General features: G+C 45.5%; 3 protein-coding genes and 1 pseudogene across 3 annotated transcripts; 3 read left to right on the plus strand and 1 right to left on the minus strand.

Annotated features, from left to right (window-relative positions):
• Positions 1 to 18,900: 18,900 nt before the first annotated feature.
• LOC142750607 (zona pellucida sperm-binding protein 3-like) lies at positions 18,901 to 23,948 on the minus strand. Its single transcript, XM_075859603.1, is given in 9 exon segments — positions 18,901 to 19,184; positions 20,650 to 20,783; positions 20,907 to 20,998; positions 21,287 to 21,404; positions 21,475 to 21,652; positions 21,722 to 21,825; positions 22,663 to 22,781; positions 23,510 to 23,873; positions 23,875 to 23,948. Coding segments are annotated over 9 exon segments (1,467 nt in total).
• A 4,322-nt stretch (positions 23,949 to 28,270) lies between these two features.
• Positions 28,271 to 33,327, plus strand: LOC142748451 (zona pellucida sperm-binding protein 3-like). The gene is made up of 8 exons (XM_075855548.1): positions 28,271 to 28,759; positions 29,625 to 29,743; positions 30,493 to 30,596; positions 30,674 to 30,851; positions 30,922 to 31,042; positions 31,818 to 31,909; positions 32,430 to 32,563; positions 33,080 to 33,327. Exons 1-8 carry the CDS (start codon positions 28,271 to 28,273, stop codon positions 33,325 to 33,327), a joined length of 1,485 nt encoding a protein of 494 aa, XP_075711663.1.
• A 7,386-nt stretch (positions 33,328 to 40,713) lies between these two features.
• Positions 40,714 to 46,769, plus strand: LOC142748452 (zona pellucida sperm-binding protein 3-like; annotated as a pseudogene).
• An 8,345-nt stretch (positions 46,770 to 55,114) lies between these two features.
• On the plus strand, positions 55,115 to 60,465 carry LOC142748454 (zona pellucida sperm-binding protein 3-like). Its single transcript, XM_075855549.1, has 8 exons — positions 55,115 to 55,570; positions 56,138 to 56,256; positions 56,907 to 57,010; positions 57,088 to 57,265; positions 57,698 to 57,818; positions 59,005 to 59,096; positions 59,622 to 59,755; positions 60,224 to 60,465. The coding sequence occupies exons 1-8, from the start codon at positions 55,115 to 55,117 to the stop codon at positions 60,463 to 60,465; spliced, it is 1,446 nt and encodes a 481-aa protein (XP_075711664.1).
• The last annotated feature ends 11,624 nt before the right edge of the window (positions 60,466 to 72,089 follow it).

Raw genomic sequence — 72,089 nt, forward strand, 5'->3', positions numbered from 1 at the left:
AGGCGACGTCAGGGGATAGTCACTGTCCAGGATGCTGAAAGAGTTAATTGATCGGCAGTAACTCTTTCAGCACCCGGGACAGTGACTACCGCTGGAGTTAAAAGTATCAAAAGTTAACTTACCCAGTACTCCTGCTTCTTCCTCCAGTCCGGCCTCCCGGGGTGATGTTTCATCACCTGTGACCGCTGCAGCCAATCACAGGCCAATCACAGGCTGCAGCGGTCACATGGACTGCATTTAAACCAATGAAAAAATCGGGCTTCAAACAAACTTTCCAAAATATATATTAGATATTTATAATAACGAAATTGTAGGGCAGATGGAATCGTTTTCAATTTATTGTATATTTAATGGGAACCTGTCTGGTAGTTTTATTTGGAGCCACCATACGGTAATACATGACCTGACAATATTTCCAAATGTATGTTTCTTTTCAGATGCAGCAAAATCTATAAAATTAACTTTTAAAACGGCGCACACTATATGCTAATTACTCATTAAAGGGTCATGGTGCGGTGCCGCTATCCTGAAGAGTCACATCGTCCTGCCTCCAAACCCAACTTTCCATGTTTGATTAACATTCCCCTGGCTGATATACATCACTACCAGTTTCCTCCAACTTTCTCGGATGCCTTGTACTACTTAGGCACGCACCGTGCAGCGAGGTGTACTCTGCCCGGCTTCATCACTGCACAGTGCATGCCAGTGGAGTACAAGGCCACGGTGCATCCGCAAGAGTTTGAGAAGGCTGGTAGTGATGTAGAGAAGCCAAGGGGATGTCAATCAAAATCTGGGGGCGCCATTTCAATTTTCGCCTAAGGCAGCAGAAAAGCCAGAATCGGCCCTGAGGCTGCAGGTCACTTTAGGCCTGCAGCCTATAAGGTGCTGGAAAGACTCCCTGTGCTTGCGCAGGCCGGCGTGATGATGTCGCTGCATCACGCTGGTCTGCGCATGTGTCCCGACCGGAGCCTGTGCAGCCCATACGTCCGTCGAAAGGACGGGGCAAGGTAAGTACAATATATATTATTTCTTAGGAGAAGGCGGGCTGTGTGGCACTATATACAAGGGGGGAGCAGGGTAGCTTTATATACAAGGGGGGAGCAGGGTGTCACTATATACAAGGGGTAGCAGGGTGGCAAAATATACAAGGGGGAGCAAATTAGAAATATATACAAGGGAGGAGCAGGGTGGCATTATATACAAGGGGGGAGCAGGGTGGCACTATATACAAGGGGGAGCAGGGTGACACTATATACAAATGGGGAGCAGGGTGGAACTATATACAAGATGGAAGGAGGGTGGCACTATATACTAGGGGGGGGGCTGTGTGACACTATATACAAAGGGGAGCTGTGTGGCACTATACTCAAGTGGAAGCTGTGTGACACTATGTACAAAGGGGCTGTGTGACACTACTAAGGGGGGCTGTGTGGCACTATTTACTAGGGGGCTGTATGGCACTATTTACAAGGGGAGGGCTGTGGGGCTATCTACAGGGGGCTGTGTGTGGCGCAAATATACAGAGGTCTGTGCATGGCACTATCTAATAAGGGGGGCTGTGTGGCAGTATCTACTAAGGGGGGCTTTGTGGCACTATATACAAGGGAGGGGACTGTGTGGCAATATTTACAGAGGGTCTATATGGCACTATCTACAAGGGGGAAGTGGGGGCGCTATCTACAAGTAGGGTGTGACACTGTCTACCGGCGGGGGTGTAAAGCACTGTCTGCAGGGGGGCTGTATGGCACAATCTACAGGGGGTACTATCTATAAGGGGGGATGCATGTGGCACCTTGTAAAGTCCAGTCAAATGTTGGGGGGGCCCCAGTCAAATGTTTGCTATGGGGCCCAGTCTTTCCTAGTTACACCCGTGTTACATAGTTACATAGTTAGTACGGCTGAAAAAAGACACATGTCCATCAAGTTCAACCAAGGGACGGGAAAAGGGAAGGTAAAAATTTCTACACATAGGAGCTAATATTTTTTTGTTCTAGGAAATTATCTAAGCCTTTTTTAAAGCCATCTACTGTCCCTGCTGTGACGGCTCCTGCGGTGACTATTCCATAGATTCACAGTTCTCACAGTAAAGAAGGCTTGTCGCCTCTGCAGGTTGAACCTTTTTTTCTCCAGACGGAGGGAGTGCCCCCTTGTTTTTTGAGGGGGTTGTACATGGAACAGGATTTCACCATATTTTTTGTATGTGCCATTAATATATTAATATAAGTTAATCATGTCCCCCCTTAGTCGTCTTTTTTCAAGGCTAAATAGGTTTAATTCTATTAATCTTTCCTCATAACTTAGATTCTCCATGCCCCTTATTAGCTTTGTTGCTCTTCTTTGTATTTTTTCTAACTCCAGGGCATCCTTTCTATGAACTGGAGCCCAGAACTGAACTGCATATTCTAGATGAGGCCTCACTAATGCTTTGTAAAGTGGTAATATTACATCCCTGTCCCGCGAGTCCATGCCTCTTTTAATACACGACAATATCCTGCTGGCCTTTGAAGCAGCTGATTGACATTGTGCTGTTATTTAGTTTATTATTTACAAGTACACCCAGATCTTTCTCAACAAGTGACTCCCCCAGTGTAGCTCCCCCTAGGACATATGATGCATGCAGCTTGTTGGTACCCAGGTGCATAACTGTTAGGGATCTGCCAGGTACTTCATCTAGCTATACTCCTGGGATTAATCAATCCACACCTGAGGCCAGACCTGTTCGACTGACACCATCTCCCACCAACCAGGGTGGCAGGCTCAGGAGTGGGAGAGCCTATCGCGGCCTGGTCTGTCGGAGTTAGCTCCGCCCCCTGCCCTTTATTACCTGCCCTGTGCTCTGCCTCAGTGCTTGTAATTCTTTTGGATTCCTGGCCCCACTGCTGCTTGCTCCAGCCTGCTTCTGCCGTGCTTCTGCCTTGCTGCAGTTCTGCTTGACCTGCTTTGCTTTGCCCCTGGCTTGCTTCTGTCTCCGTGCCCGCTCGGGTGTACTCACTTCGTCCTGGTCCTGACTGTTCGTTCGCCGCCCCGTTTCCTCGTGGCGTTCCGTGGCTACTGCCCCTTCCCTTGCGTGTTCCCTGTTTGTCTTCCTGTGCACTTAGCCAGCGTAGGGACCGCCGCCCAGTTGTACCTCGTCGCCTAGGGCGGGTCGTTGCAAGTAGGCAGGGACAGGGCGGTGGGTAGATTAGGGCTCACTTTCCCTTCACCTCCTTCCTGCCATTACATAATTACAAGCCCTTACCTAGTCTACCATTTCTCCTACGCTGACGCTGTCATGGACCCCCTTGAGACCCTGACCCAGCAGATGCAGGGCCTCTCCCTACAGGTCCAGGACCTGGCCCAAAGGGTCAATCAGGGTGACGCTGCTTTAGTAGTACCCCTCACCTCACCTCTAGAACCCGACCTCAAGTTACCTGACCGGTTTTCAGGGGACCGTAAGACGTTTCTCTCCTTCCGGGAGAGTTGCAGACTGTATTTCCGCCTAAAGCCCCACTCCTCAGGTTCCGAGAACCAGCGGGTGGGTATCATCATATCCCGACTCCAGGAAGGGCCCCAAGAGTGGGCCTTCTCCTTGGCTCCTGACGCCCCTGAACTTTCCTCTGTTGATCGTTTTTTCTCTGCCCTCGGACTCATTTACGACGAGACTGACAGGACTGCTTTAGCCGAGAGTCAGCTGGTGACCTTACGTCAGGGTAGGAGACCGGTTGAGGAATACTGTTCTGATTTTAGGAAGTGGTGCGTAGCTTCTCAGTGGAACGATCCGGCCCTAAGGTGCCAGTTTAGGTTAGGATTATCTGACGCCCTGAAGGATCTGCTGGTTAGCTACCCCTCGCCTGACTCCCTTGACCAGGTTATGGCCCTAGCAGTACGACTTGACCGACGTCTCAGGGAACGTCAGCTAGAACGCTTCAGTGTGCTCCCCTCTGACTTTTCTGCGATCCCCCCCGAGGTCCCGTCTCCTCGCCCCTCCACGGAGGACTCGGAGGTACCTATGCAACTCGGGGCCTCCATGTCCCCTCGACAACGTAGGGAGTTTCGCAGAATGAATGGTCTCTGCTTCTACTGTGGGGACGACAAGCATCTACTGAACACCTGTCCCAGGCGCAAGAATAAGAAGCCGGAAAACTTCCGCGCCTAAGTGATCATCGGGGAGGTCACTTGGGCGCACAGGTATTTCCCGTTAATGTGAAACGCAATAAAATTTTGCTTCCCTTTCAGGTCTCGTTTGCTGGCCGGTCTGCCACGGGCAGTGCCTTCGTGGATTCTGGCTCATCTGCTAATATCATGTCTGTGGAATTTGCTATGTCTCTAAAGATGCCTTGTATTGATTTACCTTATCCTATCCCTGTAGTAGGAATCGACTCAACCCCCCTTGCTAATGGTTATTTTACTCAGCATACTCCTGTTTTTGAACTCCTGGTTGGCTCCATGCATTTGGAGCAGTGCTCTGTACTGGTGATGCAGGGATTATCGTCTGATCTGGTTTTAGGCCTTCCCTGGTTGCAGTTGCATAATCCCACATTTGATTGGAATACTGGGGATCTCACCAAATGGGGTAATGAATGTCTTATGTCATGTCTTTCCGTTAACTCTATTTCTCCCCGGGAGGAGGTAAACACGCTTCCTGAGTTTGTTCAGGACTTCGCCGATGTGTTTTCTAAGGAGGCCTCCGAGGTGTTGCCCCCCCATAGAGATTACGATTGCGCTATCGATTTGGTGCCTGGTGCCAAGCTTCCTAAGGGTAGGATATTTAATCTTTCATGTCCTGAACGTGAAGCGATGAGGGTGTATATCCAAGAATGCCTGGCCAAGGGTTTCATTCGCCCCTCGACTTCTCCTGTAGGTGCTGGCTTCTTCTTCGTGGGGAAGAAGGATGGTGGTCTTAGGCCGTGCATTGATTATCGTAACCTGAATAAGGTCACCGTAAGGAACCAGTACCCACTTCCTTTGATTCCGGATCTTTTTAATCAGGTTCAGGGAGCCCAATGGTTTTCTAAGTTCGATCTACGGGGGGCATATAACCTTATCCGCATCAAAGAGGGGGATGAGTGGAAAACTGCGTTCAACACACCCGAGGGTCATTTCGAATACCTGGTCATGCCCTTTGGGTTGTGTAATGCCCCTGCTGTCTTCCAGAATTTTATTAATGAAATCCTGAGAGAGTACCTGGGTAATTTTCTTGTTGTGTACCTTGATGACATACTGGTGTTTTCCAAGGACTGGTCCTCCCACGTGGAGCATGTCAGGAAGGTGCTCCAGGTCCTTCGGGAGAATAATCTGTTTGCTAAGACTGAAAAATGTGTCTTTGGGGTACAGGAGATACCATTTTTAGGGCAAATCCTCACTCCTCATGAATTCCGCATGGACCCTGCCAAGGTTCAAGCTGTGGCGGAATGGGTCCAACCTGCCTCCCTTAAGGCGTTACAGTGTTTTTTAGGGTTCGCCAACTATTACAGGAGATTTATTGCCAACTTCTCGGTCGTCGCTAAGCCTCTTACGGACCTTACCCGCAAGGGTGCCGATGTCCTCCATTGGCCCCCTGAGGCCGTCCAGGCCTTTGAGACTCTCAAGAAGTGCTTTATCTCGGCCCCCGTGCTGATTCAGCCCAACCAAGAGGAGCCATTTATTGTGGAGGTTGACGCTTCCGAGGTGGGAGTGGGGGCCGTCTTGTCCCAGGGTACCAGCTCCCTCACCCATCTCCGCCCCTGTGCTTACTTCTCTAGGAAGTTTTCGCCCACGGAGAGTAACTATGATATTGGCAACCGCGAACTTCTAGCCATTAAATGGGCCTTTGAGGAGTGGCGGCACTTCCTGGAGGGGGCCAGACACCAGGTAACGGTCCTTACGGATCACAAGAATCTGGTTTTCCTAGAATCGGCCCGGAGGCTTAATCCTAGACAAGCTCGGTGGGCACTATTCTTTACCAGATTTAATTTCTTGGTTACCTATAGGGCTGGGTCCAAGAATATTAAGGCTGACGCTCTGTCACGTAGTTTCATGGCCAATCCTCCTTCCGAGAAGGTTCCTGCTTGTATTTTACCCCCTGGTATAATCGTCTCTGCCACGGATTCTGATTTAGCTTCTGATATCGCGGCTGATCAGGGTGCAGCTCCCGGGAACGTCCCTGGGGACAAACTGTTTGTTCCCCTGCAATACCGGCTGAGGGTACTCAGGGAAAACCATGACTCCGCTCTATCTGGTCATCCTGGCATCTTGGGCACCAAACACCTCATTACCAGAAACTATTGGTGGCCTGGGTTGCCTAAAGATGTTAGGGCTTACGTCGCCGCTTGTGAGGTTTGCGCTAGGTCCAAAACCCCTAGGTCCCGACCTGCGGGCCTACTACGTTCCTTGCCCATTCCCCAGAGACCTTGGACCCATATCTCCATGGATTTTATCACCGATTTGCCTCCATCTCAGGGCAAGTCGGTGGTGTGGGTGGTAGTCGACCGCTTCAGCAAGATGTGCCACTTTGTGCCCCTTAAGAAGCTACCTAACGCCAAGACGTTAGCTTCTTTGTTTGTGAAACACATCCTGCGTCTCCATGGGGCCCCAGTCAATATCGTTTCTGACAGAGGGGTACAATTTGTTTCCTTATTTTGGAGAGCTTTTTGTAAAAAGTTGGAGATTGATCTGTCCTTCTCCTCCGCCTTCCATCCCGAAACTAATGGCCAAACGGAAAGGACCAACCAATCCCTGGAACAATATTTAAGGTGCTTCATCTCTGACTGTCAATTCGATTGGGTCTCATTCCTTCCCCTTGCTGAATTTTCCCTGAATAACCGGGTCAGTAACTCGTCAGGGGTCTCCCCGTTTTTCTGTAATTTCAGGTTTAACCCAAGGTTCTCCTCCGTCTCCCCTGGTTGTTCCAATAATCCTGAGGTAGAGGAGGTTCATCGGGAACTGTGCACTGTCTGGGCCCAGGTTCAGAAGAACCTAGAGGCGTCCCAGAGCGCACAAAAGATTCAGGCGGATAGTAGACGTTCTGCTAACCCCCGGTTTGTCGTCGGGGATTTGGTCTGGTTGTCGTCCAGGAACTTGCGCCTTAAGGTCCCGTCCAGGAAGTTTGCTCCCCGATTTATTGGACCTTATAAGATCATTGAAGTCCTCAACCCTGTATCCTTCCGTCTGGAGCTCCCCCCATCCTTTCGCATACATGACGTCTTCCATGCCTCCCTCCTTAAACGCTGCTCCCCGTCCTGGTCCCCCTCGAGGATACCTCCTGTTCCCGTTCTCACCCCTGAGGGGGTGGAATTCGAGGTGGCCAAGATTATGGACAGTAGGATGGTCCAGGGCTCCCTCCAGTACCTGGTCCATTGGAGAGGATACGGGCCGGAGGAGAGGACTTGGGTACCTGCCCGTGATGTTCACGCTGGGGTATTGATCAGGAGGTTCCACCTCCTCTTCCCCACTAAACCGGGTCCCCTTAGTAAGGGTCCGGTGGCCCCTCATAAAAGGGGGAGTACTGTTAGGGATCTGCCAGGTACTTCATCTAGCTATACTCCTGGGATTAATCAATCCACACCTGAGGCCAGACCTGTTCGACTGACACCATCTCCCACCAACCAGGGTGGCAGGCTCAGGAGTGGGAGAGCCTATCGCGGCCTGGTCTGTCGGAGTTAGCTCCGCCCCCTGCCCTTTATTACCTGCCCTGTGCTCTGCCTCAGTGCTTGTAATTCTTTTGGATTCCTGGCCCCACTGCTGCTTGCTCCAGCCTGCTTCTGCCGTGCTTCTGCCTTGCTGCAGTTCTGCTTGACCTGCTTTGCTTTGCCCCTGGCTTGCTTCTGTCTCCGTGCCCGCTCGGGTGTACTCACTTCGTCCTGGTCCTGACTGTTCGTTCGCCGCCCCGTTTCCTCGTGGCGTTCCGTGGCTACTGCCCCTTCCCTTGCGTGTTCCCTGTTTGTCTTCCTGTGCACTTAGCCAGCGTAGGGACCGCCGCCCAGTTGTACCTCGTCGCCTAGGGCGGGTCGTTGCAAGTAGGCAGGGACAGGGCGGTGGGTAGATTAGGGCTCACTTTCCCTTCACCTCCTTCCTGCCATTACAATAACTTTACATTTATCTACATTAAACTTAATTTGCCAAGTGGACGCCCAAACACTTAGTTTGTTTAAATCTGCCTGCAATTCACAAACATCTTCCATAGTCTGAACTATATTGAAAGTGACTCCCCCAGTGTAGCTCCCCCTAGGACATATGATGCATGCAGGTTGTTGGTACCCAGATGCATAATTTTGCATTTATCTACATTAAACCTCATATGCCAAATGGAGGCCCAAACACTCAGTTTGTTTAAATCCGCTTGCAATTCACGAACATCTTCCATAGTCTGAACTATATTACATAGCTTGGTGTCATCTGCAAAAATAGAAATAGTGCTATTAATCCCTTCCTCTATATCATTAATAAATAAGTTGAATAATAGTGGTCCCAGCACTGAACCCTGGGGTACACCACTTATAACCGGGGACCATTCAGAGTAGGAATCATTGACCACAACTCTCTGGATACGGTCCTTGAGCCAATTCTCAATCCAGTTACAAACTCTACTATCTAAACCTATAGTCCTTAATTTACCCATTAGATGTCTATGGGGGACAGTGTCAAATGCCTTTACAAAGTCCAAAAACACTAAATCCACAGCGGCCCCTCTGTCTAGGCTTCTGCTCACCTCTTAATAAAAACAGATTAGGTTAGTTTGACAACTTCTGTCCTTAGTAAAACCGTGCTGGCTGTCACTTATAATACTATTTATTGTCACATAATCCTGTATATAGTCCCTCAATAGCCCCTCAAACATTTTCCCCACGATGGATGTTAAGCTTACTGGTCTATAATTACCCGGGGAAGACCTAGAGCCCTTTTTGAAAATAGGCACCACATTTGCGCTGCGCCAGTCCCTTGGCACTATACCAGTCACTAGAGAATCTCTAAATATTATGAAGAGGGGGACAGAAATAACTGAACTAAGCTCTTTAAGAATTCTAGGGTGTAACCCATCTGGTCCCGGGGCCTTGTGCACATTTATTTTATTTAATTTAGCTTGCACCATATCTACATTCATCCAATTCAGTATATCAACTGATATATTAACAGCACTGGCACCAGCTACATCAGCTGCTCTTTCTTCAGTTGTATACACAGAGCTAAAGAACCCATTTAGTAACTCTGCCTTCTGTTGATCCCCTGTGATCAACTCCCCATTACCATTATCTAGGGGTCCTACATGTTCAGACCTTGGCTTTTTTGCATTTATATGCTTGAAGAATATTTTGGGATTTGTTTTACTATCCTTGGCCCCCTGCCTTTCATTTTGTATTTTTGCTAATTTTATTACCTTTTTACAGATTTTATTAAGCTCTTATTATTTAAAAAGGCTGCAGATGTACCCTCAGATTTGTATTTTTCAAATGGCCTTTATTTGTCATGTATTGCCCTTTTTACAGAAGGTGTAAGCCATGTGGGGTTTAATTTTAGTCGTTTATACTTGTTACCTATAGTAATACATTCTGCACTATAATTACCAAAAGTAGATTTGAAAATCTCCCATTTATTATTTGTCCCATTATTTGACATTAGTTCTTCCCAGTCTATATCCTGAATTGCAGCCCTCATACTGGGGAAATTGGCTTTCTTAAAATTAAGTGTTTTTGCCCTCCCAGCCTGTGTTTGTTTTTTACAGTATAGGTAAAATGTAACTATATTGTGATCACTGTTAGCGAGATTTTCACGAACATTGACGTTCCCAACAAGATCTGCATTATTAGAAATGACCAGATCCAACAGAGCTTCACCTCTAGCTGGGTCTTCCACAAACTGGCCCATAAAATTTTCCTGCAACAGGTTGAGGAAATGTCTCCCCTTTGCAGTTGAAGCCGAACCATGACAACAATTAATATCCCGGTAATTAAAATCTCCCATTATCACTACTGTACCCGCCTGTGCAGCCCGCTCCATCTGTTTATATAACTGATCTTCCATCTCCTCAATTATATTGGGGGGGTCTATAGATTACACAAAACATAATTTTTTCAGTGTTTACCTCCCTTTCTAGTTCCACCCACAATGTTTCAACCTCCTCACAATCTTCACCCACTATTGTCTCTTTCACACTTCTCTTCATATCACTTCTCACATAAAGACATACACCACCGCCTTCATATCACTTCTCACATACAGACGTACACCACCACCTTCATATAACTTCTCACATACAGACATACACCACCACCTTCATATCACTTCTCACATACAGACATACAGTATCGCCTTCATATCACTTCTCACATACAGACATACACCACCACCTTCATATCACTTCTCACATACAGACATACACCGCCACCTTCATATCACTTATCACATACAGACATACACCACCACCTTCATATAACTTCTCCCATACAGACATACACCACCACCACCATCATATCACTTCTCACATACACACATACACCACCACCTTCATATTACTTATCACATACACACATACACCACCTTCATATCACTTCTCACATACAGACATACACCACCACCTTCATATCACTTCTCACATACAGACATACATACATACATACATACATACATCACCACCTTCATATCACTTCTCAGATACAGACATACATCACCACCTTCATATCACTTCTTGCATACATACATACATACATACATACATGCATACATACATCACCACCTTCATATCACTTCTCCCATACATACATACACCACCACCTTCATATTACTTCTCACATACAGACATACCCCACCACCTTCATATCACTTCTCACATACAGATATAAATCACCTTCATATCACTTCTCACATACAGACATACACCACCGCCTTCATATCACTTCTCACATACAGACATACATCACCTTCATATCACTTCTCACATACAGACATACATCACCTTAATATCACTTCTCACATACAGACATACACCACCTTCATATCACTTCTCACATACATACATCACCATCTTCATATCACTTCTTGCATACATACATACATACATACATACATACATACATCACCACCTTCATATCACTTCTCACATACAGACATACACCACCTTCATATCACTTCTCAGATAGATAGATACATACATACATCACCATTTTCATATCACTTCTGACACATACAGGCATACACCAGCACCTTCATATCACTTCTCACAAACAGACATACACCAACGCCTTCATATCAATTTTCACATACAGACATACACCGCCACCTTCATATCACTTCTCACATGCAGACATACACCGCCACCTTAATATCACTTATCACGTACAGACATACACCACCACCTTCATATAACTTCTCCCTTACAGACATACACCACCACCATCATATCACTTCTCACATACAGACATACACCGCCACCTTCATATCACTTCAAACATACAGATATACACCACCGCCTTCATATCACTTCTCAAATACAGACATACATCACCTTCATATCACTTCTCACATACAGACATACATCACCTTCATATCACTTTTCACATACATAAATACATCACCACCTTCATATCACTTCTCCCATACAGACATACACCACTGCCTTCATATCACTTCTCACATACATACATACATCACCACCTTCATATCACTTCTCGCATACATACATACATACATACATACATCACCACCTTCATATCACTTCTCCCATACATACATACACCACCACCTTCATATCACTTCTCACATACAGACATATCCCACCACCTTCATATCACTTCTCACATACAGATATACATCACCTTCATATCACTTCTCACATACAGACATACATCACCTTAATATCACTTCTCACATACAGACATACACCACCTTCATATCACTTCTCACATACAGACATACACCACCATCTTCATATCACTTCTCACATACAGACATACATCACCACCTTCATATCACTTCTAGCATACATACATACATACATACATCACCACCTTCATATCACTTCTCCCATACAGACATTCATCACCACCTTCATATCACTTCTCAGATAGATACATACATACATACATCACCATTTTCATATCACTTCTGACATACATACATACACTACCGTTCAAAAGTTTGGGGTCACCCAGAAAATTTTGTGTTTTCCATGAAAACTCACACTTATATTTATCAAATGAGTTGCAAAATGACTAGAAAATATAGTCAAGACATTGACAAGGTTAGAAATAATGATTTTTATTTGAAATAATAATTTTCTCCTTCAAACTTTGCTTTCGTCAAAGAATGCTCCATTTGTAGCAATTACAGCATTGCAGACCTTTGGCATTCTAGCTGTTAATTTGCTGAGGTAATCGGGATAAATTTGACCCCATGCTTCCAGAAGCCCCTCCCACAAGTTGGATTGGCTTGATGTGCACTTCTTGCGTACCATACGGTCAAGCTGCTCCCACAACAGCTCTATGGGGGTTGAGATCTGGTGACTGCGCTGGCCACTCCATTACAGATAGAATACCAGCTGCCTGCTTCTTTCCTAAATAGTTCTTGCATAATTTGGAGGTGTGCTTTGGGTCATTGTCCTGTTGTAGGATGAAATTGGCTCCAATCAAGCGCTGTCCACAGGGTATGGCATGGCGTTGCAAAATGGAGTGATAGCCTTCCTTATTCAAAATCCCTTTTACCTTGTACAAATCTCCCACTTTACCAGCACCAAAGCAACCCCAGACCATCACATTACTTCCACCATGCTTGACAGATGGCGTCAGGCACTCTTCCAGCATCTTTTCAGTTGTTCTGCGTCTCACAAATGTTCTTCTGTGTGATCCAAACACCTCAAACTTTGATTCGTCTGTCCATAACACTTTTTTCCAATCTTCCTCTGTCCAATGTCTGTGTGTTTTTGCCCATATTAATATTTTCCTTTTATTAGCCAGTCTCAGATATGGCTTTTTCTTTGCAACTCTGCCCTGAAGGCCAGCATCCTGGAGTCGCCTCTTCACTGTAGACGTTGACACTGGCGTTTTGCGGGTACTATTTAAAGAAGCTGCCAGTTGAGGACGTGTGAGACGTCTATTTCTCAAACTAGAGACTCTAATGTACTTGTCTTGTTGCTCAGTTGTGCAGCGGGGCATCCCACTTCTCTTTCTACTCTGGTTAGAGCCTGTTTGTGCTGTCCTCTGAAGGGAGTAGTACACACCGTTGTAGGAAATCTTCAGTTTCTTGCCAATTTCTCGCATGGAATAGCCTTCATTTCTAAGAACAAGAATAGACTGTCGAGTTTCACATGAAAGCTCTGTTTTTCTAGCCATTTTGAGAGTTTAATCGAACCCACGAATGTAATGCTCCAGATTCTCAACTAGCTCAAAGGAAGGTCAGTTTTATAGCTCCTCTAAACAGCAAAACTGTTTACAGCGGTGCTAACATAATTGCACAAGGGTTTTGAAGTGTTTTCTAATCATCCATTAGCCTTCTAACACAATTAGCAAACACAATGTACCATTAGAACACTGGAGTGATGGTTGCTGGAAATGGGCCTCTATACACCTATGTAGATATTGCATTAAAAACCAGACGTTTGCAGATAGAATAGTCATTTAGCACATTAACAATGTATAGAGTGTATTTCTGATTAATTTAATGTTATCTTCATTGAAAAAAACTGTGCTTTTCTTTCAAAAATAAGGAAATTTCGAAGTGACCCTAAACTTTTGAACGGTAGTGTACATACATCACCACCTTCATATCACTTCTCGCATACATACATACATACATACATCACCACCTTCATATCACTTCTCCCATACAGACATACATCACCACCTTGATATCACTTCTCACATACAGACATACACCACCGCCTTCATATCACTTCTCACATACAGACATACATCACCCTCATTTCACTTCTCACATACAGACATACAACACCGCCTTTCCTATTTGTCCTGTCTTTCCGAAAAAGTGTAAAACCCTGTAGATTTACAGCCCAGTCATGAGAAGATTCTAGCCATGTTTCAGCAACACCAACTATATCAATATTTTCTTCCAGTATCAAGGCCTCCAGCTCCCCCATTTTGCTTGCTAGACTTCTGGCATTTGTGAACATACACCTTAACTTGCCTTTCACTTTTATTATCAGAAATGTGATTATTTGACATTAATTTGGCATTTTTATTTTCACTGCTTATCCTGTTGTCTAGTCCTCTCCCCACAGTCTGTTTCTCCCCCCCACCAATATAGTCTAACCCCTCTGTAACCTGACTACCCCTTTATTTTCTACATTGACGTCCCTCCTCAGCCCTAGTTTAAATACTCTTCCACCCCAGCTAGAATTCTCTCCCTATGGGATGTTTGATTTTATGTAGCTATTTTGAAATGTTTAGTCATTTTTGGAATGGGTAGTCCATTTTGAGGCTGGTTATTCTTCCGTCATTCATTATCTAGATGATTTTCTTTTTGTTGGTCCTAAAGTTTCTGAGTTGGGTGGTTACTTATTGAAGGTTTTTCGTAACATGATGACCCGCTTCGGTGTGCCGATCACGGAGGAGAAAACAGAAGGCCCGTCCACGGTTCTGTCTTTTTTGGGTATTGAAACAGATACAAATCTCATGGTCTTTTGTTTGTCTGATGACAAATTAGCTTTTTTGGTGTCTCGGATTGACCAGGTGGCCGGATCGAAGAAGGTGATTGTAATGATGGGGGTAGGGAAACGGACAAGTGAGCCCTAATCTACCCACCACTCTGTCCCTGCCTACATGCAACGACCCGCCCTAGGCGACGGGGTACAACTGGGCGCCGGTCCCTACGCTCAGTAAGTGCACGAGACAAACAGACAAGGGAACACAAAGCTAAGGGAAATGGGGCAGTTGCCCACGGCAACACCGTGAGCAACAAGAGTGGTGAACGAGCCGAGTCAAACCAGGAGTGCACGAGGTACCAAACGCAGAGCAGGAGAGTAGTCAGTAAGCCGGGGTCAGTATGGAACAGGATCAAATAGTCAGAAGCTGTAGCTGGGCCAGGAAACCACACAAGAAGAATCACAAGCAAAGGAGGAAGAGGAAAGGCAGGTATAAATAGACAGAGGGCGGGAGCTAGCTCCGTCGGGCCAGGCTGCGATAGGCTCTCCCACTCCTAAGCCTGCCATCCTGAGTGGTGGAAGATGGAGTCAGTCTCATAGACATAGACTCAGGTGCAGACTGATTACCTATGGGCGTATCCACAGAAGTTGTGCCTGGCAGATCCTTTACAGTGATGTTGCGACAGTTACAATCATTGCTTGGTTTGTTAGTGTTTGCCTGCCGCATTATGCGCATGTGCCGTGTTTTTTCAAGGCGATTGTCGCTGGCGACCAGGGTAGCGAAACGACCGGTGCACTTTATCCGGGTGATAGCAAGCATGCGTAAGGACCTGTTTGTGTGACAGTATTTTTTAGCTTCCTTTAATGGTCGGGCGGTTTGTCAGGAAATGGAAGCTTCTGATGTGGAGTTGCAGTTATTCACAGATGCGGCTGGGGGTGATGGTTTTGGTGCAATATTGGGTCGCAGCTGGTGCAGGTCTCCCTGGCCGGCTACTTGGTTTACACTTGGATTGACTAAAAATTCGACCTTACTGGAACTTTTTCCTATTATTGTTGCAGTTGACCTGTGGGGTCACGAGATGGCTAATAAGAGAATACGCTTTTGGACAGATAATATGTCGGTAGCGCATGCCGTGAATGGCTTGTCGTCCAGTTCATTGCCGGCGTTAGCTTTGTTGCGTTATTTGGTTTTGAGGTGTTTGCATTTTAATGTGTAGTTTCATGCGAAACATGTTCTGAGAGTTTGCAATAAGGTGGCTGGTGCTTTGTCTCATTCACAGATGTTGGTGTTCCGGGAATTTCATCCGCGGGTGTTTTGCAGTGTTTGCGGGTGTTTCCCATCACTTATGGGAGATAGTAGAAGCCAACGTCTGAAGCTTTTAATGTGATCTGTTATCCCAGCTGAAAGAGCCACTGTTAGGCCTCATGCACACGGCCGTGCCCGTAATCACGGCCCGCGATTGTGAGCATGGCCGCGGAACACATTTTACACAGTATGGGAGCACGGCGTGTAAAATGCAAAAGATAGAACATGTTCTATCTTTTGTGGTACAGTTCTACGGCACTGACAACTATCCGTAGCTATACGGAAAGGTGTCCGCGGCCAATAGAACCAAACGGGTCCGTAATTGCGGTCCGCAATTACGGAGATTTTTTACTGTCGTGTGCATGGGGCCTAAGGCATGGCTTTTGTGGTTGCAAGTTGCATATAATAAATTCCCTTTGAATAACAACCGGCATTTGGATTGTCACTTTGGACTTCATGGTCCACTTGCGGTGAATCGACAATAGTGCTGCTACTGTTTGTAAATATTTGGCTGGAGTTGCGTTCATGTTAAAGTTATGGGGAGTCACAGATGTGACCAGGAGTTTTGTAGTAAGGCAGGCACTTAAAGGTTGGAAAAAAAGGTCACCAGGGATATGAGACGTCCGGTCTCGTTTGTTGTCAGAATTTTTTTTATCGGTGGTGGTAAGTGTTTGCAGTGATGCATATGAAGACTCCCTGTTTTGTGCGGCTTTTTCGTTTTTTTCAGCACTGCGCATTAGCAAAGTGGTGGCGCCTAGTGCCAGCAGGCCCGGGGGCCTTTTATTTTCGGATATAGTGGTAGGTATAGATTTCTTGAGGGTTTGCGTGCGTAAATCAAAAACAGATCAAACAGGAATGGGTTCTTGGTTGTGTATTGGGAAGATCGGGGGACACTGCCCTGTTGCTTTAGTTACGGAGTTTGTTAATCTGCGAGCTACGGAGCCGCAATTCTTACTGAATGCGAATGTTGCACCGCTTGTGTTTTCAGTTTAACGCTGTTTTTAAATCATGTTTACGGCATTTGGCTTTGCCAGCACAGGATTTCAGTACTCATTCTTTTAGAATCGGGGCTGCTACCGCGGTGAACGCCCTAGAGATAATGCGATCATGCGTCTAGGTAGATAGAGTTCTGTTCGTTTTAAATCCTATGTTCCTCCTGATTTGGTCGTTAATAAATGCTAAATGTTATACAGTTTGTCATGTCACTTAACGGTGTTGTGGTCCTTCTGCGGCAGGTGCCAACAGGCCTCAGATTTGGATAATAGGTCTTTCGTATGTACATTGGGCAGCGATTAAAGCCACTGGGCAGTAAAATGGGCCTGGCGCAGGCGGATGTGCGATGGCATGGGTTCAGGGGATTACGGTGGGTACAATTGCTGCCGAAGATTGTGTCACTCAGCAGGAACACTACGGCCCCCATTGCTCTCATAATAGATGCAGGGGGGGATGACGACGATACTGGTCAGGTAAAGTTGGCCCACCTGCTGTCACTGATCCGGACAGATATTGTTTCAGGCAGTTCAAGGTGCGTGATAGTTTGGTCTGAGATTGTGGCTAGGACAGTGTGGCGTGGGGCCAGGGATATGACCGTGTTGGAGAGAGTGCGTACATTGCTGAACATATGCATATCACGCGATCATTGGGCGGAATCGGGCTGCGCCATCATTTCTTGGAAAGGAACAATGTGGACCTGTTGGCCCCTGTCCGAGTACATCTAAACGATATCGGGATGGCCATATTCTTGCTGGATTTGCTCGACGGGACCGAGCGTGGTTTGGCGCTTCTGAGTGGGGATGGTCGGGGGACCTATTAGGTATATAGGTCTCCCTCCTTGGCGTGGGGTTTTATGGCAATGAAGGCAAGACAGCACCCTACATGCCAGCAGTTCTTTGCCTAACAGGTCTGGAAGAAAGGAGAAAATGGATAAGCCTTCAAGCTAGTTTTAAAAAAATTCTAAACTCCCTCCCTTAAAACTACATCACTCAACTGAATACCCCCCTGTACCCATCTAGAGGGACTAACTCCCCCACCCAAAAAGCAGCATAAAAGGCCCAAGAAAATGAAAGTCTAAATAAAATCCACTCAAACCGAATGTGATACCCCATCCAACTGACAAAAAAAGCCTTCCAACATTGTAAACGATACAGGCCTCCACTTGCCCTGCCCTACTAAACCCTTCTGAAAACATTAAATCGCCTTTTTAATCAAAAAATGTTTCATAACATCAACACTCACAACCAGTGTAACCCCTTCAGGACACAGACATTTGATTTGTTTTTTCCCCACCACACCTTCCAAAAGCCATAACCGTTTTTTTTTCCCATCAATGTAGCCATAGGTGGGCTTTTTTTTTGTGGGACAAGTTGTAGTTTAACAGGGCCATGTTTTACCAGATAGTGTATTGGGAAAATGGAGGTTAAAAAAAAAAAAAGGGGGGGGGGGGGTAGGTTTGAACTTCTTATAGATCTGATTTCATTAGTCCCCCTGGGGAACTTGAACCAGCAATTGTTAGATCACTGGTACAACATGCTGCAATACTAATGTATTGCGGTATATTGTCATTTTTACAGGCTCCTGTTAAACCATACCAGAAACACTACTTAACAGGTGATTAAGAAAGGCAGCCCAGGGGGGGGGGGGGCCTTCATTAGGCCACTGGGTTGCCATGACAACCATTGGCACCCCTTGATCACTTTGCTGGGGGTGCTGATCAGCTATCAGATGGGGCACCCCCCTGTTTGGTATCTTGTAGCTCTTCTACTCCCATAGTTCTAACTGCACTAAAGAGTTCCTGCATATTATTACTTGGAAAACAATATTTTTCTTTTTTTGGAGAGCAGAAGGTCCCAGTAATTCCCTATCCTCAAAGATATTACACTGAGGAGGGATACAGGGGAGGGGTTATTTAACCTCATGTTTCCTGTACACATGACTTATGTATATAAAGGGACCTGACAGTCAGTTGTACTGAAGGATGTATGACTACTACCAGACCACGTGAGACTAAAGGAAACCCATACAACTCAGTATTCTTACTTTGATGCTATAGTTAGTCACAAGACCAAGAATGCGACCAATGTTTATTATATGGATTTATTTCTGGACTATTGGTGAGAATCTTAAGAAACCATTTTCCAACCATAGTAAGCGCAACAGCAACAACTACTGAACTGATGGACCCGATGGCCACCAGCACCCACAGCTGTAGAGGTTCATGCCCTGCTGTCATTCTGGAAGTTTGGACATTTCCGGCTTCAGGGATGTGGTCAGGCTTGTCTCCAGTCACTAGAAGAGGACCCAGTGTGGCCAGGCCATGTTTCTCTACAGGAGAACCTGGTGGAAGAAAATTCTGAAGTATTAATTGAACTGCAGATGTAAAATGACACTTCAGTCTAAGGTAAACTAAGTAGCGAATAAGACCAGATACTACTCTGAACTAAGAACTACACATTATTCTCCAAAAAAGTGTGTCTAAAACTATTGGCACTGGAGACCTCATACAACCCCACCATCTACTAACCTACCTAAACCAGAGGTCTCCATCTCAGTGTGTGGCACTACCATAACCCCTAGGCAGCACGCCCGCTGTCTCAGGGTTATTTTTGATCTCTTTTACTCCTCACACTCAATCACTTTCACCTCAAACACATCTCCAGAATCCGCCCTTTTCTTACAGAGGAAGCAGCCAAATCTTTAATTGTTGCTCTGATTCACCTTCGTCTTGACTATTGTAACTCATTACTAGTCAGTCTTCCCCTCACTAAAGTCTCCCCTCTCCAATCTATCCTCAATGCAGCAGCCAGGCTCATCTTTATGACCAACCGCTACACCAACGCCTCTAATCTGTGCCAGTCACTGCACTGGTTGCCCATCCCCTTCCGAATAAAATTCAATCTTATCACTCTCACCCACAAAGCTCTCCACAGTGCTGCACCTCCTTACATCTCCTCCCTCATCTCTGTCTACCACCCTACTCGGGCTCTACGTTCTGCCAACGACCATAAATTAAAATCCTCCATAATCTGAACCTCCCACTCCTGTCTCCAGGATTTCTCTTGTGCTGCACCCGTCCTCTGGCATGCACTACCCCAGACAATCACATTAATTCCCAAAAGCCAGAGTTTAAACGTGCCCTGAAAACACTTTTTTTTTTTTTTGACAGGCCTATAACATTCCCTAATCTGACTCCTTTCCATGGCCCCCATTTTAGGTTAGTCATCAGAATAAGATTCCCTCACACTCCTCTTCATGTCCGTCATACACGGCTACTGGCAGGTGACCAGCTCATGCAGCTTTGTGTACCACCCCATGTGTATTAAAAAAAAAAAAAAAAAGCTGGACCATTGTACTTAAACACTTTTAGACTTTGTGGCTCCCCTATTTCCTCATAGATTGCAAGCTCTTGTGATCAGGGTCCTCATTTGAATTGCAAATGAACTTTGTAATGTCTCATATTGTCGGTTCATCTTCCCTCTAAATTGTAAAGTGCTGCGTAATATGTTGGAGCTATACAAGATTATTATTATTATTCCCAACTTTGAAAAACAGACTTCTGTTCGTGACCTCACCTATAGGTGAATTCGAAATTGTACTTCATGGGAACACAAGCTACAGTCCCCCTTGCTTTCCATGGCAAGATTCTCGTTAATTAATGAAGCCAAAATTAAGGTTGACCAAACAAATATCCCCTAACGTACTTGGTAACACAATCTATAGCATGGAGTCTTTCCAGAACACATCTTCAATGTATCCAGAAAGGAAATCTAGATGTGTTCTGGCTTCCAAGACTAAAACTCACCAACATCTCTCTTCCCAAGTCCCCTGGGTCTTCCAAGTGGGGAGCCCCATGTCATTCTCTGGCCTGTAGTAGTAGCACAGTTCCTGGTGGTGCAGCACTGGCAGATCCCACTTGATCCTTCCACAGGTGACCAACTAGAAGACATTGCGATTTAACAAAGCGGTCCAACCATTGAAGAACATAGGATTGTTATCCAAACATCTAGGATTGTAAAGCATTTTTAACCAAGACATTCACCCATTTGTATGTGGTCTCACCTGCTGGTAGCCTTGTTGTAGGAGCAGGCCTTGTTCACCGGATCAGGGGTCTGGTTGATGTCAGCTGCTCTCAGAGAACATGTGATATAGATCTAGGACAACACATTTACAGTTCAAGTCTTACTGATGAATGCAAAGAAATCCTTCACAACTTTAAGTCCACTTCTATGCAATAGTTGAGAACTTTAATAAAATCACAAGCTGTAGCCTACACAAGGTATTCATGTTAGTGCAGCCATGCTCTTGGATCATCTTTTGAGTTCATATATACATGAGCCATCATGTTACTCAGTTGGGACCTTCATGGTTATACAACACCCACCAATGTTACAACATGTCCCATTAGTGATTGTCGGAAAATAAACTTCTCTAATACTCACTGTAGAGAGATCACTGTCAGTGAACATGAAGGCATCAACCATGAAGCGGAGCTTGTTGGCTTGGGGTCTTTGCGAAAAGGCCGAGGAGGAATCTTCTTGCATACCATCCATCAAGCAACTATAGGACAGATTAATTTCAGTGAAGATGCCCTTGGATTAACAGTGCAACGTGGAAGGAAGAAACTCACCCATTATAAGAAACTATATCATAATGAGGATTGGAGGTCACATCTGGGGTAATGGTGGCCACACAGCTGTCAACAAACAGGATCATCGGGACATGGTTCTGAGTGTCCAAAAAGGCCTCAATGTAGAACATGTCACCAAGCTGGAAGACCAGTGATGACCTAGGAGCACTCCAGTCCTCTGTGGATGCAGTTTCATGTTATTAGCCTAGAACAAGAGACTCTGCCCCACTACTGGAAAGCTTCTTACCATTCATTAGCTGCAAGGAGAAGACCAGCCTCTCTTCTGTGGTCACCGTGGTGCTAAAGGGAACCCAAGTCGGCTTGATCGCTTTGCTGCTCACATTACCATGCCTAGAAAGTTTGAAAAATTCATAAGAATCAGGGTCTTACAGTCAGCCACATTCAAGGAGACAAGAAGGTACCATCATGTAAACCAGAAACATGTTAAACCCTAGACTATGTTAGCTTTTTTTACTGCATCGTAATGCAGCCCCCCCCCCATACCACTTGTATATTAACACTATCGACAAACATAGAAGTAAATCTGCCCCTAAATCTTATCCTAGATACTCTCCACATAAGAACTTACAAAAGGCCTCAAGAAGAAAGCTAAAATAAACCAACACACTGGATTTAATGTAGTCTAGGGTATTCCATGGACAGTTGACTTACTCTGGTAAGGTAGAGGATTAAGGGTATGTTCACACGGCCAAATCTCAGACGTATACGAGGCGTATTATGCCTCGTTTTACATCTGAAAATAGGGCTACAATATGTCAGCAAACATCTGCCCATTCATTTGAATGGGTTTGCCGACGTACTGTGCAGACGACCTGTTATTTACGCGTCGTCGTTTGACAGCTGTCAAACGACGACGCGTAAAAATACAGCCTCGTCAAAAGAAGTGCAGGACACTTCTTTGGACGTTTTTGGAGCTGTTTTCTCAGACTCCAATGAAAACAGCTCCAAAAACGGACGTAAAAAACGCCGCGAAAAACGCCGCGAAAAATTCGAGTTGGTAAAAAAACGTCTGAAAAACAGGGTCTGTTTCCCCATGAAAACAGCTCTGGATTTTCAGACGTTTTTGTTGACTACGTGTGAACATACCCTAACACTAAATGTAACTTCACCACTTGTCTATAGGCAGATCTTCTGGACATGACCACTATATCATTGCCATAGACTCACCGTGGGTAGTAACACTGGATGGGAACCCAAGCAGAGTTGAACCTGGTGATGGGCACATTGCTGGAGGAAGTGGGGGTGTAGCGCAGGCTGATCGTGTAGATAAGCCAGTCTGGAGTCATCTGTGGAAAATTCTCATTGAGATTAGTCTCCTAGTTCATAAAGCTTTTATCATTCTAAAATTCTAGGCATTGAGTAAACTTTACAACGACCAATCAATACAAAGCCTCCGATACGATGGTTAATTTAATATTGAACTCTATTTACAAATACTCAAATATTTTTGGCACTACTACCAGGATATAAAACACGCCCCCCCTCCCCCCACACACACAGTATAGTGATTTCCACAACTAAAGTGTTTGGATAAATGCATATTTATCTTCTAGTCTGAACATAAAACCACCAAAAGCCCACACAATAGAAGTCAGCTGTCATTTATTTTATAACCGAACCCATCCCCTCATTGACAGGAGACATATGTATCATTAAGAATGAGAGGTTCACAGAGAGATTATATATATATATATATATATATATATATATATATATATATATATATATGAGTTACTTGGTATGTGGTCACCCAAACATCTTCCATCTGCTGGTCAGTCAACCGTGAATAAAGTAAAAAATGCTAATGCAGACCTAGTTGCTACTGATAAACATGAACAGAAACAGGACAGTCACGAGAACTAGGAAAATAACCACCATATGGATTCACACTGTGGAATCCGGAAGTGGAAGTCAACTGCCTTAGTATTCTGGTTATAAGATCCTGTCTGTTCAGAAGGCTAGTTCTTGTATTTCTTACCCAAGGATAAAGACAACCAACAATTCAGGCACTTACCTCCAAATTGCTTCCACATTCTTGAAGGCCATTTTCAAAGATAAGAGTAGTATCGGAGCTCTGACGTCCAGCTCTGCAGGGCTGGGATCCTAGGGTCAGGTCTGAGGGCTTCACCAGCTTTCCATTCCCATAGAAGTCTCTGGTCACCATCACCACCAGTCTGTCCTCACCACACTGCACACTGATAGGGGAGTTTGGAGACTGTGTAAGCTGTCGTGGCTGAAGTTCACCAATATACCTGGAGCCCCATCCAGTCTGAGCTGAAGACCAAGGATTTCCTCTAGGAGAACCCACTCTAGACACAGGTTGTCCAAGTCCTCTAGAAGATCCCCATCCAGGCTGATAATTCCTCCACCTAGGGTCTAACCAAGGAACTGCAAAAGCCTGGTCCACAGAGAAGAACCACTAACAGCCAACTCCACCTGACCCACAGCGCCATCCTGACTGCAGAACAAGTAACACAAGGAGAGAGTGGAGGAAGCAGAACTTTATACTCCACCCATCACATAGTCATACCTTCACATGGAGCAGAACTTTATACTCCACCCATCACATAGTCACACCTTCACATGGAGCAGAACTTTATACTCCACCCATCACATAGTCACACCTTCACATGGAGTAGAACTTTATACTCCACCCATCACATAGTCATACCTTCACATGGAGCAGAACTTTATACTCCACCCATCACATAGTCATACCTTCACATGGAGCAGAACTTTATACTCCATCCATCATATAGTCACACCTTCACATGGAGCAGAACTTTATACTCCACCCATCACATAGTCATACCTTCACATGGAGCAGAACTTTATACTCCACCCATCACATAGTCATACCTTCACATGGAGCAGAACTTTATACTCCACCCATCACATAGTCACACCTTCACATGGAGCAGAACTTTAGGGTATGTGCACACACACTAATTCCGTCCGTAATTGACGGACATATTTCGGCCGCAAGTACCGGACCGAACACAGTGCAGGGAGCCGGGCTCCTAGCATCATAGTTATATACGATGCTAGGAGTCCCTGCCTCTCTGCAGGACAACTGTCCCGTACTGTAGTCATGTTTTCAGTACGGGACAGTAGTTCCACGGAGAGGCAGGGACTCCTAGCATCGTACATAAGTATGATGCTAGGAGCCCGGCTCCCTGCACTGTGTTCGGTCCACTACTTGCGGCCGAAATACGTCCGTCGTTTACGGCCGTAATTAGTGTGTGTGCACATACCCTTATACTCCACCCATCACATAGTCATACTTTCACATGGAGCAGAACTTTATACTCCACCCATCACATAGTCACACCTTCACATGGAGCAGAACTTTATACTCCACCCATCACATAGTCATACTTTCACATGGAGCAGAACTTTATACTCCACCCATCACATTTGTGGTCTTCAGACGTTCACTATTGGCGGAGTTGTGTTTTCTAAGTTTCTTTGAGGGTGAATTTACATGAGACGTTTTTGTCTGCGCTGTTAGGGTATGTGCACACACACTAATTACGTCCGTAATTTACGGACGTATTTCGGCCGCAAGTAGTGGACTGAACACAGTGCAGGGAGCCGGGCTCCTAGCATCATACTTATGTACGACGCTAGGAGTCCCTGCCTCTCCGTGGAACTACTGTCCCGTACTGAAAACATAATTACAGTACGGGACAGTTGTCCGGCAGCGAGGCAGGGACTCCTAGCGTCGTACATAAGTATGATGCTAGGAGCCCGGCTCCCTGCACTGAGTTCGGTCCGGAACTTGCGGCCGAAATACGTCCGTAAATTACGGACGTAATTAGTGTGTGTGGGTATGTTCACATGCTTAACAAAGAACGGCTGAAAATACGGATTTTTATGCTTTTTTACAGCCGTTTTTGGAGCTGTCAATAAAAAATGGCTCCAAAAACGGTTAAAGAAGTGACATGCACTTCTTTTTATAAGGCGTTTTTTACGCGGCCGTTTTTAAAAACGGCCGCTTAAAAAACGCCCTGTAGGCACCGAGAGCCGTTTTTCCCTGTAAAATCAATGGGCTGATGTTTGGAGGCGTTCAGTCCCCGCATTTTTAGCCTATTTCGGGGCGTTTACGGCCAGAAAAACGGCTGAAAATAGCCCGTTTGAACATACCCTTAAAACTGCATCAAAAATTGCGGTTTTCGTCTGTGCAGTTTCTACAGATGCACTTGTAAAAACAGCACAGGTGAGAATCGCCGCAATTCCACGTGTTTGTGTCTTTTTTTTGGGGGCGGTTTTTACTGCAAGGCTAAAAATGTCTCATGTGCATGCACTCTACATATTTGCTCAAAAAAGTGTAAACATTCAGGGAGGATTCACACGAGCGTGTGCGTTTTGCGCGCACAAAAAACATGGCATTTTGCGAGCGCAAAAGGCACTTTACAGCTCCGTGTGTCAGCCCCGTATGATGCGCGGCTGCGTGATTTTCGCGCAGCCGCCATCATTATGACACTCTGTTTGTATGTTTGTAGCACGTGGTGCTTTTCTGTTTTCATTTATAGTTTTTACTGCTGTTGCGCGAATCACGCGCTTCCCACGGCTTTCCGTGTGGTGCGCGTGATTTTCACGCACCCATTGACTTCATTGGGTACGTGATGCGCGAACAACGCACAAATATAGGACATGTTGTGCGTTTCACTCAGCGGACTCACCCTGCGTGAAAATCACGGACTGTCTGCACGGCCCCATAGACTAACATAGGTCCGTACGACGTTCGTGTAAATCCTCCCTCAGTCCACATCGTAGAGTTTTGTGAGGGCGGATGAAGTCTTTTGTCTACAAACTGTTTTACATGACACGTTTTTGGCCATGCGGTAAAAAAACGCATAAAAAAATTCCAGAAAACACAGACACTGTTATACCTCGAACAGCCACGGTTTGCGATGCATTTTTCGCCATTATAGATTTTACAGGGAAAACTTGTAAAATAATTGCGCTTCATCTGTAAATTCATGGTTTTTACTGCGCGGCCAAAAGCATCTCACGTAAATACACCCTAAAGACTTGTGAGCGTAGCTTTTTTTACACTAATTTTGAGGCATTTTCTGCTTTGGCATCAGCGTAAAAGAAAAACAGCCCAAATCTGCCTCTCATTCATTTCATCGGGGACCAGAGGCGGTTTTGTTATCAGGATACAAAAGAGCGTCCTGCCCTATGATGGAGCGGATTCCGCTTTCATTTAAACCAATTGGAGGCCAAAAAAATTGCTCCATGCGATTGCGACACTTTTTTTACGCTTTTTTTGTTAAAAAAATGTTAACAAATTTTACAGATGAATAAAGTCCCCCCCCCCAAAAAAAAAACAAAAAACGCCTGAAGGCTTGACCAAAAACTCAGTGTGAACTTATTAGGGTATGTTTACATAAGTCGCTTTCTGAGGCAGTTTTGACAGAAATAGCGCGGTTTTGCCGCGAGTGCGCCATAAAGCGCCACAAAAAAATGACTCAAGTAGGGTGCGTATAGAAGAGATCTTTCAGCGAGAAACGCATCAAAAATCGCGGTAAAACCGCTTGTGCTCTCAGCTAAATGCCCCTGTAAGCATACCCTAAGGCCAGGATCACACACACCATTTTGATGTAGTAAAAAACGCATCAGAAATCATGGCGAAAAATGAATAAAGGTTTTACCTTGAAGTGCCACGGTGTCCGCCAGTGCGGTTTTTACAGAGGAAACAATTTTTTTTCATGTTTCTCCTATGAAAACGGCTAAGGCGAAAATTGCGGCAATTCTCGGTAAGGCCAGGATCACACATGCAGTTTCTGTAAGGGTATGTTCACACGGCCTATTTACGGACGTAATTCAGGCGTTTCAACACCCGAATTACGTCCGAAATTACGGCTTGAATGCGTTGACAAACATCTGCCCATTGAAAGCAATGGGCTGACGTTTGTCTGTGCACACGAGGGGTATATTTACGCGTCGCTGTCAAAAGACGGCGCGTAAATAGACGCCCGCGCCAAAGAAGTGTCATGTCACTTCTTCAGATGTAAATGGAGCCGTTTTCCATGGACTCCATGGAAAACCAGATCCAGTTACGTCCGTAATGGACGCGGCGTTCAAGCGCCTGCACATGCTGTTACGGCTGAAATGATGGGGCTTTTTTTCTCCTGGAAACAGCCCCGTAATTTCGGCCGTTACGGACGCTGCCGTGTGAATGTACCCTAACAGTTTTTTAGTCATAGCCAGAAGTGGATCCAAAAGGAAGGAAAGGTGTAAAGAAAAGACTTCATTCTCACAACTCGTCTTTTGTGTCCACTCCTGTGTTTTGCTAAAAAAAAACTGTTCCAAAAACTGCATACAAAATGTGTGTGTGATGCTGGCCTAAAAACTGCGTGTGTCTTTTGCTGCAATATTTTCTTATGCATTTTTTACTGTACAGCCAAAAATAATTCTTTACATGCACCCTTGAGTGCAAAAAAATTGCATCCATGGAATGATTCAGAATTTTGAACAAACATGTCGAAGAAATTTGAAAAACGTCACCACCATTGAACATCTGAAAACAACAACTTCAGCTCTGCTGTATCCCCATCAGGTGGTTGGAAAGGTATCCAGCTGGGTGTGATCATTATCTGCTCTATGTGATGGGTGGAGAATAAAGTTCTGCTCCATGTGAAGGTATGACTATGTGATGGGTGGAGTATAAAGTTCTGCTCCATGTGAAGGTGTGACTATGTGATGGGTGGAGTATAAAGTTCTCCTTCCTCCACTCTCTCCTTGTGTTACTTCTTCTGCAGTCAGGATGGAGCTGTGGGTCAGGTGGAGTTGTCTGTTAGTGGTTCTTCTCTGTGGACCAGGCGTTCACAGTTCCTTGGTTAGACACCAGCGCCAGTCAGACCCTAGGTGGAGGAATTATCAGCCTGGATGGGGATCTTCTAGAGGACTTGAAGAATCTCCATCTGGTGTGGGCTCTCCTAGAGGAAACCTTTGGTCTGCTGGGCAGTCTGTGTCTGGTTTTGGGGCTCTGAGAGGTGCTCAGTCTGGATGGGGCTCCAGGTATCCTGGTGGAGAAGTTCAACCACGGCAACTTGTGCAGCTTCCAAACTCCCCTATCAGTGTGCAGTGTGGTGAGGACAGGCTGGAGGTGATGGTGACCAGAGACTTCTATGGGAATGGAAAGCTGGTGAAGCCCTCAGACCTGACCCTGGGTTCCTGCCGACCTGGTGCACAAAGTACTGACCCCAATGTGATCTTTGAAAATGGCCTTCAAGAATGTGGGAGCAACTTGGAGGTAAGTGATTGATGGAATAATTACTTTCTGGCTGTGGTTATATTTTATTATCCTAACATTGGTGTAGTTGACCATCTACGTGACCTGGAAGCTCCTTTTGCTTATCCATGATATGCAAAAAAAAGAATTTTTAAGGCGGAGCTCGCACGTTGCGTAAATGCAGTTTCTCTAACTAATCTAGTTGCTGAAAATCCACAGTGTAATGGTCTAGTCAATGAGATCTAAACAAATCTACAACACGTAAGTGAGCGGAAAACACTCAAATTGACGTGCAGTTTTTTTTAATCTGCAGCATTTCCAAAAATATTTGTTGTTGCTGGTTTTCCCCATTGTGTTCGATTAGGAGGTGTAACCTGCACCTATTTTTTTATTTTTTTTAATGCAGTGTATCTGCCCTGTGTGAACTTGCCCTAAAGGTCTCCCTACTTTCCAGTAATGCCGAGAGTATCAAAGGCCTGTGCCTTGTGTTATATATAATACTCCCTCCTCCAACAAAACAGAGCAGTCTTAGGAGGGGGTGCCTAGAGGTTGCTTCACTTGGTAAGATCAGTGATTATTTGGGCTTCTATAACCCTGTAGTCACTAAACCTGTGTAGATAACTTGGGCCTCTTGGTCAATCTATGTGTTGTCCATTTGCCTGCTCTCCTGTTTTCACTCCGTTTAGAGTAATAAGTTGTGGTTCAGACACTCTGGCCACAAGCTAATTGGTCATTATACTAATGGTAGCATACCAAGTATTTCTCAGAACTATGGTTGGTCATCAGCAAGCATAGGCCCATTTTAGTGTAGGATATGCCTTGATGCCTCTTGAACTTCTAAAACATAAAATCTTAATCTAACCTTACTGTGATGTTCCTTCCCAAGATGACTCCGGACTGGCTTATCTACACGATCAACCTGCGCTACACCCCCACTTCCTCCAGCAATGTGCCCATCACCAGGTTCAACTCTGCTTTGGTTCCCATCCAGTGTTACTACCCACGGTGAGTCTATAACCTTAGTGTGGTCCATGGTTTGATCTTCTGGAGTAATGAAGCTCCTTTCTGACTGATCCTGGCTCAGAACTAGTATGAGGTGCATTACCCATAAATTAACATCTAGGCATGCAGAGTCAATGCTCCTGTCTAATGGAGCACATTGGAACTAAATGTGCCATATTATGGAGGCATCTGATGGGGGTTCACAGAATTCTTAGACTTTTTTTTTTTTTTCTGGGATGGGAAGTTAATTATGTACACCTATATGAAATTAGTCACAGTATGAGCTCAGTGATTATATGGGGGGTTATAACACATATCCACACAACAAAGACCTGTAGTATGTGCATGGGCCCCAATGTGTTACTAAAGGGGGTTCTGAAGGATTAAAAAAATAATTGCTGCTTTACTCCAAATAGCAGCACCACTCCTATACACAAGTTGTCTAGTAGTATTCTGCTCCATTGATATGAATGGGATTGAGCTGCGATACCAGACACCACTTGTGGACAGGAATGGAAGGAAGCAGACATGTATTTTAAAATGTAGTACAACTCAAGGCTCTCAACTTCTGGTGACCACTGAGTAGGATCAACTTCCTATCTTGTGCAATTCTTCAAATCCTGATGTAAATAGCAGATGACTGGCTCGTCTTTGAAACGTTCAAATTTTTCTGTATGGTTGGACGTAAATTGTGTGTGGTGTTTTTTTTTTTTTTTTTTTTTTGTAATTCCTTAAAACCTTTCAACCTCTAGACATGGCAATGTGAGCAGCAAAGCCGTCAAGCCAACATGGATTCCGTTCAGTACCACGGTCACCACAGAAGAGCGGCTGGTCTTCTCCTTGCGTCTAATGACTGGTAAGCCTCTTTCCAGCAGTAGGATCGTGGTGCAGAGACTCCTGACCTTTGCTAATACCCCAGTATTTTATTTTCAGGGGACTGGAGTGCTCCCAGTCAATCACTGGTCTTCCAGCTTGGTGACATGTTCTACATTGAAGCCTCTTTGGACATTCAGAACCATGTCCCGATGATCCTGTTTGTTGATAGCTGTGTGGCCACCATTACTCCAGATGTGACCTCCAATCCCCGTTATGAGATCATCTCTAACAATGGGTGTGTATCTATCATCAATACTGTACTAATCTTCAAGGAGCCCATGATCTAAACCAAATCTGTTCTACAGGTGCTTGATGGATGGTATCCAAGAAGATTCCTCCTCAGTCTTTGTCTCCCCGAGGCCATATGCTGAGAAGCTTCGCTTCATGGTTGATGCCTTCAGGTTCACTGACAGTGATGTCTCTCTGGTAAGTATTTTATTTATGAAGTTGAACTAAACCTCTACTGATTCTGGGTTTCAACCACTAGCACCTTGGCACATAGTGAATTGGTTTGACTTTCCTCAAAGGTTTGCTTTGGCCCATTCCTTCTTTAGAAGGAACCTCTTGAAAATAAGCTGATTAAGTTTATAATTGCACTGAAGGGAAATTGATATGTTCATTCAAATCAATGGGTTTTCTGTGGTGCAGGACAGGCCCTCCAGAGCAAGAGATTCTCCAGTCTATTTAATTGTAGATTAAAAAAAAATCTAGTGGAGCAATGCTTATTCAAAATACCATAACTGAAGTTGACCGTTCCACATCACCAGAGTATTGGGTCACTCAGTAAATTAAGCCAATGGCTTATGAACAATATACATAAACAAAGGGATTAATTACTTTACAGACCAAGTACAATGTAATGGGTTTGCTACTTTATTTGTTCTTAAAAAAGTTTCTTACTACACTTCATTAAAAAAACAACCTTGAATAGCCTAGTTAACTTCCATCCATGGGGCCACATGTCTAGTCAAGGAGAGGGAAAAAGTTGTGCCTGCGCAAATGAGTCTGTCCTGTGTCAGATCACTACTGCCAAAATTAAGCTGGTATTGGACATGTAATCGGGCTTTAACTTGGAACATTGCACTAATTCTACACAGTTGTGGTGGCCCAAAAGACTGACTTGGCACAAACCGTAAGAAGCAAGAATCATTGTTTCTAAATGTGGATAACTTTCAGAACATGATCTGCAAATGTCTTCTAGATCTATATCACTTGTTCTCTGAGAGCTGCTGACATCAACCAGACCCCTGATCCGGTGAACAAGGCGTGCTCCTACAACAAGGCTACCAGCAGGTGAGACCTTTGACCACTGTCACATTCCCTCCTAGGTGTCCTGGACTGTAAAAAGGCTATGTTCACACGGAGTATTTTGGGGGAGGAATATCTGCCTCAAAATTCCGTTTGGAACTTTGAGGCAGATATTCCTCTCCCTGCACGCCGATTTTCGCAGCAATTATTACGCCGTTTTTCACCCGTGGCCATTTAGCGCCGCGGGCATAAAACAGCGAGAAATACGCTTTCGTCTGCCTCCCATTGGAGTCAATGGGAGGTCAGAGGCGGAAGCGCCCGAAGATAGGGCATGACGCTTTTTCCCGCGAGGCAGTTTTACTGCTCGCGGGAAAAAGACGCCGACGCCTCCCATTGTATTCAATGGGAGGCATTCTCGGGCCGTTTTTGCCGAGCTTTGCGACGCGGTTCCCGCGTAAAAAAACTCTGCAAAATACCCTGTGTGAACATAGCGTAATAGTTCATGTATTAGTCAAGACTCAAATAACATATCTACTATTTGTTTTTATCCCTCAATTTCTTCTAGTTGGTCACCCATGGAAGGATCAAGTGGGATCTGCCAGTGCTGTACCACCAGGAACTGTGCTACTGCTTCAGGCCAGAGAATGACATGGGGCTCCTCACTTGGAAGACCCAGGGGACTTGGGAAGAGAGATGTTGGTGAGTTCTAGCTTGCTGTAGCTTACATATACACAACACTGCTACATTTCCCTCTTGATAACATCCAGATCTCTCCAAATAGCTGTGCTAGCATGCATATCAGATTTGTGGTAAGCCTAGAAGTGAACATCTTCAAGACATTTCCTTCATTTTTCACTTGTGGTAATTGGATGTTTATCCCTCAGATCACGGCCTCATAGGTTGGGTATGGATATGTTCACCCTAGACAAGTATGTTCTTGGCAGTGATCACAGCTGCTCGCTAACTACCAAATGAACCTAATCACGGCTATTCTATTACTCTAAAAAAAAATATGGGTGCAACACTGTAAAAAGCTATATTCAGGGGTCCTCCAACACTTACTTATCACTACTGAGATGGAGTGTCAGGCATAGACTATTCCTGCCACTTAACTATTACAAGGTGCTGCTACAGGCCCAAACATTCTTAAGTTGTAGACTGTACCCTAGACCTCTACTTAATAATCTACAATACTTGCTTTGCTTCATCCACCAGGTTCTCCAGTAGAGAAACATGTCCTGGCCACACTGGGTCCTCTTCTAGTGACTGGAGACAAGCCTGACCAGAGCTCCGGAGCAGCACACACGGAAGCTTCCAGAATGACTGCAGGACATGAACATCTACAGCTGTGGGTTCTGGTGGCCATCGGGTCTGTCAGTTCAGTAGCTTTTGCTATTGCTATTACTATGGTTGGAAAATGTCTTCTGAAGAGATTTTCACACAAGGAATCTGCAGAGAAATAAACATCTTCTGCCTAAGCCTTGTTTCGTTCTTGGGTCTTCTTGACGTGGTTGACACTTGCATGTGTCCAAATGAGTAAATCTGTCCAGTTTAGCATTTGCTACCTCCAGGTGTGGACATGGGCAGTGTAAGACAAATATGGTTGCACCTTGTTGTGCTACCGCTGGCTTGAATGAGTTTCCATTCAAATTTCCCTCTGGCATTTCTTAAAATGATATGCCAATATCTCTGGTGGGTTGTAGTTCTGGCTTATGGCGATGATTGATCTTAGATGGTCAAAAAGAAGATGAGGCAGCACTACCAAATATTTGGATAGAGATCCTCTTATTCCACGTGTGTGCAACGTTTCAGCTCAGTGTGAGCCTTTTCTCAAGCATAAGTGTGACACTCAAAGCATATATATATATATATACACATATAATAAAATCGTGAAAAGATGATACAACAAGTATACATAATATTGTGTCAGTAGGATCCCTAATGGATATAGCGATACATACATAGGGAAATATATAAAACATTACATGAGCTTAATGTAAATGGCATATTTACTATAATAAGGCCAATCAATCAGATGGGCTACATGTGTATAGTGACATGTGAACAATGTCAAAGACAGGTGTTTATTATAAAATTGAAATTAAAAACATCGTACCCTCGCTGGATCGGCTAATGGCGTTTTACACTCTACTACGTAGGTCTGAAAATGACGTGATTCTATCACCTGTTGTGAGTCATAGCACAGCGCGCCGTTTCGCGCATGGCCCACTCGTAGAGATAATCGCCATTTTGAAAGAGGGCCGGTCACCCTTTCGTATTGCATATCGATGGTGTCAGATCCTCTCAATTGGGGATGAGTCACAGAGCATATCGTCAGTTCGCGCATGTGCGAAACTCACTGATTATACTCAACGGCATTTTGGAAGGGGCAATTCTACCTTATACGTTACAAGTCCATCTTATCCTCTCATAACTCTGCAAGTGTATGTATACAAATATAGTTGGCCATACAGGTAACAATATATAGTGTATAGAGCACCCCTGTGACTAGGAGTAAACTATAAACAAATACATTGTCACTATGACAATATATGATAAATAGTAGATCCTTGTATTCTCTATCAAATATAGAAACAGAGAATAAAATTAAGATATTGGAATAAATATGATTGATAGTACTTAGATGTAAAGCCACTTCATCACCAAGGAGATGATACTAATTTAGAGGCAGATCATGGACAAATATAACATATGAATTTTTTGGGGAATAAGATGCATTTAGTAGAACATGAGAGCAGAATATTATCAATATATAAAATATACTCATTAATGCAAAATGGTCAAACTATTATTGATTCCCTAACCGTAGAGGAGGGGGAGGAATGCAGGGATAATGATGGACCCACGGTCAGATGTTCATATCAGTGTAATTCTGGACTATCTAGAGAAACTTGGGAAGATCTTGAAATCCATATTAAGACCTCTAGGGGATAAGGTGTCTAATTTAAAGATCCACTCTAGCTCCAGCCGTTTTAATTTTGAGATCCTATCGCCGCCACGTCTATGGCGGGGTACGTGATCTACAATGTATAATTTAAAGTCATTCTCCCCATGGGTTTTTATTAGTTTTCTACAATCTAGAGTAGTTTCACCTACATATAATAATTTTCAGGGACATTGTATGATGTATATCACATAATCCAATTTACATGTTAGATGGTATTTGATTTTATGTGTAATACCTTTGGTAGGATGAGTAAAAACCTCCCCCCCCTGACTATATTTTTACAATTGTTACACCCCAAGCAGGGAAAACAACCAAGTTTTTTTTAGGGGCTAGCACAGACTGGTAACTCTTAGCCATAGATCCCACATCTGCATGTACCAATCGATCTCTTAAATTTTTGGTCCTACGATAGGCCATACGTGGTGGAGCCTCAAATTCCGGCATCTTACTATATGAACTCCTCAGTATCCCCCATTCTTTTATAATAATCCTAGCGATTTCATTGCTCTTGTGGGAATACGTAGATACTAGTGTTCGTCTATGAGAAGACGATTTGTTTCTTACTTTTCAAAAGGTCATGTCTCAATCCCATCTACTTTCAATCTCTTATTGTCTAATAATTTTCTAGGATAGCCACGGTTCTTGAATTTTTGAGACATAGCTCTCAACCTGATGTCGAGAGTCGGAGGATCCTGCACAATCCTCTTCACTCTCAACATCTGACTATAAGGAAGAGAGGCAATCATGGGGTGTGGATGACGGCTTTCAAACCTCAACAGATTATTGCAGTCTGTGGGTTTGCTGTAAAAATCAGTAATGAGTTTATTATCCTGGATATAAAGTCTAGTATCAAGGAAATTTAAAGATGTTACTGATGAATCCATAGTAAATTTAATGTCATCATCCATGTCGTTCAAAAAGGTGAAGAAGCAGTCTAACGCAACTTGAGAACCTGTCCAGATGACTAAAACGTTGTATATGTATCTCCACCACCTCAAAACCTTAGAAGTGGGGAGAGACATAGACGGCGCCTTCCTCTAGGGCCGCCATGAACATATTCGCGTATGTGGGGGCTACGTTCGAACCCATGGCCGTTCCCCCTCCTTTGTGCATAAAAGGAGTCGCCAAATAAAAAGTAATTTTCTGTGAGGACAATTTCCAATAGACACACAAGGAGGGTTAATACATTCATGAGTGTAATTTGACTGCTGTAAAGCTTCAGATACTGTGCGAAGACCTCTAGTATGGTTAATTGAAGTATAGAGACTGCATACATCGAATGATACGAGTATGCAGTCTCATTCTAATTGTACCTCATCCAATTTAGTCAAGTAATCAGTAGTGTCCTGAATGTAGGACTTAGCATTAATGGCAACGTTTCGTAACCTTTTATCCCCAAAATTTTTTATCGGTGAGAAGATAGTCACAGCCGGATATAATCGGTCTACCAGGGGGGCGGGGGGGGGGTCAACCATCGACTTGTGGATCTTTGGAAGACAGTACAACACTGGGACCACCGGATGCCGCATCATGAATTCCAATAGAGCCCTATCTATGATGCCCGCATGGTAGGCCTCAATTAATAATTCATCAATGGTATTTTTGATTCTAAATTTTGGATCACAAGCAAGTGGTTCATAAACATTCAAATCAGCTAATTGTCTAGCTAGTTCAGCCAAATAACGCGATGTGTCCATGACCACCAAGGCACCACCTTTATCCGCGGGCTTGATGGTCAGGGACACATCGCGAGATAGGCCATCATTTGCCACCATCTCATCCCTCGTCAAATTAGGAGGACCCACAAATCTACCATTGTCACTCTCTCTTAAGGTCCGTATACGCTGTTTAACAATATTAATGAACGCATCAATAGCAGGTTCACTAATGAAAGGTTGATTCAAACTTTTCTTGTGTAGCCCTACCTCTCTTAATGTTATTTCAGTATGTTGTACAGATCTAACTTCAGAATTTGTATCGGCAAATATCACTTTAAATTTGATTTTACGAAAAAAAATCAGAGGTCCAGTTCTAATCGGAACCAGTCCATATTGGTGGTAGGACTGAATGTCAATCCCTTATTCAGGGCTGAAATTTCAACATTGGATAAGTCACGTGATGACATATTTACCACAAGATTCTCTGTGGGTTCTTGGTCTCTTTCTGTTCCTTGTTGATGGATTGTTGTCGGTCCCTCTTTGCTCTGAAGGCTCGAGTCCTTGTGCCACCTCCTGTGTTTACGTCCCCCTCTTCTCGGACGTCTCTGTCCAGAGTGATGCACCCGCTTTAGAAAAATTATCCTGTGCTGCTGATTTGCACCCATTTACTTAGATGGTGGTGACCTCCACCTGGCAGTGTGCCCTCTGTAGAAGGTGACCAACGTTATGTATTACCAGCTTGATCTCCTCACCCCAAGCACGAGATAGAAGTTCAGAGATGTGTTTTTTTTTTTCCATTAACACTTAGCTGCTTCATGGTTTGGGTTTCCTATTGAGGTGCAGCATGTGAAATCTCTTGACTGTTACACACATGTTAATGAATTATTATACCACAGCTTCCAGTTTTCCAGAATGAATAGAAATTCAGTCTTCAGTTCATGAACCTCCACCAACCTATGACCTTCTTGTCTTTTGAGGTGTGGGCTGACCAGTTACAGAAAACCAGTTATGTCTTGGGACAGGGTAAAGTATAGCTCAAGTCCTAAAGGGGTTGTGTGAGACAACGCTATCCTTGTCTATTGACACCCTGCAATAATGTTGCTGATGGTCCTCTTCTGTCAAAAGCCCTAAGATGCTGTGGTTACTATTGACTGGGGTATCTGAGGGGTTAATTGGATGTTGCATTAAACACCTGCTAGTGGTGGCACGGGTGCAGATCCTGCTACATCGCCGCTCTGTAGTAGGGCGATTCCTGGGAATGTCCTGCTTACCGATTTATGTACCAGTCAAACACAATCCCATTTAGGAATATAGAGATCCAATCCCCTTTTATTACAGGAAAGGATCCTATTCAGAGTGCTGAAGACAAACCAGCTGGGGAAATTCGGCCATAGGGCACTATGCACATGACCGTAAAATCGCCCGTAATTACAGTGCCCATTAATTTCTATGGCCGTCAGACACCTTACCGTATGTCTACGGGAGGGTGTCTGTGCTGTGGAAACTGGCCGGAAAATATATATATAATAGAACGTCCTATTTTAGTTTATGGACCGTGCTCCTATCCTTTATAATGAAAGCACAGCCCGTTAAAAATGACCAGCCGTGTCTGATTACGGGCACGGTTGTGTGCATGAAGCTTAAGTCTGGATATATCCCACAACTATAGTTCTGTTAACATTTTCCATATGTAAACTCAAAAGTTCAGGAAATCAAGTTTACTTTTTGGCGCGGAGGTTTGGCCACTCAATATTTTGTAAGAGTGATACCAGGAAGTGCAGCCATATTGGTTGTCTCTTCATTGGTCATCTAGGTAACTGATGCAGAATCTCCCTTTATAGTTGGTATAACAGGCAATATGTGACAAGTATTGCTGCACCTCCTATTATTTCCCTTACAAAACTGAGTGCTGTAGGTCTAGGTTCTGACCATCAGGGATGAGGTGAGACTCTACTTACTTCGTGGTACAATATCCCCTGTAACAGACAGCCTGTAATAAATAACTGGGCCGAGTCCCCCACAATGGGAGCTGCTTAGGATTGGGCTCCATGGGGACTATTGATTTCAATGTGGGAAAACTACGAGTGACTTAGCAGAGAAGATGGGAAATTCAGGACCATGGACAGAGAATAAAATCTCGGATGAAGAAGTCTTTGACTCCTGAAGAAATGTTGCTATGATCTAATATATTCCTTAACTGGTAGAAAGTTTAGAATAAAAGGTTTTTTTTGGGGTTTTTTTTTTAAGTCTCAACCAGGGAACAGGTTCTGTGACATCATATAATTCAGATACGACCTTCAGTTTGGTGGTCACTGGCACTTGGTTGGATCAGGGAGGTTGGTCATGACATTCACACCTATAACGTCTTATGTCTGTAAGGTGAGAATCTATGGGATGGATCAGATTGTTTGTGGATCTCGTAAACTTAGGTAACGTTTAGATATGTGGAGTTATTCTTTAGCATTATGGGGGTTGTAGTTCACGAGGAAACGCACATGAACATGAGAAGTGGATGAGGATGTTGTCTGGTTGGGACGGAATCTATAACCTCGGTGCTGTAAGATGAGGACCAATCACAGAGCTGCCATCTGATGAGCCAGGATCAACATCTAGGGGGTGAATATTTTTCTTTGCTTGGTCACAACTCCCCACCATGTAGAAGTAAACCAGACCGTCAAAACATGAACGGAAATAAGAAGCAAAACGCCTGATCGCACTGGACAAAGTCCAACGTGGCTTCCCCCACGACAAATGATTTGAACATGCTGGGAGTTGAGGTTCCACAAACAAACGTACAACATATAGACTAATATTACCAGCAGAAGGCTGGAATCACATGCAGTTTTTTGAGCCAAAAGTTAAGTTTAAAGAGAATGTGTTTCCAGCCAAAGAATATATGAATTTTGACCGTGTGGTTGAAACTGCATAAAAAAAGCAAAACTAATTGGTTTTACTACAAATTGCAGCGGTTTTTGGCCACAAGACTTGTACAAGTGAAGAATTTTGGAAGCATGTACCTCACCTGTTTGATGTGGAGCTCTGGCTTTACGGTAAACAATACAGAGTAATGAACATATTACTCCACCAGTTCTTTTTCCAATTAAAATTGGCGCAAACTTTATTGGATATGCGCCAAATTTTCGCATTACCCGGGGACCGCATACGTTGATCTAAGCTTTCTTCAGTAGAGGTTTACGGCCATAAAACTGACCTGAAACTGCAGCTGTAATGTGACCTTGTGAAACTGACCGACTGTCACCCACCTCACAATTTTTGTCAACATACAGTAATGTTGACCGCACCGCGTGAGCGTACACTTTATAGATATGCACTCAAAATATACGGTGTATTCGGACGTTGCGGTTGAGGTTTTTACAGGTGGGGCAGGTTAAGAAAATGTGTTTCCGCTGTAAAAATCACCAACGCATCGAAAAACATCAGCAAATTGCAGTAACCTACAGGCTTTGTTTTTTTTTGCGGTTTCTGTTGCACCTCAACAACAATATAAGTGCATTTAGATGCAACAATTTGGGCTGCGGTAAAAAAAAGGAAACATTGTGGCTAAAAAAGCATATGGTTTTGCCACGATTGTTGTTTTCTATGAAGTTTTTGCATGTAAAGATTGTAAAATAAATGTGTTTCACCTGTAAAAGCCGCACAGGCAAAATTCTAGTCGAAAACCACTGCAATTTGAGTTAGAACCCGCGTACATTTTTGCTTTGATTTTTTTTAATGTGTTTTTAACACTGCGGCCAAAAAACCGCAAAAAAAAAACCAATAGGTATAGCCCCCTACCTGTATATATCCAAAGGTACACAAATCCTAGTATGAACTTCACCTCATTGCTATATCGTCATCAGGTGTGGTGGAGAAGGTGCCCAGCTGGGTGTCATCATTATCAGCTCCATGAGAAGGTATGACTAAGTGATGGGTGGAGTATAAAGATCTGCTCCATGTGAAGGTATGACTATGTGATGGGTGGAGTATAAAGTTCTGCTCCATGTGGAGGTATGACTATGTGATGGGTGGAGTATAAAGTTCTGCTCCATGTGAAGGTATGACTATGTGATGGGTGGAGTATAAAGTTCTGCTCCATGTGAAGGTATGACTATGTGATGGGTGGAGTATAAAGTTCTGCTCCATGTGAAGGTATGACTATGTGATGGGTGGAGTATAAAGATCTTCTTCCTCCACTCTCTTGTGTTACTTCTTCTGCAGTCAGGATGGAGCTGTGGGTCAGGTGGAGTTGGCTGTTGGTGGTTATTCTCTATGGACGAGGCTTTAGCAGTTCCTTGGTTAGACACCAGCGGCAGTCAGACCCTAGGTGGAGGGATTATCAGCCTGGATGGGGATTTCTAGAGGACTTGGACAACCTGTGTCTGGAGTGGGCTCTCCTAGAGGAAATCCTTGGTCTCCAGTTCAGATTGAATGGGATGGGGCCCCAGGTATCCTGGAGAACTTCAGCCATGACAGCTTACACAATCTCCAAACTCCTCTATCAGTGTGCAGTGCGGTGAGGACAGGCTGGTGGTAATGGTGACCAGAGACTTCTATGGGACTGGAAAGCTGTTAAAACCCTCAGACCTGACCCTAGGATCCCAGCCCTGGACCTCAGATACTACTGTGATCTTTGAAAATGGCCTTCAAGAATTTGGAGGTAACTGATTGAAAGAATAATTGCTTTCTGGCTGTGGTTGTATTTTATTCTCCTCTGTATTGAGGCAGTTGACCTTCTACATGACCTGAAATGCCCAACTGGTCATCCATAATATGCAGTAAAATTGCTGCTGTTGTAATGGATTACTGCTTTCCAGTGATGACATGACTGCATCAAAGGCCTGTGTCTGTCCTTGATTGATATTTTACAAACCACTCTTCCCAAAAAAAACTAATTATTGCCCTAGCGTAAAATAAAGTTTCTTATACATGAGACACTTGGTAATATCTTTGGCTTCTATAACTTAGAGTTATGTACATGGGCTACTAACATCCTGGTAATTGACTTGATGTCTTTGCCTTCTCTTCTGGATCTGCCCCCTTTCCCTGTGGTTCAACTACAACTCTCTATTCTGAAATGCCACTTGCACATTATTCCTACAGTGATTGAACAGCCACTGGCTAATTGGGTATTAGATCAATGGCAGCAAACAAATACTTGTGCCTACAGTTCAGATTGGCAAGCTTCTGCATAGGTCCATTGTAGTTTGACGTTATTCCTTGATGCCTTTTAGACTGTATTAAATCTTTATGAATTAGGAGTCTTAGCTTACTGTGATGTTTCTTTCCAAGATGACTCCAGACTGGCTTATCTACACGATCAACCTACGCTACACCCCCACTTCCTCCAGCAATGTGCCCATCACCAGGTTCAATTCTGCTTTGGTTCCCATCCAGTGTTACTACCCACGGTGAGTCTAGAACATTAGTGTGGTCCATGGTATGATGATCTGGAGGAATGACGCTTCATACTGGTGGCGAACTAGGATGTGGTGCTTCACCCAAAAATTAATATCTAGGTCTGTGACGCGTCAATGCTGATGAGAAAAGTTATGTACAAACACTGGATTATGGAACTTCAGATGCCCTATTATGGAGGTAACATTGTGGCACAGGAAGGGGCAAACCAGGATTCTTAACACAGATTATTTTTGTGTTCCTTTAAAAAAAAAAAAAAAAAAGTCTGCCTTATTCCCCGCCCTTCCACGGGTTGTTTGGACAGATAAGCTTCATTGAAGTAAATGGGACTGAGCTGCAATACTAGACAGAACCTGTGGTCTGGTATGGCACTGTAATGGATTATTAAATCACAGCTGCTTCCTTCCACAAACAAACACTTAATACACTCCGCTACTGGTGACCACCAATGATTGTCTCAATTTCCAGCCTACTTTTTGTTTTCAGGCTTCTAAAAGACTTACACCGCAGATGACTGTCTCTTCTTGAGACCTTCAAGTTCTATTATATTCTGTAACTCATTCAAACCTTTCAACCTCTAGACATGGCAATGTGAGCAGCAATGCAGTCAAGCCAACATGGATTCCATTCAGTGCCACGGTGACCACAGAAGAGCGGCTGGTCTTTTCCTTGCAGCTAATGACTGGTAAGTCTCTTTCCAGCAGTAGGATCGTGGTGCAGAGACTCCTGACCTATGCTAATACCCCAGTATTTTATCTTCAGGGGACTGGCGTGCTCCCAGTCCATCACTGGTCTTCCAACTTGGTGACATGTTCTAAATTGAAGCCTCTTTGGATGTTCAAAACCATGTCCCGATGATCCTGTTTGTTGACAGCTGTGTGGCCACCATTACCCCAGATGTGACCTCCAGTCCCCGTTATGAGATCATCTCTAACAATGGATGAGTATTTATCATCAATTCTGTACTAATCCTCAAGGAGCCCATGATCTAAACCAAATCCATCCTACAGGTGCTTGTGGATGGTATGCAAGAAGATTCCTCTTCAGTCTTTGTCTCCCCAAGACCACAAGCTGAGAAGCTTCGCTTCATGGTTGATGCCTTCAGGTTCACGGACAGGGATGTTTTTCTGGTAAGCCTTTACTGATGCTGGTCTTCAACCACTAGCACCTTGGCATATAAACAATTGTTCAAAGGGACATCTTTAAGTGAAGTCAAACCAATCCCTTGTTAATGATCAGCTTATGTTTAAGGGGCTCTCAATCCCCCCCCCCCCCAGCATTCAGCTGTAGTTTGTGGGTAAACATGCCAGTAAGGTTGCAGTCACTCATGGGAGAAATTTCTGTAACTAATAATCCGTTCCGTTTGTGTGAGTGAAACTTGCAGAAATCCATCATCGTATTGCAGAGACGACTCTATTCAGATGAATGCAACGGAAAATTAATTCCCAAATTCTGCGAATGTGAACACTTGGGGCTCGTCCACACGTAGCGGAATTGCCGCATGTATTCTATCCGGAGTTATGGACGGAAAATATGCAGCAGAATACAGTAGGAGCAAAGTGGGTGAGATTTAACAAATCTTATCCACGCTGCGTAAAAACACTGACCAGAAATAGACCTGTGGTGCGTATTTTTCGTACAGCAGCATGTCCATTCCTGCTGCGGAAAGTGGACTGAATTGCTCCGTTTTTCAGATGTCACCATCACCCAACATTGAAAAAAACGGAGTAATCTGTCTTTTTTTTTTTACGCTGCGGGTTGTCGGCTAGTTTCAACGGAATTTGCTGCAGAAAATTTCTGAAGCAATTGTTACATGTGGACAAGCCGTAAGGCTACATACAAAATTTGCAGAATTTAGTGCAGAAAATTTGCATTAAAACTTGCACATGATTGTGCGGTTTTTGATGCGGAAATAGGTGCGTTTTTATGCTGTGGATAAGGTTACGCACTGCAAGTCTATTTACAATTAGGAAAGATCTGCAAAATGTAGATGGGATTTCTTGAAGTCGTTTACTTTGCTGGTACTGTGGTTACGCTGCAGGTTTCTCGCATGTAAAATGTGCGGCAAATTTGCACTTAATACACTCCGTGTGCATTTGGTCCTAAGGGTGCGTTTAGTTTCCCTGCAGCGCCACCACATTGGAAATTCAGCATTGGTGTCCATTTAACCAGTTAGTAACCGCCAATACGCCTTTTCACGGCGGCCACTAATGGGTTTTATTCTGATGCATAAGCTTTTTCACGGCGCTGCATTGGAATAAGTGAACAGAGCAGGGAGCCGTTAAATCTCCCTGCTCTCCGCTACCAGAGGAGGTAGCTGAGGGCTGGGGGCGTCCCTGCTCGAATGGGTGAGATCAATATTCGTATCGATCTCACCCGTTTAACCCCTCAGATGCAGCTGAGTGATTTTGGAGAGAAGGAGGGCGCTCTCATCCCACTGACACCCGGCGATAAGATCGCCGAGTGTCTGTGTCTCCGATGGCAGCCGGGGGCCTAATAAAGCCCCCAGGTCTGCCTGTAGTGAATGCCTGCTAGGTCATGCCTCTGGCATGACCTAGCAGATGCCTGTCCGTTTTACACGGACAGGCATAATACACTGCAATACAGAAGTATTGCAGTGTATTATAATAGCGATCGGAGGATCGCGTAGTGAAGTCCCCTAGTGGGGCTAGTAAAAAAAAAAAAAGTTTAATAAAAATAAATAAGTGAATATAAAAAATAAATAAATAAAACCTGCTTTTTTTTCCCCCTTACAAAAAGCTTTACTAAAAAATAAAACCAGTTACACATATTTTGGTATCGCCGCGTTAGTGACGACCCCCAACTATAAGGTTATTACATTATTTAACTCGCACGGTGAACGCCGTAAAAAATTAATTAAAAAACAATGGAAAAATTGCTGTTTTCTGTGAATCCTGACTTTAAAAAAAAAAACGCAACTTGTCCTGCAAAAAAACAAGTCCTTATACATCTGTCTATACAAAAATAAAAAAGTTCTCGCTCTGTGAATGAGACGATGGAAAAACTTTAAAAAATAGCTTGGTCATTAAGGCCTAATATAGACTGGTCGTTAAGGGGTTAAAGCAAGGTGTGGAGTATTTGGCTTTTTCCGGCGCTGCCATAGAGGGTGAATGGAGCGGTGGTGCGCATGAGTGACCTGCCACTCGGTTCAAACTTGGGGTTTGGGCTCCCCGTTGTTCTTACACGATGAGGGTCCGAGCTGTCTGACACCTACCGATCAGCAAGTTACCCCTTACCCTACGGATAGGGGGTAACTTGTTGTAACCTGCAAAATAGTGCGGCCATAAAGGGTGTATTAATTCATAGCCGCGCAATTTCGCAGATAAAGGGACGTTTTATCCGCATTAACTTGCGGACACTAACAGGCTATTTGACAGCCGCATCGAACATGGTGTCGGCGTGGTTGTTGGCCGTGTTGTGACCGTGTCACGGCCACTCCGTGTGGCCTTACCCTGAGTCTATAACAAACAAAAGTAATGATGCCCTTCACAGGCAAAGTACAATGTAGTAGGTTTGGGACTTTGAGATATATATATATATATCAATTTCAATTTCAATTTTTATTTTTTATTCTTCTAAGAGGTTCCCCAAGTTAGTATCGAACAACACTACATAAAAAATATCCTGGGAACATCTTAGTTGACTTCCATCCATGAGGACACTTGTCTAGTCAATGAGAGGAAAATGGTCATGTGCAGCACATGTTAATGGGAGTTGTCGGCACAAACTGTAAGAGAATCATTGCTAGTAAATGTGGAGATGACTTTGAGAACATGATCTGTAAATGTTTCCTAGATCTATATCACATGTTCTCTGAGAGCTGCTGACATCAACCAGACCCCTGATCCAGTGAACAAGGCATGCTCCTACAACAAGGCTGCCAGCAGGTAAGACCCCCGACAACTGTCACATTGGCCCTGAATCTCTTGTAGCTGGTCACCTGTCGAAGGATCAAGTGGGATCTGCCAGTGCTGCACCACCAGGAACTGTGCTACTACTTCAGGCCAGAGAATAACATGGGGCTCCTCACTTGGAAGACCCAGAGGAGTTAGGAAGAGAGATGTTGGTGAGTTCTGGTTTGCTGTAGTTTACAAATACATGACACACCTTCATTCCTCTCTTGATGATGTCTGGATCTTTCCAAATGGCTGTTCTAGCACGTAGACTTCCTACCACGAGTCTGATATGCAAGTGAACATCTTCCAGACATTTCCTTCTTTATTGGATTGTGGTACACTCCCACTGTTCTGTTTGTCTGGTCTTTTTTGTACTACTTCATCCATTAGGTTTAGATAGGTGCACCCTAGCTGAGTGAGTGGCTGTACTGACTGTGTCATGAAGGCACTAACTACCAAAAAATAAATGTAGACTTCTGTTTGTAGTGCTCTACCCAAGAAATATGGGTGCAACACTAAGAAGCTTCCATGAGGGACACTTCCATGTTTTAGGGACATTTCTGTATATCCTTGCTGGGGTGGGGTGTCACGGGCATAGACTATTCCTACCACTGAACTATTAAAATGTGTTGCTACAAGCTCAAATTTTGTAGACTGTACCCTAAACCTCTACTTCATATTCTACAATACTTGCATTGCTTCTTCCAGCAGGTTCTTCTGTAGAGAAAAGAGTCCTGGCCCCACTGGGTCCTCTTCTAGTGACTGGAGACAAGCCTAAACAGATCTCTGGAGCAGGACGCACTGAAGCTTCCAGAATGACTGCAGGACATCCACCTCTACAGCTGTGGGTGCTGGTGGCCATCGGATCCGTTAGTTCAGTAGTTGTTGCTTTTACTATGGTTGGAAAACGTCTTCTGAATAGGTTTCCCTACAAAGTATCTGTGTAGAAATAAAACATTTTTTCTTACGGTCTGTTTCTTGGGACTCCTTGACGTGCCAAAAATGGTTTTAAATTAAGAACTTGCCTATGTGTGATATTCATATGTTGACTTAATTCTATATATTGATGAGCTATCCAGTTTTGAGTGTACACTATGCACTAGAGCAGAGGAGGAGCTGATGTTTCCTGTTTGCAGATCACTTGTCAGCTTTGCTGATTAGACTGGGACAGGGTCACCAGAGTCATTTCGGTAGAAGGGGACCAGTTAATGACCGCTCTATTGTACTGCTGGAGAACTAGATAAGGCAGGAGAGTAACATAATATACAAATAATGCCCTGTATGCAGCTATTGCCAGTCTCTGATGGAGGGGCTATACAGCAGGCCGCTTCTGTATGTAGAGCTTTTCTCCCCTAAAAGCACTGCTTGGGACCTCAGTACTTACTGCATCTGATGGCACATGCCATGACCTTCAGTATCACACTGACATTTAAAACACTTTAGAGATTAACTTCTCTTGAGTGCAATAGCCTGGCAACTGAATTGCTCATATAAACCGCTGCTTTTTTTTTTTTTTTTTGCCGGATGCCGCATCATGTGGGGGGGGGGGGGGGCAAGCTGGGCATGTGTTCTGGGCATGATTGAAGGAAAGAAGGGTGCGAGCTTGGACAAAGTGGGATTGTAAATGTGCTGGACAGATGCAGCATCATCTGATACAGTATGAAACGATGGTATAGCCACCCAGATCATCTATCATTTCTTCAACTTTCTGCCTTCATTTATTAACCTCTGCCTGTCGAAGCATGGTGTGGGAGGGAAGGCCTGACATCCTTACGTTTAAGTGCTACCTCGTCAACCTCCCCAGTGTCCTGAACTTTCTGCCTTGCTGTGTCTGCTTTTTGGGTAGTCTTAGGCAGGGCCGGCCCTAGGGTAGATGGTGCCCTGTGCGAAGTGATCTTCTGGCGCCCCACCCCATCATTAAAAAAATAATCCCCCACCTCCTTTTTGTAGATCGTGCCATACAGCCCCCCACACCTCCCCCTTGTAGACAGTGCCCCCAACAAAAACAAAAATTGTACTCATCTAGGCTCCGTTCCCATGACGAACTGAGCTGCTCCATGACGGGACCCTAGTACAGAGTTTACCAACCTTTTCGGACTCGAGGCAGCACTGGAAAAACAAAATGTCCTCAGGGCCCCCTTACCAATTTTTTTTTGAGAAAGACAGAAAACGGCTAAGAACAAGCACTCCACTTGTAGGGCATGTTCACACACGTTTTTTGTAAGGCAAAAAAAATCTGCCTCAAAATTCCTTCAGCAACTGACAGCGTTGTGTGACCTTTTTTTTGTGTTTTTTCTTAAGCTGTTGAAGCGAATGCAAAAGATGCAGGAAAAAAAAGCTCCAAACGAGCGTCGCAGGTATTTTCTGCCTCCTATTAATTTCAATTGGAGGTCAGAGGTGGAAACCACTTGAAGACCATCAGCCCTTCCACTCACAGTGAAATGACCATCAGCCCACCACTCACAGCAAAATGACCATCAGCCCACCACTCAGTAAAATGACCATCAGACCCCCACTCACAGATTCCCCCTGTAGGTAGCGCCACACAGCCCCTTGTGGGTAGCACCACACAGCCCCCTTGTGGGTAGCGCCACACAGCCCCCTTGTGGGTAGCGCCACACAGCCCCCTTGTGGGTGGCGCCACACAGCCCCCTTGTGGGTGGCGCCACACAGCCCCCTTGTGGGTGGCGCCACACAGCCCCCTTGTGGGTGGCGCCACACAGCCCCCTTGTGGGTGGCGCCACACAGCCCCCTGTAGAGTGTGCCGCACCGACCCCTGTAGGGAGTGCCGCACAGACCCCTGGTAGGAAGTGCCACACAGCCCACAGCCCCCTGGTAGGGAGTGAAAAAAAGATTTAAAAAAGGACAACTGTGCAGGAGCACACAAAATACCCAGCTTTCCCAGCTATCAAATAAATGTGTGGAAATAAACTAAGATATAACTTTTATTTAGTCTGAGTAAAGGATTAATCCTTTTAGCTAGATTAAATAAAAGTTATATCTAAGTTTATTTCCACACTTTTTTTTTTTTATACCCGGGAAAGCTGGGTATTTTGTGTGCTCCTGCACAGTTGTCCTTTGTAGGTAGTGCCACACAGCCCACAGCCCCCCTGTAGATAGCAACCACCCCTCCTTCCAGTAAAGATAACGCCACTGTAGCTCCATGAGGGAGCGGAATCCCCGTGTGGCCGGGGATTCCGGTCCTGGAGCGCTGCTTGATGCCTCTGTCCATATATGGACAGTGACATCAGGGAAAACTCCTGAAGCGGAATCCCCGGTCACAGAGTTGCAGACGCTATGACTGTCGATTCCACTCCAGGAGAAACTCCTGTCCTCTGTGTCCATGACGTCATTGGCATCTCCTGGAGTGGAATCCCCGATCATAGCGTCTGCAACGCTGTGACCGGGGATTCCGCTTCAGGAGTTTTCCCTGATGTCACTGTCCATATATGGACAGAGGCATCAAGCAGCGCTCCAGGACCGGAATCCCCGGCCACACCGGGATTTCGCTCCTTCAGGGAGCTACGGTGGCGCTGTCTTGGAAGGGGGGGGGGTTGATATCTACAGGGGGGCAATATAGCAGAGCAAGGGAGGTATCTCCCTGCTCTGCTGTCTACTAGCGCCGCTGTAGCTGAAGGGAGCTACAGTGGCGCTAGTAGACAGCAGAGCAGGGAGATATGTCCCTGCTCTGCTATAGTGCCGTCGCTACCGCTATAGTAGCCACAGCAGCTGCTAGCGGCGCCACCGCCCTCATGCCCGGTGTCACCGCTAGCAGCCGCTATGGCTGCTACAGCGGTAGCCACTAAGTGAAGAAGCGCCCGGGTGCGACTGCAGTTAGTGTGTGTATCCCCGCTGGTAGTTGCACCGGCGCGGGGATACACACACCCGCTGGCGCCCCTCTTGCCGTGTGGCGGCTGGCGCCCTGTGCGACCACACTGGTCGAACATAGCTAAGGCCGGCCATGGTCTTAGGGTATGTTCACACGCAAACTCAAAAATGTCTGAAAATACGGAGCTGTTTTCAGGAGAAAACCGCTCCTGATTTTCAAACACTTTTTAAGCCACTTGTGATTTTCACTGCATTTTTTACGGCCGGTTTTGGAGCTGTTTTACAATGGAGTCTATGAAAAATGCCTCCAAAAACATCCCAAGAAGTGTCCTGCACTTTTGACGAGCCGTCATTTTACGCGCCATATTTTGACAGCGACGCGTAAAATAAAGGCTTGTGGGAACAGAACATCGTAAATCCTATTGAAAGCAATGGGCAGATGTTTGTAGGCGTATTGGGGGTGTTTTTTCAGGCGTAATTTGAGGCGTAAAACGCCTGAATTACGCCTGAAAACACTGCGTGTGAACATACCCTTATACTCACCTAGCCCCGTACACGCAAGGAAGGAAACTCCAGTCTCCTCAGTCCTACAGCTTATAAGGTGCCGAGACAGGATCCTTGCATATTCTGGAGCAATCCAGTGACATGATCGCGCATGAATCCTGTCCCAGCTTCTCATAGGCTGCAGGTCTAGCGTGGAGGAGCAGGGAGAGGATCGTTTGAGGACGCAAATACAATTCAATACAGCAGTTGCCAGGACACGGTCTGGGATAGTAATTTGCTTGGATTGTCTATGTAAATTCAGGACTTACCGGCAAATTCGGGACGGGCAACTATCTTTAGCTCTGTGTGTATGTATATAAATATTTAAAAGTCATTTCCCACCACCTAAAGTGATGGCATAGCGTGAAGATATGCAACCACTTTCTGATTGGAGTGGCTTTGATTTGCTTGCCCCCCCCCCCCCATCGATTCTAAGAGTAAAAGGACCTCAGTGCCGGGTTAAAAAAATATTTCCCAGTACAGCAGCGCCCCCAGCTGTTAATCAAACTACAGAACACCCCCCCCCCATTCACTTGAAAATAACTGTTGCAGTTCCCTGCGCTGCCACTGGTTACCATGGGGTACCATATACCATACATTGAACACCAAGCAAAAAAAAAAAGTTATACTGGAAGTTACTGAAAAGCACCGTGGGACAATAAGAGGCACTGTGACTGTCTGACAAAACAATACATACTCAAATAAGGGCCTTGCCCTTATACTCCCCCCTCAGCATTCTCAGCTTTTATCAATTTAACTCTCTCCCTGCCGTGTTTCCCTTAGATATGACTGATAAAAAAACAGCCAATAGACCCATTATTGAAAGTCGATGCTGAGATCCCTTCCTTGGCTTCTCTTCTACCTGACCAAGATGCTGCTTCGGGGACATTTCCGCATGAAATGGCATTAACCAAACATACGGGAGGAAGATCTCTCATCCAACGTGAAAGAACTCAGGGCGATCATGTAAACCCTTTTTCATTTCCGACATCTTCTTCAGCAAGATGTCCAGGGTCAATCACATCATCTTTCAGTAATGTTTTATATAAACAGGAAGGCACCGGGAGTCGCTTGTTACGGGAGGAATGCCGTCCGATCGTGTGGTGGACAGAGACCATCATGAATATCATCTCAGCTGCCCATATCTGGGGGAATCTGAACTCAACAGCAGACTGGATCAGGAGGAACATAGTTCACCCAGGGGAGTGGAGCCTGAATCCCAAAGTGTTCTTGGGGATTGTTAAGAAGATTGGCAGACCATCTCTCGATTTCATTTCCACAAGGGCGAATGCCAAAACCAAAAATTTAGCTTACGTTAGCAAATCTAATTTCCTGTTTGCAATAGACAGCCTTCCCATCAGCTGGAAAAGATTCTTCATTTACGTATTTCTCCACATTTCTCTTATTCCAAGAGCTCTGAGAAAAATAGGGGATAAAAGAGTAGAAGTCGATTCTACGATTCTCCCTCACTGGCCCAAAAGAGCTTGGTTTCATCCTATGTTCAATCTATTAATTGTTTATTGTTTACTGCTGATAACATGTCTCTTCTATCCGGACGGTGGAAGTGTCATTAACCTATTTGTGTTATGCCTAATTTTCCACATTTTGCTGTCCCTGGTGACCCTACCCGGAGAAATCTGTCCAGAGAAACCCGTACACACTAGCGGGATAATTCCCAGTTCTAACTAAACCCGATTCATTCTTCTGATGTACCCCTTCATCTTGATGTTATTTATTTTTCTCTGTCTTCAAAACCACCTTCCTACACCTGCCACAGCAAAGATATATGGCTCCTCACACATTTTTGCCCCTCCAAATGTGCAGGGCTTTTTCTATTTCCTCATTTAGGCCAAGGAACCACAAACCTATCCCTATGACTTTTACGTAAACTCCATCATAAAAAAACTTTCCGAAATATTCTCCAATTCCCTGTGCCTCACAACAATGCCCACATTCCAAGCCACAAATCTGCCAACCACATTATTGACCTTTGCCCTGTTAACAGCATTGCATGGCCGCGCTTGCCGCCATACCCTATTTGCTACGCTATCTGACCAAACAATTAGGCTTCCGGGGAAAGGAGCCCACAACCGTAGCTTTATGTCCCGCATCAACTTCCAAGATGTGTAGGATTTCAGATAATTTTCCTGGGTGTGGAGCACATCAGTCGCTCTATCTAATCCAAATTAAAATTATACCTCAGGTAACAGCCTGCTTCACAGCATCCATGCTCTAATAACCAGCGAACAGCCGTATTTCTGGAAAAACTTAATTAATGCCCAACATCAGCCTGAAAAGCTCCCCAATGCACATATAAGTGGCCAACCATCCCCACAAAGGGACCCTCAAAGCACACATGAATTTACTCTCTTGCTGTGTCTGTTAAGCGGACATCATCTACTGACTTGGACACACCAATGGAAACTCCTGATGTCCTTATTAGAGACACTTGTGCCCCCTTCTTAGCCCTAATCTGGCCAAACCCCTCCGGAGAACCCAACCCTTAGAGGCTAATTGCTCATTGCACCAACCACTAAAACTCATTAAAGAAAGGATGCACCGCTTCTGCCCCTGTGCATCTAAAAAGCTTGGGCCCCTTATTCCTTCTTCCCCGGACAATAATTAGAAGGATATACGCTTACCCGGCCATCTCTGGCAGGCGTTTCCAGAAGCCATGGTTTAACCTGGAAGATGATGGACCCACCACCTTAGCTGGTTATACCAATTCCGCCTTCGAATCGTGGCAGAAACTTGGCCTGGTGACGACAAGCTTCAGATTGAGTCCCTCATGGGGTGACACAGGAAGGGTTGTTAGTAATCCTCAGGGCTGTCACCTTTCATCGTCTCTCTGAAGCTGTGGATTGGGCCATTGCTCACCGCTTATTTAAACTGTGGGCCCGTCAAATGATTGGCCGCCAGGCGCTCACTTCCAATGTGGTGGACCGCCACCGAGATATACTGACCCCACCGCTCATGTGTTTTCACGACTAAAGCGTTCAGGAAGACTAGAACGCCTAGCCCATGTCCTGGCAACCGTGGGAGGGTAGGAAGACCTGCAGTATCGGGTAAGCAACTGATCTTCTATAAAACCTAGAAAACCTGTGCCGTGCTGTAAATCAGCATTCCTCAGGCTGGATAGCAGGGGTTCAATGTCGGACATAGTAGTAGGTTCCCTCTCAAGTATTTCTTCTCCCCAGGCCCTTTACTTAAAACCTCCTCAAGATCTGATGGCTGGCAGACAAGTACGCCAATAATTAACCCCAAAAAAACGGTGCGCGTCTTTCATGAATTTTTGCGCAATGTATGACTCCTGTTGGCCACGCCTCTTTCATGGGACATTTTCAGACTGTCGATGTAGATGTCAAACACATAATAAATTTGGCGTTCGCCGTATGCTTCATTTTTGTAGCTCAATACGCAGTAGAATATTAGAGAATTTTACATATTTCTGAAAGACATGCACGATCTTTGGCGTCATTCATGAGAGATTTAAAAAAAAAAAAGAAAGAGGAATCAAAGGGGCGTGGCTTAACACCTAATAACTTGATGATTGCCCCATATGTATTACCGACAAGCGCCATTTTGTGGTGTAAAATTACTAGTGTGCAGCCATGAATAGAAGTGTGTCTAATATGGCGTGAGTTGTGCCGAATGTGTTACGTACTATGCGCCATTTTGATAAATTTTGTGCCAACGCCATTATAAAGTGTCCTTATTACTACTCTATTGAACATATCACTCCCCGATTTTGCAGTAATAAAACATAATTTGACTGCACCGTGTGAACGGACCCTTTACCTGCAAAATTGTTCGTCAATTAAGAGTTTATTCATTCACGGTCGCGCCATTTTGCAGGTAAACAGCAGTTTAACTCGTAAAATCAAGCGACCATTTACAATCAATTTGAGAACGGCGCCTCAGCCGCAATGTATGCTGGTACCCTAAAAGTGTATACACCTTTTATATCAAAATTGCTGCGTTTTAGCCATGAACATGAAAATCCCAGCAAAGAAACGCAATGAAAACTACGGGGAAAAAAACCTCATGTAAATGTACTACTAAGGCCCTGTTCACATGCGGCGGATTCCGCCAAGTTCCGTCTCCCATTCATTTCAATGAGGGTCAGACAATTATTTTTCCCGCTAGCTGATTTTTTCAGCTAGCGGGAAAAAAGAAGAGCCCTGCCCAATCTTCTGGCGGATTCAGCCCGTAGCTCCCATTGGAGTCAAAGGGAGGAGGAATCTTTCTGCCAACGGCAGGAAAAATTCCGTGGCTGGATTTGCGTCGTGACCTGCCACACAAAATCCACAGTGTGAACTGACCCTAAAGCAGACGCTGCGGTTGAGGTGAATTGCTTTCAGTTGCGCTTTTTAAAGGCGCGACCTGTAAAAATTGCAACGACATAGAAAAACATCAGCAAATTGCGGTAACCCTCATGCGGTTTTTATTTTTGTGCAGTTTCAACCGCACCTCGACCACAATACGGATACGTTTAGATAAGACAATTTTGATCGCGTGGTATGAAACATGAAAAATCCTTGCAAAACGCGCACGGTCTTGCCACAATTTTCTGTTGGTTTTGATGCGTTTTTTTCTTGTGCGGTCTTTACAGATAGAACATGGAAAAAATCAGTTTCACATGTAAACACCACACAGGCAAAAACTGCATTGCAAACCCTGGAAATGCAATATTTTTGTTGCGTTTTTTTAACACACGCCAAAAATGTCTCATCTGAATATATCCAAAGTTAAATAAATCCCAGTATGGACTCCACATCACAGCTCATCAGGTGTGGTGGAGAAGGTGTCCAGCTGGGTGTGATCATTATCTGCTGCATGTGAAGGTATGACTATGTGATGGGTGGAGTATAAAGATCTGCTTCCTCCACTCTCTCCTTGTGTTACTTCTTCTGCAGTCAGGATGGAGCGGTGGGTCAGGTGGAGTTGTCTGTTAGTGGTTCTTCTCTATGGACCTGAATTTAGCAGTTCCTTGGTTAGACACCAGCGCCAGTCAGACCCTAGGTGGAGGAACTATCAGCCTGGATGGGGGTCTTCTAGAGGACTTGTACAGGCGGTGTCTGGAGTGGGCTCTCCTAGAGGAAACCCTTGGTCTCCAGTTCAGACTGGATGGGGCTCCAGGTATATTGGAGAGTTTCAACCACGACAGCTTACACAATCTCCAAACTCCCCTATCAGTGTGCAGTGCGGTGAGGACAGGCTGGTGGTGATGGTGACCAGAGACTTCTATGGGAATGGAAAGCTGGTGAAGCCCTCAGACCTGTCCCTAGGATCCCAGCCCTGCAGAGCTGGACCTCAGAGCTCAGATACTACTGTGATCTTTGAAAATGGCCTTCAAGAATGTGGAAGCAATTTGGAGGTAAGCGACTGAAAGAATTACTTTCTGGCTAGGGTTATAATCTCCATATTGAGGCAGTTGACCTTTTACATGATATAAAACCCCCATTTGATCATCCATACTGCAATAAAATGGCTGTCTTTGTAATGGATTACTACTTTACAGTGTTGGCATGACTGCATCATAGGCCTGTGCCTTTCCTTGAGCAATTTTTCCTAACCTCCCCTCCCCCAAAAAAAACGTAATTGCCCTAGGATAAGATGCACATGCTTCTCTATGTATGACACTTGGTAATATTTGGGTTTCTATTACTTGGTTGTCACTCAACCTCTGTAGATAACTTTGTCAATCCATTGTTGTCTTTGCCTGCTACTCTGGATCTCCTGTTTCCACTAGTTTAACTACAACTCATTAGTCTGAGCTGACACTTGAGCATTATGGCTGAATGGCCACCAGCTAACTGATCATGAGAAATATTTGGTATGGTACCGTTATATACGGCTCAGATCGGTAAGCTTGGGCATGGGCCCATTGTAGTGTGGGACATCTTTCCTTGCGCTAACCTTACTGTCGCGTTCCTCCCCCAAGATGACTTCAGACTGGCTTATCTACACCATCAACCTGCGCTACACCCCCACTTCCTCCAGCAGTGTGCCCATCACCAGGTTCAACTCTGCTTTGGTTCCCATCCAGTGTTACTACCCACGGTGAGTCTAGACCAGCAGTGTGGTTCATGGTATGATCTTCTGGAGTTATGAAGCTCCTTTCTGGCTAATACTGGTGGAGCACTAGGATGAGCTGCTTCACATAATTTATATCTGGGCATGTGAACAGTTAATGCTGATGAAAAAGCCATGCACAAACCCTGTTTTGGGACCCTGTACCACTATGTTGCCTCCATAATATGGCATTTGAAGGGGCACACAAATCTTTGCAAATATTTGGGTGATAGTACAACCGCATTGGTCCTGGTACGTCTATCAGCCCTAAGTGCTGTTTTAAGAGGTTGCATAGGATTAAAAAAAAAAAAACCTGTTCCCAGGTTGTCTGGTTTGGCAGCTCCATTTGAAGTGAGCTGTAATATTAGCCACAACCTATGGACAGGTGTGGCACGGTTTTTGGAAGGAAGCAGCCATGATATTATATTCTAGTACAACCCCCTTAGTCATCACCAGGAGCTGAGACTTGAGTAGTCTCCCTTTCCTGCCTTGATTGTGTCTTCAGGCTTTTCAAAAACTTCCACAGCAGATGACTGCCTCTTTTGTTGCCCATCAACTTTTTGTATATGGTTAGCTGCAAGATAAATTAAGGTTATTTTTATTTTTCCTCCTTTTTTAAAACCTTTCAACCTCTCTAGACACGGCAATGTGAGCAGCAAAGCAGTCAAGCCAACATGGATTCCATTTAGTACCACGGTGACCACAGAAGAGCGGCTGGTCTTCTCCTTGCAGCTAATGACTGGTAAGTCTCTCTCCAGCAGTAGGATAGTGGTGCAGAGACTCCTGACCTATGCTAATACCCCAGTATTTTATCTTCAGTGGACTGGAGTGCTCCCAGGTCATCACTGGTCTTCCAGCTTGGTGACATGTTCTACATTGAAGCCTCTTTGGATGTTCAGAACCATGTCCCGATGACCCTGTTTGTTGACAGCTGTGTGGCCACCGTTACTCCCGATGTGACCTCCAGTCCCCGTTATGAGATCATCTCTAACAATGGGTGAGTTTCTATCATCATAAGGCCGGATTTACACGAGCGTGTGCGTTTTGAGCATGCAAAAGGTACATAACAGCTCCGTGTGTCAGCCGCGTATGATGTGTGGCTGCGTGATTTTAGCGCAGCCGCCGTTATGACTCTCTTTGTAGTTTTCACTGCTGTTGCGTGAATCACGCATGTCCCACGGAAGTGCTTCCGTGTTCTGTGCATGATGCGCGAACAACGCACAAATATTGGACATATGAGTTTTACGCAGCAGAAACACGCTGCGTGAAACTCCCGGACAGTCTGCATGGCCCCGTAGACTAACATAGGTCCGTGCGAGGTGTCTGAAAATCACGCGCGTTGCACAGACTTATTACACGGTCGTCTAAATAAGCTCTTACTGTACTAATCCTTAAGGAGCCCATGATCCAAACCAAATCTGTTCTACAGGTGCCTGATGGATGGGATGCAAGAAGATTCCTCTTCAGTCTTTGTCTCACCAAGACCACAAGCCGAGAAGCTTCGCTTCATGGTTGATGCCTTCAGGTTCACGGACAGGGATGTTTCTCTGGTAAGCCTCTACTGATCCTGGTTTACAACCAGTAGCACCTTGGCATATAATCAATTGTCCAAAGCAGATGTCTTTAACTTGGTTAAACCAATGCCTTGTTTAGTAGAGCCCCATGACAATCTGGTCATTAAGTGCCCCCTTTGCTTGGACCCCCCAGCACTCAGCTAAAGTCTGTTGGGTAAGGGTGCAGTCACACATGGCAGATATTTTCTGCGACTAAAAATTTGACTCTCAGAAATCCATGCAACTGCTGCAGGATACACCTCGTTCAGATGAACCGAACTAACCTGTTCCGAAATTTCTGCCACATGTGAATCCACCCTTAGGACAAATGCACGCGATGTGTATTATGTTGGGATTTGGTGCGTAATACAGTCCCAGCATAGTGAATGAGATCAAGTAATTTCATCTACATGTTGAATTTTTCTCCCACTTAAATTTAGCTATGGTGTATGTTTTACAATCTGCAGCACGTCAACATATCTTGTGTTTCCACCTGCAAATTGTATCTGACGAGGTTATTATAAAAATTAAAAAAAATATGCATAAAACCACCTATTTCCACATAAAAAAACCCCCACTTAGGTGTGGATTTTACAAGCAGATTTTCTGCAGTGTGCTTGTAGCCTGAGTGTCCAAATTCCCTGTAGCCCCACCAAGTTGTGCATTATAGTGCCCATTCAAATGGGTTGTGTCTTAATGCAGGGCAGATCCTCGAGCGAGAGACTCCTTTCACTCTGTTTAAGATACTCATCTCTTGGGCAAAGGACCCCATCTTACTCTGAAAACCCGTTCTTATGCTTCACTTAGAAGGCTGGTCTTATTAGTTCCCTAATGAAGACCCGGGAAATGTACTTAGACATCTAATAAAGTAGAATGGGCAACAGGTTGACTTCCATCCATGAGGCCACTTGCCTAGTCAATGAGGGAAATGGTTATAGGACAGACTTATTGGTACAGGAACATGTCCTAGATCACTATTGCCAACATGAAGCTGGTATTGGACATGTGATCGTGATGTAACTTTGAACATTTTAACTCTACACAGTTGTGGGGGGTCAGACTGTGACTTGGCACAATCCTCCTTACATGTTGATGGGAGATGTTGGCACAAACTGTAAGCGAATCATTGCTAGTAAATGGGGAGATGACTTTGAGAAAATGATCTGTAAATGTGTTGTCCTAGATCTATATCACATGTTCTCTGAGAGCTGCTGACATCAACCAGACCCCTGATCCGGTGAACAAGGCCTGCTCCTACAACAAGGCTACCAGCAGGTGAGACCTCCAACAACTGTCACATTCCCTCCTTGTCATGGACTGTAATGGCTCATGTCCTAGGCCCCATACACACGAACGTGTTTTTGCGTCCGCAATTCCCCCGAAAATCCATAGGGAGAATTGCGGACCCATTCATTTCTATGGGCCCATACACACTATCCGTGTTTTCGCACACCACACAAACTCAGGACATGTCTTATTACGGCCCGCAAATTTGATGCGGACATGCCCATAGAAGTCAATGGGCCTGTGGAAAATTCAGGTACACCTCCCGTGTGTCAACCGCAGTTTGCGGAAGTGTTGCTAGGCGACAACCGGGAATGAGTTCTGTCGTCATCCTGTTTTACCTAGGCTCTTTTTTTTTTTTTTTTTATATCCACATTTTGCGGATTACATACGGAGGACATTTCACGGAACACGGTCCTGGAATTTGCGGACCAGAAAAACACTACGGTCATGTGCATGAGGCCTTTGTAGAGGACTTTGTAACTGGTGTCTTGACCTTTGGTTCTGAATCTTTAGTTGGTCTCCTGTGGAAGGATCAAGTGGGATCTGCCAGTGCTGCACCACCAGGAACTGTGCTACTGCTTCAGGCCAGAGAATGACATGGGGCTCCTCACTTGGAAGACCCAGAGGACTTGGGAAGAGAGATGTCGGTGAGTTCTGGTTTGCTGTATACATCACACCACTTCATTCCGCCTCTTGATAATATCCAGACTTTGATAAACATGCTAACACAGCAATTAGGAGGACTTGTGGTATGAAGTCTACAAGTGAACATCAAGAAGTTTCCCTCATTTTTGGATTGTGGTACTCTGATGGTGGTCTCTTAGACCTTTGCTGCATACTTTAGGTTTTGGATAGATACACCATAGTGGCGAGGCTGTTCTAACAAAGAATAAATGTAGACTTCTGTTTTTAGTACTCTACCCAATAGATATGGGTGCAACACTAAGGGAGGGACACTTCTGTACATCACTACTGAAATTGAGTCTTACCTTTTGTCACAGGCATAGACCATTCCTGCCACTGAACTATTACAAGGCCAAATGTGTCCATGTTGTAGACTGCACTCTAGACCTCTACTCCATATTCTACAATACTTGCATTGTTTCTTCCACCAGGTTCTCATCAAGAGAAACATGTCCTGGCGACACTGGGTCCTCTTCTAGTGACTGGAAACAAGCCTAACCAGATCTCTGGAGCAGGACACACTGAAGCTTCCAGAATGACTGCAGGACATCCACCTCTACAGCTGTGGGTGCTGGTGGCCATCGGGTCCGTCAGTTCAGTAGTTGTTGCTGTTGGTCTTACTATGCTTGGAAAATGTCTTCTGAAAAGTTTATCCCACAAAGAATCTGTGTAGAAATAAAAAACATTTTGGTTAATCCTTGTTATTGGGTCTTCTTGAAGTAGGCAAGATTAAGTTAATTTGCCAAGTTTAATGGTGGTTGCCTCCAGGGATGTAAATGGAGACTATGGGGTCTGTGTAAGAAAAATGTTGGGGCTTCCTATATAATAGATGGTTTAAGGGAGTTGCTCATCATAGAGTTCCTATCTGACAATGCCGTCAATGATTCACCAATTTTCCTAGTGGGCTGTAATTCTGAACCATGGCACTCATAATGTCCTCTACATGTGTCAAACAAGAAGCCATGCTTATTTAGATGGTGGTGGATTCCTTTTGTCTACAGCTATATATCTAATATATCCTTCACTGGCTGTGTGCCTTATGCAGAAGGTGGATAACACTATGTATTACCAGATAGATCTTCTCACCCCAAACACTAGTTGTACATTTAAAGATGGTTCTTCTGTAAAACACTTGGCTGTTTCATGGTGCAGGAAGGAGGAGGGGGGGTTGAGGGAGACAGTCCAGTGACCTATTGACACCCTGCGATCGTGTTGCAGATGGTCCTCTTACTTCTGTCAAACCCCCTTAGAAGCTGTGGTTGCTTTTCACTGACCTCTAAGGAGGTTAAATGGATGTTACTGCAGAATGTTGGCCATATCTCTCATTGAAACTGCCATGTCGTGGCAGGTGCGCTCGCACAATTTGAGCAAATTGTGCGCGAACAACCTCCCTATTGTAAGTAGATTTAGCAGTAATGCATATTTATATTTAGCGGCTTAGGTGGCATTAGTGCTCGCAATGCGCGGTCGCCATTTTCATGTGTGTGTATATACAGATGTAGCTATCTTTATCATGACTCTTAATGCATAAAACAGTGGATAGATCTCTTATCTTGACTTTCAGTGGCTTTTGTGTAATATCACGCTGCAGCAAGTTATCAATCAAGTTAAAGATGGCTACATCCATACAGAGATGTAGCTAGGTTCTCCAGCACCCGGGGCAAAGATTCAGTTTGGCGCCCCCCCTCGCCATGTTTTTGTTTGCTCTACCAATTGACATGTCATTTGTTTTCCACATTTCTTTTTATGTAACGCAAGCATAAAAACATTTATACATTTTACAAGCGCAATAGTTCTATACGCAACACCAGAATAGTGCTCAGTACATAAATACAGCACCAGAACCAAGCTCAGTACATAAATACAGCCCCAGAACCAAGCTCATTACATATGTACAGCACCAGCACAAATACAGCTCAATTTAGTGCAACCCCTGCCGTATAGGTGTGTATGGCGTAAAACTACAGCTCCCAGCATGGTCCGAACAATGGTAAGGAGTTGCTGTTTCACAAAAAAATAAATGCTATCACACCACCCATCTCGCTGCAGATCATACAGTGACTACATTACTGATTCGAGGCAGAATAAACATTTACATTAAGTGACTCACCGGTGACGTCTCAGATTCTAGTTCTTTTTCTCCATCCGGTCCAGACCTCTATGATATTCTCCGGTCACAGACCATTTCTGCAGTTTGCCGCTCAGAAGTCTTCAGCTTCTCACTTTTCCAAAATTTCTACACCTATAAATAAAGAGTTCTCATTTGACCACACACTACGCCCCTAAATATAATAGTGCCATACACTGCACCTCAAATTATAATAGCACCATACACCGTGTCCCACATACACTGTGCCACCTGTAGATAGTCCTCCACAGATAGCCCACCTGTGTATATGGCCCCCCCCTGTAGATATAGCCCACCCCTGTGTATAGTGCTCCACAGATAGTTTCTCCCCCCCCCCCCCCCCGTAGATGAGGGTCCCGCCGATGAGGGTTGTCCCGTAGATAGTCCCACACTTTTTTTATTTACAATTTAAAAAAACACTTCTTAATCCCGTTCCCACGCTGGCCGGCAGCAATGGAGACCTGCTCTCTTCTGCGCCGGTCTCCTGGGGGTTGAACGAAGCGTCTATGAAAGGCGTGGATTGGCTGGGCAGGATGGCTTTCCCTGTCAATCAGCGCCTTTCATCGACAGAAGCTTCACTGGTACAAAAGCGCTGAATAGCCGGGGCCCGGTCATTCATTGCTTCTAATTGTACCTGTGTCATATAGACACAGGCACAATTATAGTGGAGGGGGCGCTGGTGCCCCCCTCTAAGTTGCGCCTGGGGCCCATGCCCTGCCCCCCCCCCAGCAACGCCCCTGCATCCATATAACACCTGGTGGTGTGGGCACAGATCCTGTGACATCACTGCTTCGTAATAGTATTGTGATTCCTGGGAATGTACTGCTTACTGATATGTAGCTGCAGGAAGGGGTTAAAGTCTACAATTCGACTCCATTCTAAAATGGAATTGTATTTGAGGGATTCAATCCCATTTTACTACAGAAAAACTAACCACAATTGCAGTGTGAATGCAGCCTTAGGACCCATGCACATGACCGCAAAAAAAACTCCGTAATTGCGGACCACAATACGGTCCTCAATTACGGACCCGCCTGGTTCTGTTGGCCGCAAACACCTTTGCGTAGTGCTACGAAAATGTGTTCGTGCTGGGAGATATGGAGCATGTCCTACTTTTCTGATTTTACGGGCTGTACTCCGATACTTAGTATGGGAGCACAGCACGAAAATGTTGCGCATCGGCGGCCGGCTGTGCCCGCAATCGCAGGCTATGATTATGGGCATGGCCGTGTGCATGAGGCCTTAGTCTGGATATCTACCATAACTATCCGATTTCCATAAAAATTGGCCGTGCACTAGTACCCCAGAAGCGTTTTTTTTTTAACAGATTTGGCCACTTTTCAGATTTTGCAAGAGGGACAACAAAGTGCAGCCATATTGGTTATTAATCTTTCATCTAGGCAAATGACAGTGAAACAGCCTTTGTAGTTGGTATCAGACAATATAAGTGACTAGTATGGCCTCAACTCCTATGATAACCTTGGCAAAAAAAAAGTCTATAACAAACTATACTTTGGGGGAGGGGGGGGGTGTACTGTAAGTTCTGCAGTCATTAGCAAAGTGCTGTAGGTCTACATTCTGAATTCACCAGGGATGACGGTAGGCGCTGGTACAGGGGAAATGGCACCACCACATAAGTAAATAGCCAGGCCGACTCTGCCACAATGGGAGCTGCTCACTCTTTGGTTGGGGCTCCATGCAGCCTATAGAGGGACTGCTGTGGTCTGTAGGATTTGATATGGAAAACTGAGTGACCCTGCAGAGAAGACTGTAAATTTAGGACCATGGACAGAAATACACCACATCTAAAGACTACTTTGACTCTTGAAATGTTGCTGCGACCTAGTGCATTCCTTACTCCAGATACAAAGAATCACATTGATTATATAGAATACACAGTATGGGTGCAGACCTCAGTAGGACTTTATCCAAGGTCCTCTTGTATAGGCAAAAAGAGAAGCCAGACAGCACATCCAAAAAATGACCTATTCTAAGCTATCACAAGGGCATATGTTTGGTGAAGTTTAAATCCGATACGACCTGTCTGGTGTTTTGTGTTGGTCAGTGACGGTTGGATCAGGGAGGACTGTCATGTCTGCTCACCTATCAAATCTTAAGTGTCTGTAAAGGTGAGAATATTTGTGGGATGGATCAGATTGTTTATGGATTTCTATAAAGTTTAGAGGTATTCCGGTTAAAACAAGTGACCCCCCCCCCCCCTATCCGTAGGGGGTAACTTGCTGATCGGTGTGTGTGACCGATGGCAGGGACCTCCACTGACAGGGCCGGCCTTAGGTTGGATGGCGCCTTGTGCGGGACTCGCTATTTCCGCCCTCTACACAAACCATGATCAGGGGACTGTAGAGTGCGTACACTCATAAGGGTCATGTTACTTTACTCACTCCCATTCCCCCCATTAGTGGCCATCCCCCCTCCCATCCCTATAATAAAACTCGGACACTTGAGGTTGGATAAATTCGGCCACAGCAGCCATTTTATTTACAAACAAACAATGAACAACAATTTACAAATAAGAATAACAATGGAAGGGGAGTCCTTGGAGCTACAAAAGTCTGTCACCAAACAGCCCATCTGCATCATATTTTACTCCCAGCCGTCACCCTACAGGCTCGGGGGCACCGTCATACCTGCAGTTGGCTGACCTAAACATACCGCCAAGACTTACACGGGACAATCTCCGACCATACCACTTTAACCCCCGGGAAACTGGACCACAACCTAAGTAATGGCCCTAATCAATTCCAGGAAAGAACGACTACCCAAATCATTACCCCCCACATGCAAAACCAGGACATCCGGAGCTCTATCCACCTTGCACAAACCTGTATACATCAGGCAACACCTGATTCCACACCATACCTCTACTCCCCAGCCACCGCACCAATACCTCCTCCCGCCGAAAACCCAACTGCCGCCCGTCCGGACGAACACCGGCCTGCTCTGCCTCCCAATGAACGTACGAATGCCCGATGATCCACACCAGTCGGCAAGGAACACCTAGGACAATTCAAACCAAATATATGAAAAACAAAGCTATGCATAGATGTTGGAGGAGAGAGAGTGAGGGTGGAATTAAAAACATCACACACAAAATTATCATAAAAACTGAGGGCGCGCGTATAACTGGAAATGGCGGGAATCCCATCTACCTATTAGCTTCACCACCTCCGCCCCCAACCCCCAGGACACAGCCTCCAACGCCGCCCCAATACGAAATGAATGGGGGGAAAACAAAGACACCTCCAATCCCAACTGCCGCAGGCACCTACGAAAAACCCAAGTAAACTGGTATCGGGACAGAAAGGACCAGTCCTCGTGAAACAACAACTGCCCACTCATCACCGGCCAAACCTCTCTGTACCCCGCAAAGCATGTGACCTGGCACATCCTGGCCCCCTGGCTGCCCCCAACATCACTCTCTTACCCTGACCCCCCCTGATCCGTCTTAGAATGCCGAATCCAGAATTCCACAATCCTGTCTGCCAACAACACATCTTCCATCCTCAACCCCCCAGCCCTCCTAGTGCTGGGCGCCACCACCCTCAGGGCCCCAAAAAACGCCCAAGAGAACGCCAATCTATATAAAGTCACCTCAAAACTAGAAAAGCAAACCTCACTCAACATCCCCCAACAACTGTTCCAACAACACAAAAGACACCGGGCGACGATGATCCAGTAACAGTCTCCCCTTCCTATAACCCTTCAGGGCCTGGCCAACCAAAAAACTATTTGTAATATCCCTGTACCACCGGAGCTTAAAACCAAAAGCCAGGGCTACCACAAAATGACTAACCTTGGACACCGACCAGCCCATGATAGAGACCTGTCCCAGAAAAACCAGCAACGCCACCACCCGATCGTCATCTGTCCTTACCCCATCCAGAGCTGCTAGCCAACTTTCCCACTCCCGCCACGCAGAATCATAAGCAGCCCAAGTCCCCGGAGCAAGCGAGGCCCAAATCAATTCTCCTGCGGCTCGTAACCCAGCCCCCACAGCCACTCCGGGCAAGAGATCCCTTCCGCATCTGCGTCCGGAGCCATCATCCGGAAACGGTCCCACTGCAATCGAGAATGAGAATCTGCGATGTCATTCTGGACACCCTAACACATGAACCGCCACAATCCATGCGTTCAAGGACAGGCAACGTAAAACTAGGTGTCTCAAAATCCAGACAACCGGGGGGTCGAAGCTGACACATTTTATGTTAGCCCCCACCACCCCCAAATTGTCACAATGGAAAAGGACCTTGCTGTCCCGAAACCTCTCGCTCCAAATTTCCACCACCACCACGATGGGAAAGAGTTCAAGGAAAGCAAGGTTCTTCACCAAACCCAACTCCACCCACTTCTCCGGCCATCGAGCAGCGCACCACTGTCCCCTGCAGTAAGCCACAAACCCCTCCCCCCGCCCCATCTGTAAACAACTCCCAATCAACGCTGTCTACCACCGGGGACATAATAAAGGACTTCCCATTATAACAATGTAAAAAGTCAAACCAAACTGCAAAATCCGCCCTAAGCTCTTTATTCAGACAAATAAAATGATGTGAGGCCGACACCCTGGCCGTCGCTCCCGACAGCCGCCTGCTAAAAATCCGACCCATGGGCATGATCCTACAAGCAAAATTGAGCTTTCCCAACAAGGACTGCAAAGCGCGCAAAGAGATCTTCCGCAAACGGACCTGCCATACGCCCTAATTCCACCTCCTTCCACAACTTATCCCCAACCACCCCCGGATACTGCAACGCTGAACGCAAATTACGCAAGGTAAACGGCACCTTATGCGCGGGGGCAGGGATACGGAAACCAACCCGAAAACCATTTAATAACAAAACTGCCCTTGATCTATCAGGGAATCTATTTAGAAAGGGCACCATTTCTTCCCACTTCATCGGTGTCAGGCCCTTGACCAGCGCCCCCTGCCCCCGTCCTTTACCATTTCAAAAACACTTAACGGCCCCGTGAGAAATCCTGCCGCAGGAGGAACAGCTATGTTTAAACTTACAACCCGGTCCGAACTTACACTGGCCCTCATTAAACTGGCAGCAGAACCCGGCTTTTCCTCCTGCCCCACCTGATCACCCCCCAGAAAGCACTGAGGGGCCGGCTGACCCGGCCCCACCCCCAGGAAAGGGCTGGCCAAAGCGCACCGGAGCCATGACCCGCAACCACAACCTAATATCCTTGTTATCCCATCTAATGTCAGGTCGCACAGCTTTCCGCTGTCGGAACTGCTCATCATAGAGCAGCCACTTCTGCCCGCCGTAAACTAGATGAGCTTCCCCGATAGCATCCATATAACAGAAGAGGCCGGAACAATGTTCAGGTGTCTTCTGCCCTATTACGCTCGTTAAATCGCAAACGCTTGCAACCAATTGACAAAAGTTTGAGGAATCAACCGATAGCGACGTTTTTCTTCCTTCTCCTTTTTACTTTCCAACCATTTCCCTTTATCTAAATTGAACTTTTCCAAAGGCAATAATGAAAAAAAATCAACAAATTCGTCCCTCCATATTTGTTCCCTTACTTCAGGCTTCAGATGCGCTCCTAACGGGCCTTCAAATCATACATACACCTCGCCCTTCGCCTTATCATCCAACCTCATCCACCGCCCCATCCTTTTCCGTCTGCACCGACACTGCCACACCCGATTCCTTAGACACCCCCCAGCCCCACCTGGTGTACTTTCCACCAATGCATGCCCCACCGACGGCGCCACCCACCCTGAAGTCGGAGATGGGGAACCCAACACCCCCCCCCCGCATCGCGCCAAAAGCTCACGCACACAACCCAACAATTCACAAATCCCCCCCCCCTCACCAACCGCACCCCTGAAACTACTCACGCTACACCCCGGCAACCCCTTAGGACCCCCAGGGACCAAAATATAGCAGGCAATGAAAAAGTAGGAGACATCAACTCACCGGGCTGCGTAGGTGCTGTTTCCCCACCAGCCAGGGCGAAGGATTCATCAAGACGTCCATCCTGTCCACCGACCTCCCATTCGTCAACTTCATCCGGACTAGCCGGCCCCGGACAAGCGTCACACGACTGACAGCCACGCCTGGAACCCTTGACATTATCCTGTGGACCGGCGGGTTTCCCGACTGGATCATCGCCAGCACGACCCGCCGCAAATCTTGGATCCCATCGTCTGGAGGCCGAGGGCGGTCCCAGCTGCAAGGGAGCCTGCCCTCCCACCTCCGCTGAGCCAGGCCGGCTGACAGGATTCCTCTCAGACCGGGCCGTCCTGCTTCCGGCAGCCGAGCGGGGAGCCTGGCCTGGAGAGTCCCTCGTGGGGCTCCTTATCCGGCGCCTGGCTCGCGGCATAATGTCTGGGCTCAATCTCTCTGGAGGCCTCATGCGAAGGGACCGCCGCCGAGGAGGAGGAAATGACGTCACCGCTTGAGCCCCGGATCCAACCACCGACACATCCTCTGCTCCTGCCGCCGGAGCAGAGGGCTCCACCCGCTCCTTGCCTCGTCTGCTCACCGCAGAGCTTGAAGCCGCCGACAGCGGGCCTGATAGCCCCAGTCCCTCCTCAAGCTACGCCATGCCTCGTTCTGCCATGGCCGCCCGGAGCTGAGTGAGTAGGGCATCCATTGTTGAAGCATTGCAGGACAAGCTTTCCTGTGCTTCCTTGTGTAATGGCGTCCTTCCTCTCTGCCCACCCTTAAATAACCTTGCCTCGCCCCACTAACCTCCGCCCCCCACTACCTCCTAACCACCCCTCCTAACTCCTTTAACTCTTTCCCTGCCTACATCCCTGATCATGGTGGCCTCCCCCCAGGTCATTCTGCCGGGTCCGGCCTGTACTAGAATAAACCACATATACAGATACGCACATACTGGAACATATATACTGTACATACATAAAGACAGATATTTAGACATAAAGGCAACTATACATACACACACACACACACCGGCAGATAAATACACAGACAGGAACATATACAAATACATAAAAGGCACATATATGCAAGCACAAAGACACATTCACAAACATACTCATATATACCCAGTACAGATAATGTATTACATGTTACCTGCAGTCCTATGTAACACCACAGATAACACAGTGATAACGCTCTGGGTACAGATAATGTAGTAGCTGTTACCTGCAGTCCTATGTAACACCACAGATAACACACAGTGATAACTCTCTGAGTACAGATAATGTAGTAGATGTTACCTGCAGTCCTATGTAACACCACAGATAACACAGTGATAACTCTCTGAGTACAGATAATGTAGTAGTGTTACCTGCAGTCCTATGTAACACCACAGATAACACAGTGATAACTCTCTGAGTACAGATAATGTAGATGTTACCTGCAGTCCTATGTAACACCACTGATAACACACAGTGATAACTCTCTGAGTACAGATAATGTAGTAGTGTTACCTGCAGTCCTATGCAGGGCCGGCCTTAGGCTACAGGGTGCGAAATTGCCCTTTGGCGCCCCCCACTCCATTTATCATTGTTATGTATTGTCGGCATTTGGTGCTTTTGTTTGTGCATTTGTCACGCCTAAAAACGCGTCAAAAATGCTTGGTTTAAGCAGCCCATTGACATCAATGGTATAGTGCGGCGTTAGTGCATACGACGCATTTTGTTTAAAAATGTGTAGTGTAAAAAAAGAAGTGTCAGGTCAATTCTATTGCACGTAAAACACACGGAAAATGCGCCAAAATTGCACCTAATTCCTATAGTCAATGGGAGTTCTAAATGAGCAGCAAAAAAACACGCCGAAGGCGTGCAAAAAAACGCGATGAATAGGCGTCAAAAGCGCCTGTAGTTTAAAAAGTACTTTACAAAAACACTAGTGTTTTTAAGGGTATGTGCACGCGCAAGATAAAAAACGTCTCAAAATGTGGAGCTGTTTTCAAGGGAAAACAGCTCCTGATTTTCAGCCATTTTTTATTTAAAGTCGCGTTTTTCACCGCGTTTTTAACAGACGTTTTTGGAGCTGTTTTTCTATAGAGTCTATGAAAAACGGCCCCAAAAACGGCTGAAGAAGTGACATGCACTTCTCTTTGTGGCCATATTTTTCTGTGGCCGTTTTTCAAAACGCCCGCGTAAAATACGCCCCGTCGACGCAGAACGCCGTTTTCCCAATGGGCAGATGTTTGGAGGCGTTCTGCTTCCGATTTTCTGCCATTTTTAGCACAGTGTGAACAAGGCCTATGTTTTGGTAAGGCTGTTTTCACATTACGTCCTGCCTGTCCATTTATCATATGCGGTGGAAAAGCTCCTGGCGCATACATTAAATGGACATAAAAAACATACAGTATAATTTTTTTTTACTGGACGTCACTACATAAAATGGCGCAGTACCACCCGAACTGAGGCTTTTTTAACCTCCATCAGGTGTATGGGACGGTTTACCATACGTTCTGGGAGCATACATTACACGGATGGGCAGGATATAATGTGAAATTACCTTTAGGCCTTATTTACACTAGCATGTTAAACGTCCGTGTGACGGCTGTTGAAAGATCGGCCGTCCCACGGACCTTTGTAATTCAATGTGGCCATTCACACAGCCGTTGTTTCAACGGACCGTGTGCAGGGTCCGTGAGAAAATAGGACATGTCCTATTTTATCACGCTTCACGCATCCCTCCATAGACTCATCTATGGGGGATGCGAGACATCGCGTCCAACGCGCCGAGCATGGATGCACCTCGGGCGTCAAAAACTGCAGTTTTTGACGTCCGAGGTGCGAAACGCTCGTGTATATAAGGCCTAGGCTGAGTTCACACGGGGAGGATACGCTGCGTAAAAGAACGCAGCATATCCGCCCTGTGCGCCGCAAGGAATTTGTGGCGAAAAACCGCACCAAACTGTGGGGCAGTTTTTCGCCTGGAATGTCTGCTGCGGAAAACTGCAGCACTTACAGACAGCCTGCTTGCACGCCGGCCTCCTGGGATGAGGTTTCATCCATGTGACCACCGCTACAGCCTGTGCCACCAGGGCAATTTCTGGAATTAATGTATTAATTGTTTACTGCTGATAACATGTCTCTTCTATCCGGATGGTGGAAGTGTCATTAACCTATTTGTGTGAGGGTATGTTCACACGGCAGCATCCGTAACGGCTGACATTACGGGGCTGTTTTCAGGCTGAAACATCCCCGTAATTTCAGCCGTTACGGACGCCCTCGTGTGAACATACCCTCACCCGGCATCCCTGGCAGGCGTTTCCAGAAGCCATGTTTAACCTAGAAGATGATGGACCTACTACCTTAGCTGGTTTTACCAATTCGGCCTTCGAATCGTGACAGATACTTGGCCTGGTGACGACAAACTTCAGATCGAGTCCCTCATGGGGTGACACAGGAAGTGTTGTTAGTAATCCTCAGGGCTGTCGCCTTTCATCTTCTCTCTGAAGCTGTGGATGGGGCCATTTCTCACTGCTTATTTAAACTGTGGGCCCACCAAAGGTGGCCACCAGGCGCTCACTTCCAATGAGGGGGACTACCACCGAGATATACTGGACCCCACCGCTCTTATTCATGTGATGTGACATGGCTAGAATCGCCAGAGGAGCCTGACCGCTATGTTGGACAGACAGCGATGTCCCTAGCCGAGCTGACTCATCGCCCGATGCATCAGCAGGTGTGTCAGTTATATCCTCCGGAGCTGGAGTTTGCTATGTGGGCAGTGGGGTAAGAACATTGACCATGGAGTTGCGCCTGGAAGCTGGATGACTCCCTTACCTTCCGGACTCCCATGCAGAATGTCGCTTGGGGACAGAAGATCCCTGATGGCACTCTGAGGCTTGCGCAGTCCACGCCGTGTGTTTTCACACCTAAAGCGTTCAGGAAGACTAGTATACCTAGCCCATGTCCTGGCAACTGGGGGGAGCAGGAAGACCTGCAGTATCGGGTAAGAAACTGATCTTCTAGAAAACCTAGAATACCTGGGCCGTGCTGCATTCCCCAGGTTGGATAGCAGGGCTTCAATGTCGGACATAGTGGTAGATTTCCGCTCAAGTAAGGCTGGATTCACACGAGCATGTTCGGTCGGTAAAGGACGGAATGTATTTCGGCCGCGTTTCCCGGACCGAACACACTGCAGGGAGCCGGACTTCTAGCATCATAGTTATGTACGACGCTAGGAGTCGATGCTTCACTGCGGGA

This window comes from Rhinoderma darwinii, chromosome 3 (assembly GCF_050947455.1).
Source record: "Rhinoderma darwinii isolate aRhiDar2 chromosome 3, aRhiDar2.hap1, whole genome shotgun sequence".
NCBI classification, from domain to species: domain Eukaryota; kingdom Metazoa; phylum Chordata; class Amphibia; order Anura; family Rhinodermatidae; genus Rhinoderma; species Rhinoderma darwinii.

Bases quoted from the DNA above. Each gene is read 5' to 3' on its own strand.
- LOC142748451 (XM_075855548.1), top strand. From the start codon at position 28,271: ATGGAGCTGTGGGTCAGGTGGAGTTGTCTGTTAGTGGTTCTTCTCTGT. The intron at 30,597-30,673 runs GTAAGCCTCTTT...TTTTATTTTCAG, and splicing joins CTCCTTGCGTCTAATGACTG to GGGACTGGAGTGCTCCCAGT. The intron at 31,043-31,817 runs GTAAGTATTTTA...AATGTCTTCTAG, and splicing joins CTGACAGTGATGTCTCTCTG to ATCTATATCACTTGTTCTCT.
- LOC142748454 (XM_075855549.1), top strand. From the start codon at position 55,115: ATGGAGCGGTGGGTCAGGTGGAGTTGTCTGTTAGTGGTTCTTCTCTAT. The intron at 57,819-59,004 runs GTAAGCCTCTAC...GTGTTGTCCTAG, and splicing joins CGGACAGGGATGTTTCTCTG to ATCTATATCACATGTTCTCT. The intron at 59,097-59,621 runs GTGAGACCTCCA...CTGAATCTTTAG, and splicing joins TACAACAAGGCTACCAGCAG to TTGGTCTCCTGTGGAAGGAT.